Genomic DNA, 60,948 nt, shown 5'->3' on the forward strand with positions numbered 1-60,948 from the left:
TTCCCCAGGGGGAGAGCCACCCCCCCCTATGACAAATGCAGTGCGCGCCTCTGTAGCACCCCCGACCACGCCGTTCCTCCGGAATGTTCCACTCCCACCCAGAACGAGAGCTGCTGTCCAGCCCCAGGCACGCCACCGTCTATGCAATCCCGAAACGCCTCTCCGCGGCCCCTGGGGGTACCTGTTCCCCAGGGTCACGGATCCAGTGTGGGTCATTCCCCACGTGTGGCATGTGGTGCCCAGCCACTGAGGAGCGTCCCTCAGCCCAGGCTTGGAGGGGCCTGCCTGGCCACCAGCCCTCCTCTGGGTCTCCTGACGTTTGCCTCCACGTGCCCAAGCCCCGAGCCGGCTGATTGACCCAGGGACTGCGGCCGAGGGGACGGGGCTCACCAAACTGGCCCACTGAGGGTTTTGTCAATGACAGGTAGGGAGGAGGGACAGGGTGAGGTCAGGTCAAGTGGTCAAGTGGCCTGCCCATTTGTTCCTTCCATAAACATTCATTGGGTAGCTGCTGTGTGCCAGGCACTATTCTGGGCACCTGGGACACAGGAGACGGGACAAAAAAACCACCTCTGCCCTGGTGGAGCCGACATCCACGGGGAGAAATGAACAGAATAGGCAGATAGAAGGGTATAAAGGACTTCTAGTGTGTTGAGCGGTACCGGCTAGAAGATCTAGAAGGGGGGTTGGGAGTGAAGGGTTAGGGGCTAGGTCCAGAAAGGCCTCTCTGAGGTGATATTTGTACAAGGACTTTAGTCTCTCTCCTCGAGAGAGGAGCCACACAGATAACTGGGATAAGAGAGTTCCAGGCAATGGGATCAGCAAGTGCAAAGGCCCTGAGGCGTGCACATGCCCAGAGTATTCAAGAAACAGCAAGGAACTCAGTCTGATGGAGTGGAAGAACAACACTTCAGATCCCTGCTCCCTGACTTTGTAGCTGCATATCTTCAGCCAAATTATCAAACCTCTGTTTCTTAATCTGTAAAATGGGACAAGAAATGTACAGTTGGCGGCTGTCACGAGACTCTGTAACTTCCTGGCCCAGGGTAGAAGTTGGACAGGCCTGTACACATAGGTTACACCAGGTACACCCAGGCCCAGGGTTGGGGCCGTGTCAGGGACCCTGACAAGCCCAGGCGTCCCACAGGTCACCCTGGCTCACACGCAGGGCGCCTGCCGGGCCCCATGGCAACGCTGCACACAGAGACATCAAACAGGCCCTGCCGAGGAAGTCCCACGTCACTGTGGTTAAGGGTGGCTCCTCCCAGCCCAGCCCCCGGCTGGCGGCTGTACTTCTCCATGTCAGTCAGGGCCCCTGCCTCCCGTCGCCCAGGCGACTGGCGGTGTTATGGACTGTGCGAGGATCCCACCACCGAATCCCTACCCCCTCCCTGGGGCACAGCCACTCCCCACATCCGGGGAAGGACATTATGTGGTGGCCCCAGCTCACTGCCACTAACCCTTCCATTCAATAACTCCACGCCTGGGTCTGGAGCACCAGGAAAGACTTTGCCCCTAACCTAGGGTTCAGAGGGGCAGAGAGGACTCAGGGGTCTGGGAGGACCCCAGTCAGGTGCCCGGAATCCCTTTTGCAGAGAAGAGTTCTAGAGTGGCTCAGGGCACCTTGGGGTGGGTCACACGTGGGACTAGCCCCCAGGCCTGGCCCAGCCCCCACCTGGGGCTGACTCAGACCCACCCAGCCCCCGATGACATCAAGGCCTGGCCTGCCACCCTGACCTGGCGCTTGGCCAGAGTTGGGGGGTTGCCCCATTGAAGTCATTTCAGGCAGCCCTCCCCGACGGCCGGCAAGCGCAGGGTTAAGGAGGCGCCCTTCTGGGGGTCTCCCCTCCTAATCCCATCCCCCTTTCCCGGGGATTTCGGGCCCCAGCCCCTCTGACGTCACTGGGGGTTGCTATGGTAACTGGCCGAAGTTCCCAAATAAAATTACCGCGGGCGGGTTAAGTTTCCTAGGAGGCAGCCGAGGGGTAAACAATGGCGGTGGCCGGCGAGGCCCGACCGGGGCCGTCTCCCCCTTTCGCCCCCAACTCTGCTGGGACCCGGGAGTCCCCAGAGCGCAGAGGGGGTCTCCCGTCCCCGCCCGGGAACCCTTGAGCACCCAGGGGACTGGGCACACCGAAGGGGGACAGCGAGGCCACGACGAGTAGGGGCTGGGGGCGAGGGGGACCAGGAGGGGTGGCAGGGGCGGCGGGAACAAAGCGGGGACCCGAGGCCGGGGACCCCCCTCCGCACGCCCCGCCCCCGCCCTGCCGGCCGCGCGTCCAGCTGCGGCTGCTCCCAGCTGCCTGGCTCCACATCTGGCGGCCGCGCTCACTTCCTGTCGCCCCGCTGCCGGGAGGAGGTAAAAATAACCGGCCCCCTCCCCCTGCCGCGGGCCGACGGAGCCTCCCGGCTGGAAGAGGGCGAGGCCGAGCCTCGGCCCCGGAGGGGAGGCCCCCTGAGGCCGCCGCCCACGGCCCCGCGTCCAGGCCGGAGGGCGCACGGGGCGGCGCAGCACCAGGCTGCGCGAGGGGGCCGCGGCGTCTGTCGCCTCGGGAAGGCCCTCGTGTCGCAGCCCGACCCCGTGGAAGAGGGGTCGCTGATGGACTGGGCTCTCACCAGGTCCATCGCCCGCTAATCGTGTAGGCAGTTCAGGAAACCTGGCCACGGCCACCTGCGGGACCACGGGAGGGAGGCGCGCACCCCGCAGAGCGCTTGGCCCAATCAGGGTGCTGTGCCCGTCGGCCAGGATGCGGGGACACTCCCCCAGTGGGGCTACCAGATAAAACCTGGGACACCGGCTCCGTGTGATTGCATTTACACACTGAATCCACGGAGTTTTTTAAAGTAGACTTTAGATTCCTCAGGAACCCCCATCCTTTGTTCATTTGTCCCCTGCACCCAACTATGAGACTGACCGAGAGACTCATCCAATCTTTTGAGTCCAGTGCCTTTGTCCCCCCCCACACACTGGGGATTGAACCCCGGGGGTGTTTTACCACTGAGCCACACTCCCAGGTCCTCTAGCCGCCTGCTGGTTTTTTTTTTTTTTTTTTTTTTTTTTTTTTTGAGACTGGGTCTGGCCACTGTTGCCCAGACTCATCTTAAACTTGCAATCCTCCTGCCTCAGCCTCCTGAGTGGCTGGGATTACAGGGTGAACCTCGCTGGGGCCAGCTGATTTTTTTTTTAATTGGTATGGGGGATGGAACCCAGGGTCTCTGGCATACTAAGCCATCCCTCTACCACTGAGCTACAACCCCAGCCTCTGAGTATTTCTTTTTTAAAATATTTTTTTTTGTAGTTGTACATGGTAACTTTATTTATATGTGGTGCTGAGGATCGAACCCAGAGCCTTCCACATGCCATAACCCCAGCTGCCCCCCCAATATTTCTTAAATGGTACAAAGGCAGAGACTTCTCAGGTAGCTGGTCACTCCTCTACCAGAGGCCAGTTGAGTGGTGACTATCTTATAGTGTGGAAGTCTAAAGGAGACCTGACCCAGCCTCTGGAAGGCAGGGCCTTTCTGTGCCTGTGTCCAGAGTCCCCAAGGAACCCACCAGCACCCCTCACGACACACACACCCCTTTGCAGATCCCACCCAAGCTCTAGTGTGGACTTGACCCTCATCATCATACCTGGAAGAAGATTCCCACGGCTATGACTGCCACCAAGAGGGGACATGCAGTCTAATGGGAGGGACTCAGGGGCCCAGATCACCCTGCCTGGGGCTCTGTGTCCTCTGGCAGGGGGCAGTGACACTGGTTCTCCACCTGAGCTGGTGAGCTTTCCTTTTTCTTTTTCACGATGCCGGGCATGGGGACAGGGCCTGGTTGTGCTAGGATGGCTGAGTGAATGACTTGGGAGCCCACGTGTGTACCCACAGAGCTGGGAACCCACGCTCCTTAAACGCTGTTTAGGGGTTGGATGGGACAACAAGAAGTCCAAAGCCAGTCCAACCCGGGACTGCCATCGCACTCTGGACAGGCTCCCCAAATCCCTCTAGGAAGCGACCTTGACCCCTCTTCCACCGCTGACCCCGCCCATCGCCCCTTGGCTACTACCTGGTGGGTCCCCACCCAGCACCCACCTCTGCGGAGCCCCGTCCCCAGGACCACAGCTGCCTATCCGCCCCACCTCCTGTCGCACCAGACCTCGGGCCCTAATCTGGGGACGTTCTCCGGGTCCCCGAGCCCCTGGCAGCTCCCACCCCGGCCGGAGGCTCGAACCCCGGTCCGCACCGGCTGGCGGCGGCCGTTGCCGGGCAACGCGCTGTTTGTTGGCGCGGGGGGCGGGGCCGGCGCGCGCGGTGACTCACCGCGGCGTGATGCGAGCGGGCGCGGCGCCCGGCTGGCGGGTGGCCCGGCCCGGGCCGGCCTCGGTGGCGGCAGGAGGGGCCCGGCGGCGGGGGCGCCGGGACCCCGAGTGGTAGCCAGGGCCGTTGGGAGGCGGCGAGCAGGCCCGGGCTCTGAGTTCGAATCACGCCCAGCCTCTCGAGGTCGGCGGCCCAAGGGCCGGAGCCTCAGTTTGCCCATCAGTAAAATGGAGGCATCGTGGCAGCAGGCGGTGCCCCTTACTGGTGCCTCCACGAGGCGGCTGGGGTCGCCACCTGATGATGCCCCTTTGGGTCGCCCGTCTTGGCTCATCGCCCGCGATCTCACGAAGCCGTCGGCTAAGGGACTGGTTAGAGCACCCTGGGGCCCGGTGGGTGCAGGGGGGCTGGCACACCCCAGTACCCACGTCGGCCGCCCCAAGGGACAGGGTGCAAGAGGTTTCCTCCGCTGTCCATACCCAAGAGGGCAAGAAGGCCAGGGTAAGGGGGGCACCCCGAAGTGGGAGCGGGTCCCAGGCCCAGGTTAGGGTGGCATGAGCGGCTGCTGAGGCCCCCGACCCCAGGCTGGAGCTGGCAGCACCTGCTGCTGGGCGGGCGGGGGCTGGGCGTGAGTCACCGCCCAGCAATGAGGGTGAGTCACTCAGGGCGGGGTCCCCCGACAGCCCCCCCAGCCGATCCCACAAAGGCTCTTTGAGAACAGCTCCCCACCCCCCAGGCCCAGCCCCCTGGCCCTCGCTGGGGTGGGCTGTGCGGGGAGGCCCTGCTGGGCTGCCCCTAGGAGCCCGGCCTGGGCTGGGCGGCGCCAGCCTGCTTCCGCCACGTCTATGAAAAGTCACCATCAATGGCCAGCCCTGCGTCCCCAGGGAGGGGGCTTCCAGGCGGCGTGACTCATTCGGGGGACAGTGGAGGGTCACGCGCACAGGGCCCACACGCACGGTGGGCAAACTGAGTCAAGCTGCCTGAAAGGACACACGGGGCCGGGCCGCTGGGATGGAGCCTGGAGAAACCACGGCAAGACACGTCGCTTCCAAGTCCCGGAAACCGCAGGACAAGGGGTGCGGAGGGCATCCTAGACTCCCGGACCCCCCTGACCAGCCTCCCCTCCTCCTCTACCCCGAGACCTTCCCCCATCTCAGGTGTGGGAGAGTCAGCAGCGCCAGGACCCCCAGGCCACAGGGCCCCAAAACAAAACCAACGCTGGGCCATGAGGGTTGAATATTTTTAATAAAAGGTTTATTGAGATACCATCCCCACGTCTGCAGTTGACTTGTTAAATACAATTGAATATTTTAAAAATGCCCATGGCCTTGAGCAGCCAGCACCGCTGTTCCATTCATTTTTTTGAGACACGGGGTTTCTGGATGGCCCAGGTTGGTCTCAAACTCCTGGGCTCTGGGGTAGATGGGATTCCAGGGGCCGCCACCTGGCCCACAATCCATTCTAGAACGTTTCGTCTCCCCAAAATGAAGCCCCAAACCTATCAGTAGTCGCTCCCCTGCGGGGACTCGTCTGTCTCCGTGTACAAATGGAGTCATACTGTGCGGCTTGGGACTGCCTTCTTTCCCTTTTCCTTCAACTGGGACCAACACAGGACATGGATAGGCCCCACTGTGTTACCGACCCGTGGTGGCGTTGCCGACTGGGGGCTGAGGGAAACAGTACCGCCCTGAGCACTATGAAGAAGATGAAATCATTATTATTTTTACAAACTGAAATGAACGAAAAAATTCACAATGAGCCAGGCCTGGGGGTGATTGCCTGTCATCCCAGCAGCTTGGGAGGCTGAGACAGGAGGATCTGGAGTTCAAGGCCAGCCTCAGCAACTTTAGTGAGGCTCTGAGCAATTTAGTGACACTCTGCCTCAAAATTAGAAAGAAAAAAAAAAGGCTGGGGACGTGGCTCAGTCCTGGATAGAGCTGGGATTAGGAAGAAGAGAGGTGTGTCATTCAAGGACAGGATGGGGTCATGTTGAAGATCTGCACTTTCCAGTGAGGTTGTCCCTGGTCACGTGTGGTGACTGAGCAGCTGAAACACTGCTCGTCTAAACTGAGATGTGTTGCAAGAATAAAAATCACACCGGTTTTGAAGATGGCACCAAAAAAAATGAACTATGAGATAGCTCAGTTAATAATTTTCATCTTGATTATGTGTTGAAGCTATGCCGTTTTGGATATATTGGGTTAAATGGATTGTACTACTAAGATTTTCAGCTCGCAGCCAGGCACTGTTTGTAATCCCAGAAACTTGAGAGGCTGAGGCAGGAGGATGGCAAGTTCAAGGCCAGCCTCAGCAATTTAGGGAGGCCCTAAGCAACTCAGCAAGACCCTGTCTTTAAATAAAATATTAAAAAGGGCTGGGGATATAGCTCAGTGGTGAAGTGTCCCTGGGTTCATTCCCTGGTACCAAAAAAAATGTTCTTCAAAAGATTTTTACTTGTGTCTTTTTTTTTTTTTTTCTTAATGTGTTTGCTAAAAATTCTGCAAATTAAGCCAAGCACCTTGGCACACACCTGCAACTCGGGAGGCTGAGGCAGGAGGATCAAAAGTTTGAGGTCAGCCTTGGCCAGAGACCTCCCTGTCTTAAAAATAAAATGAAAAGGGCTGGGTGAGGCCCCCTGGTAGAGCACCCCCAGTTCAGTCCTCAGCCCTGAGGAAAAACCTGTGACTTCCAATGGCCCGTGTGTGGCTCCCCATGTCCTGGGTGCCATGATTGTTGCTTCTCTCCTGTTCACTCCTGAGGTGGCCCAGGATCACACCACGACGCCAACTGCCAAATGGAGTTGACTTTTCGGTTGTCACTGTCCAGGACTTCAGTGTAACAGCTGTCACCTTTACACACTTCCTCCTTGGCCTAGGGACATTGCATTCCTCTGAGTCCTCTTCTTCTCAGTCCTGTTGTGAGACACTTTCCAAGCTGTCCCCCCCAGATCTGGCTTTTGTTCTTGCTGCCATGCTGGGGACTGCAGTCCTGAGCTGTCCCTTCCCACCTGTCCCTGGCCCCAGCTCTAATCCAGGCCAAAGTCCTCTCCCCTGGACAGCCACATTCTCTTATCCCTCCTGCTACCCGTATCGCCCGTGCACATGCCCAGAACCTTCTGAGGACTCTGAGACACTTGAGTCTGGGGAAGTTCTGCCACCGTGTGATTTTGTGGAACCTCCAGGGTCCCAGCAGGACACTGTAGTAGGACCCCTCTCCCTGCGGGCGGAGCCGGGGGGGGGGGGGCCTTTCTGGCTTGTAGTTTGGCTCCATGGTGATCGCTCGCCTAGCACATGTGAGGCCCTGGGCTGGATTCTGAGCACCACAGAAAAACAAATGAATAAATAAGGAAAAGTTCATAGACGTCTAAAAAAATTTAGGAAAAAAAAGAGAGAGACTGGGTCTCACCGTGCTGCCCAGGTTTGCCTAGGACTTCTGGGCAAGTGATCCTCCTGCCTCAGCCTCCTGCTCAGGCCCAGGCCGCCGCACCCAGCTCTCCCCAGCTCCCCTCTTCTGCTGGGTGCCTCCAGTTCTCAGCCCTGGAAACTCGACAGTGTGCTGCTGTAGCTGTGTGGCAGGTCTTGTATGTCTTCTGTCCCCTGACTCACTGGGGACATGGCAATTACCAAGACATCCATTCAGCAGACGTCACCAAGGTCCTGCCTCGGTGCCTGTTCCTGCCCTGGAAGAGCTGACATGTGTGTGGAGGAGACAGACAAGGAACAAGGCAGATGGGGAAACTGTTCAAAGGGGACAGGGCTGCGGGAGGAGAGGGCAAGGAGGAGGAGTTTCAGAGACCTCTGACTGAGGAGGTGATGGTGGAGAGTGGAGGAGGTGAAGAGGGACGTGGCAGGAGCAGCCTGTGCGCAGGTCCTGAGCTGGACTGTCTTGTCCATGGAGGCCTGGCCTGCGGAGCAGAGCGGGGGAAGACGAGTGGAGAATGTGAGGGCCAGGTGTGCGCAGGGCACAGAGCAGGGCCTCCTGGGGGGGACAACTCTGCCTTTTGCTCTGACGGAGGTGGGAGCCACAGAGGTCTCCAACAGAGGCAGGAGGGACCGCGCTTGGGTGTCCACAGGTACCCTCCGGCGGCTGTGGGGGAAACAGACTGTTGGGGGCAGAAAGAGGGAGGTCAGGGCTGGCCTTGCCCAGTGGGGCCCCTGGAGCTGGCAGGATTCTAGATGCTGTGACAGGGGCAGGAGCGGGTCTTGTTAATGGATTGCATCTGGGAGTAAAAGTTCTGGCTGAGCAGTGGCGGGGACGGAACCGCCAGTTTGGAGCCGTGGAAGATGGCAGAGGAGCTAGACTGTGGTTAAGGAAGCGAGCTCCAAGCCAGGGCCTAGTTCTGGCCCTAGAGCGTCTGCGCCCCGGATCCAGTGGGGTGTGGAGGAAGGCGCCCCCACAGTCTGGCTGCGCCCCCTCAAAGCTTCCTCTTGGCTGATTCCTAAGCGTGCGAGACACACACATCTTGGACACATCTTGGCCAGGCCCAGGAGCCCCGACGCAGCCACCCCCCACCCAGTGACTGCAGCCTTGGGGACTTCGGGGCCGGGTCTCTGCGTGGATGGAGCTGAGGAAGGATGCCTGGTTCACACACCCACCAGGCCCACATCTAGGTCCCCCAGGAGACCCCCAAGGGGACAGGAGGTGGCAAGGGGCAGGAAATCTCTCTGGGAGAGGTGCTGTGAGTCACAGCCTGGGCTCCCCCTATGAGTCAGCACTGGCAGAGGCCCGGCACAGGGTGGTGGGGGAGGGCAGTTCCCACGCCCAGAGGAACCAGGCGTCTTGGGCACCGGGGCTTCCCCCACTGGCCTTCCCGGCCTGTGCTGGGCCGGGGGATATTCAGAAAGTTCAGGAGGTGAGAAACGGAGGGTGGACAAGCCACTGGTCCAGGGCCCAGGAATGCAAACTGCCGGGCAGGCCCCCGCAAATACGAGGCACAAGGACAGGGGAGGGCACTGGTGGGATGTCCATTCTGTGGGGCTTTATTTCAGAAGCGCTCCTTCCTTCCGGAGCCTCTGCCTTTTGGCAATGGAGGTTCCATCCTGGGGAGGTCCAGGCAGGGTCCTCAGCTGCTGCAGGGGGTGGGGGGCTGTCAGGGGGTGAGAACTGAGGTCCAGCCTGGCCCCACAGCACCCAGGGCTCCGGAGTCTGCCGCCCCCTGCTGGCAGCTAAGGGAAATTCAGCAGGCAGGAGGGCCCGCCCATCCCTGAAGAGGTCAGCAAAGGCCTACAGAATCTCGGCGCAGGGCTGACAGGATGGCCTCCCTTGGCCAAGGGGCTGCCATCTCTGCGCCTCAGTGGTCTGTCTATAAAAAGGGCAGTATTCCTTTCACTGGAAAACTGGGAAAAGTTGGAGATGATGTCTTCCCAGCACTGGGAGAGTCTCAAATAAAGTTGGGCAGCCCCCTGCCCAGATAGAGAATGGAGATGGAGCGCCAGCTCTGTTAATTTTCTCCCTTCCACACGCCCCCTGACCTCAGGGAGTTGTCCTGGTGGGGGCGGGCGTTGGGTATGGAGTAGGGCCAGGCCGCACTCATTTCTGAGGACATCCACCCTCCTGGGGCAGCTAAGGTTTGGCTTTCTATTTGCAAGAGTGTCGATGGAGACCTGTCTAGAAGAAACTGAGGCAGGACTGTGGGGGGCGGTGTGGGGGGGTGAAGGAAAGGGAGGAGTAAGGCCAGGTAGCCAGCGCCATGGCTCCAGGAGGATCCGCCCTCAGCCCAGAACCCAGGAGGAAGCCCTTGTGGCCTCTTTCCACCAGCCATTGCCGTGGGCAGGGGCTGAGCGTGTAGGAGGAGTGGGGGGGCTGTGTGCAGGTACCTGGCAGGGGCCTCAGCGTGTGTCTGTTTCCCGCCCTGGAGACTGTAGCTGTGTGTGTCTCAGGGTGTGGGACTGTCTGAAGACACCTCAGGGAGACCCCAGGAGCCCCGGCCTGTGTGCAGCCTGTGTGTGGCAGCACATCCACCTCCCCATGCAGCTGGGGCACCCCGCCGATGCCTGCTGCTCCCAGGTACACACGTTCCCAGGTGCCCTGAATTTTGTCTGAGTCCATGTGGACCCCTATGACACAGGGGACCTGCTGGGGGTCTTGTGGGTGCAGGTTGTATGAATTCCATTGTGCTTCTGCCTCTGGCCCATTGGACCCTGAGTGGCTGTGTGTCTATTTGTGTGGCTGTGTGTCTATTTGTATGGCTGTGAACTTTGTGTCTGTGTGCCTCCAAAACCGCATGCCTTGTGTGTCTATGGAGGGCTTGTGGCTTTATGTGAACATCAAGAGTCGGGGTGTTTTGGGTGTCAGATCTTCCCAAGGCTGTGCCCCTGTTGGGCGGGGGGCTTCTGTGTATATGTTGTGTGGTTGTGTGGCTGTGGTGTTTGAGCCCTGAGTACCCCGGGGAATCCTATGCATATTCCGTTCTAAAAACATATCCTTCTGTCCCCCAAAGAGGGTTCTGTGTGTCTGGCATGGTCCGATGCTCCCGAGTGTCCCCGTGTGTGGCCTGTCACCGCCCCCATGGGTGTCTGTGCCTTGAAGCCCCTGCACACTCCTGTCTGTGGCCCGCGTGCCTTTGTGCGCGTGTGCTCCCCCTGCGCCTCTGAGGTCTGTGTGCGTCTGGGTCCCTGCGGGTGCCCGCCTGCGCCCCCGTGTCCCCCGCGCGGGCCCCGGGAGTTGCGTCCTGGCGCTGCTTTGGCATCCCCGCGTGTGTCCCGGTGCTCCGGGCTGGAGGCCTCGGGCGCGCTCGGCCGCGGCTGCACCCACCGCCCGGCGCGGCGCGGGGAGGAGGGGGGGTGGCGGCGGCGGGGAGCGCGGGCACGTCACCGAGACAGACAGGCGGGCGGGCGGCGGCGGCCGCGGGTTCGAGCCGGCGCCGAGCCCCGCCGCCCCCTCCCCCGCCCGCGGCCTGGGGAGCCCCCGCCCGGCCCGGAGCCGCCGAAATGCAATTTCCCGTGCCGCGCCTCGGCTCGGGGGGCTTTTCCGGGCGGGTTTTGGAAGGAAGAGGGGGCAATGCGGCGGCCGCCCGGAGGAGGTGAGCGCGGGCCGGGGGCCGGGGGCGCCGGGACGCGCGGGCGGGGGGCGGCGGGCGGGCGCGGCGGCGGCCCCCAGCGCACCTGCTGGCGGCCCGGGGCGGGCGCCCGGCCTCTGCGGCCGGCCCTCCATTGTTGCTGCGGCTGGGAAGGGGGCGGGGAGGCCCGCGCTGGCCTTGCGGGGAAGGGGCGCCCGGGAGCCGACCCTCCGAAGGGACGGGCCTCCGGGAGCCGGGGCCGCCGGGGAGAGGCCAGCGAGGCCCGCCCTGGGCGAGCTCGGAGACGGGGTCGCGGGGGCTTGGCCGCCGCCCGCGCCCCGCACCTGACCGCTGGAGGCCCGGCCGGCGGCGAGCTTTGTTCTTGGGGGCGCAGGGCGGGCGGAGCTCCGGAAGCCCCGGGCTGCGAGAGGCCCGGCCGCGCCTCGGGAAGCCTCCCCGGCCAAGTTCACGGGCGCTAGGGCCTGCGCTGGCCTGGCGGGACCCAGCCGGCAGGAGCCCCTCTCGGGCCTGGCCGCGGCCGCACCGCCTGCTGGACCCCCGGCGTCCCCTGCCCGCCGCCCGCTGGCCTGTCATTAACGGCGGCGGCCGAAGGGTATTCTCGGGGGCAAAGATCTGCTAACAGGAACCCGCTCTCCAAAACTGGCCAGAAAAAGGAAAAATGACCCCGAGTCACACTGCCGGGGAGCCCTTTTAAAGCGACAGGGTGCCTTTCACGGGGACCTCATCCTGGAGGGCATGCTGAGGGTGGGGGAAGGAGAAGATACCTCATTGGCTGATAAGGGCTAAGTCCCCCACCACCTCGCCCCGGCTCCCCCACTTCTTTCCCACCCATCCCCCACTACTCAGATATATTTGCTGCACCACAATCAGACTGCTTAAGTCCCCAGAGGAAGACCCCCAAAGCCACACACTATGCCCATGAGTACTCCTTCCACCCCAGATCATGCCAATGACACGCGTACACACGGCCACCCACAACAGCTGCCACGTGTGCAGGAGGGTTGGGACAGGCTGATATTCGTGAAAATACTGCCACACCAAAACCTGTGGCCATGGGCTTGAGATGTAGCGCCGCAGCCAGCACCGCAAAACACCAACCAACAAACCCCACGTGCAGCCACCACCAGATGAGGTAGACAGACTCAGCCCTGCACACAATCCTGATACACGGTTCTCTACTGCACACACAGACCTAGGCATGCCCAGGGTCACATGGTCACCTGTGTTCTGTCGCCCAGAGTCACAGTGCCAACCACAGACCCATAAAGGCTCCAATGCACAGAACTTGGGACATGTCCACAGAGGTGTGATGCACAAGGACTCAGCTACTCCCTCAGACCCTACAAGGCCTGCAGGGACACTGGCAACTGACAGCAGGTCACAGGAGTCTTGGCACACACATGAACAAATCCCCCAGGAACACAGCTGCACACACTGACACAGTTGTCCATAGTAAAACTGACCCTCTTAGATACCCACCATGACACTGTACCCCACGGTACCTACACCTATAGTGTCCAACTCCAACACTTGATTATGCACCTGGACATCTAGAGTGGCACTGGTACCAACGCAGAGTTAATAACACATGCATACTGGCTACAGACCCACAGAGAATGACACAGATATGCAGAAATCCCAGATGTCCACCAACGCAATACTTGTTTATTGAACATCTACTATGTGCCAGCAGTTTTAACATAGGCAGGGATGCAGCTGTGAATGAGAACAAAATCCCTGTCCTCCCAGAGGACTACACTGTAGTAGGAGGGGTAGGGTCGGGGGGAAGCCGTGATTGCCTGACACACAGACTACAATGACACTGACAAATGCTGAGACACCCACATATACTGGCTCACACATCCACCTGTGATTACACACAATTAGCCTGACACACACCCACAGGAGCACTGACATCCACACACAAACAAGCCCACAGGAGTAGGGATGTACACACACACAACTGGCAGGGAGACAACCACCCACTAGAGGACACGCCCACCTGGACTCCAGACACCCATGGAACCCCCAAAATAGCCCAGGAGAGTAGCTCAGGCTGGAAAGCGCCGTTAACAGGTGCGGAGACGCGTGCTCTCCTGTTCCTGCAGACGGAGCCCCAGCTGACCCAGCCCCGGCTGGCCCAGCACCCCCAACAAAATGTCTAAATTTCTCATTCGCCCACCTCCTCCGTCACCCCTCACCCCAGGTGGGGAGTGGGATCCTCTCCTCCTCTAGCCCTGGCCTCCAACCCAGCAGGCCTGGGAAAGAGTTCCAGCTCCCACCCACCTGCCGCCCTTAGGCCTGAGAACAGATGGGCCCCTGTCTGAAGACGCCACAGCTGGAAAGGAAACCCAGGAGACAGCACGGGAGGCCACGCAGGTGTCACCTCAGTGAGGAACCCCTGCGGGCCAGTCTAGTGGGCCTGGGCCACGGAGGTGACCTCATGGAGACCCCTGGGGCTCTGGCTCTTACTGAATTTCCTATAATGGGCTCTTTGTCTTCCAAGTCCTGACCACGCCCCCCCTGGCTGCTGCACATACATACAGCCTGACACAGGCACACGGGGACACACCAGGAGCACATGCGAAGACACACACACACAGGCCACCAGATACTTCGGGGAGCTCCAAAGCCCTGACCTCTGACCCCTCCTCCTCCTGTAACTTGATGTGCCCTGGTGGCTCACCTCTGACCCTGACCCCCAGACCCCCGCCAGCTGTTCTGCCTGCCCGAGTTCACAGTGGGGATGGGGACAGGGCCCAGTGTCAGTCTGGCCAGTGGAGGACAACGCCTCCCACTCTCAGCCCCCTGCCCAGACAGGGCCTGGTTCCCACCTCCCACCCTGAGGGACTTCAAAGGCAGACGGGGACTGACTGCAGCCTGGGAACTTGTGGGAGGGAAAGTCAGCCCCACCAGAGGGCCAGATAGGGACAGCAGGCTCCAGAGGAGGGGACAGGGCTGCTCACAACCCAGGGTGGCTCCACACCACACAGCCCAGATGTGGAGCCTACAGGTAGACAGCCACCTGGGACAGAGGGGACAGGGGAGAGGGTGGTCATGGCCAGCAGCACCCGGGCTGACCCAGACATCCTTGGCAGGCGGACAGGCAGGGCAGGAGGCCTAGCAGCACACAGGCACAGGAAGGGTACAGTCAGACCCAAACAGGAGACCCCAGCTGACAAAGAGACCGGCGACCCCAGGCAGAGAGGCGCGGGCAGCGCGGCCAACCTCAGGCAGACAAAGAGGCACCGTGGACGGCGCCCCTCCCCCGCCTCCCCCCAGGCCCCGCCCACCCGCCTTCCAGACGGCCCAGACGGGCCCCCACATCCCTGCCCCGGCTGGAAGAGACCCTTGCGGGGACCTCCCCACGTGGCAGGCCAAGGTCAAAGCCTTCTAAGGAAGCAATTAGGTCTCCAAGAAGGAAAAGGAGAGTCTTCTAGAGCCGCCCCGCCGGCCGCGTGGCCAAGTACCTCTCTTGCCTGATGGCACCTCCCATGACAGCTCAAGGTCGCGAACGAAGTTTGAGGGGCCCCTAGAGCTGTTCTGCGCTCTCGGCCTCATCTTCCCCAGGGACAGCACGTCTCCGAATAATGGGGTGACTGATGGGCGGCACTGCCACCAGACTGCAGCCCTGTGCTTCCCACTCACCCTCGGGCGTTCTAGGCACTCCCAGATCCGCGATCCTCAGGGGAGGCCAGCGTCCCCTCGGTCCCCTCCGGTCCTCCGAGGGCAGCCACTCACTCGCCCCAGACCCCCGCCCGGCGCTGGAATGGGGCCTGCGGGCGCCTGGGCCGCGGGGGCAGGGCGCCTCGCCAGCTGCAGACGCGGGTGGGACCCAGAGGCCCGTCGGGGCTGCGCGGAGGCTCCGAGTGTGGAGTGTGGGGTGCCTTATGAGGGCGAGTTTGCCGGAGGACTCCAAGGGGGGTCCTTCATAGGCCTGTTTGGGGGCACCCAGTGCGAGGGACCTTAGAGGGGACTGGGCTCCCTGGGAGTAGCTTTGGGGACTCCTAGGGCAAAGCGGCCTTTTGAGGAGGGCTCTAAGGAGGCGCAACTTGGTGGCCTTGGGAGTTCCCGGAGCGGCACTTAGGTGCCAGATGGGGCGGGCCCTGGGGCTTGCGGGCTTCCTGGGCGTTGAGTTGGGGGGACCTAGGACTTGAGAGGAGTCCCCAGGGGAATGAGTGGGCGGGCTTTCTCCTTTTTTCTTTGTACCGGAGGAGACTGAAAGGTGGGGCACATCCCAGCCCTTTTTCTGTATTTAGAGATGGGGCCTCACCAAGTTACTGAAACTGGCTTTGAACTTGCAATCCTCCTGCCTCGGCCTCCCTAGTCGCTGGGATTCCAGGCGTGGGCCACCGCGCGGCACAGTGGGTGGGCTTGTGTGGGTCCTGGAAAGGCTGGGCAGGGCTGCTTCTGCCCCCTCCCCAAGGCTCTTTGTGGGGTTCACCCAAACACACACACTTGGGGTTCCTACTGTGCCGTGGGATTACTCCAGAAGGATCCTCTGGAGCCCTTATTCCCCTCAGTCAGGCAGCAGCGACGAGGAAATCTGGATGCTCCTCCTCAGGTTGTCTGCAGGAGTCCCCAAAAAAGTGTGGGGGTGGGGGGTGGCAGCCACCTCTCTCCCTGGTCACTGCACGACTGGAGAGGTGCCCTGGGCCCCCGGAGAGAGGGATAAGGAGTCCTTCTAGCATGAGGAAACAGGGAGGGGGCAGGGCAGCCTGTTTTGGAGTCCTCTTCTTTGGAAGGTTACTGGCCACCCCACAGCACAGGGACCCACCTGGGCCCTGATTCCAGAAGGATCTAAGGCTGTGCAGGGGGAGGGGGTGCCCTCTCTGGTCCTCAGGCTTCTGCCTTGTCCGGGGGACTCGCTAGCATCCCACCTCCCACCTCCTGGGAGCGCTGTGGCTTGGGAGGTAGGGGCTCTGCAGCATGAACATGGCGCCCAGCAGGTGAAGCTGGGGAAAGGACTACATTGTATTAAAAGTCTTGTTGACCCGCATTGCCCAGGGATTCACAGAGGCACTGCATTGTATTAAAGCGGCTTGTTTGTGTCTTCTCCCATCCCTGTCCCCAGGGACCAGAACAGCCCAGCTGCCAGACTGCCCGGGGCCACCTGGAATCCCGACTACCTCTTTAAGTTTCTTAGTGCCCTTGGGCCTCAGCCCCCCCAACTGACAAACGGGGGTCACCTCTGCCTCTCAGGGCTGTTTGGCTCATCCCTACCCCCCCCCATGAAGTGCAGAAGTGAGCACAGCCCCTCCCCTCTGGATTGCGTGACAAAGGCCACACTCACTGTTATTATTGAAATAGGTCCCCCCTTGTCCCAGAGGCAAGAGCGGACAGTTGGCACCTAGTAACTGTTTGCTGACGTAATGAGAGTCCAGGGGACCCCCACTTCCTTCCCCTCCCCCCATCACCCTACCTGACCTCCCGCCCCCAGCCCCACTCCAGGTCCCTGAGAATCTGCCAAGGGTTTGGGGGAACATTCAACCTGTCGGTGAGTTTGGGCAGCTCAGGCAAACCATCGACCGTTGAGTGGACCCCGAGGCCTGGAACTGCCGTCCTCCTGGGACCCCCACCTTCCAGACCAGATCCGGGGGAGCCCCCATCCAGTCGGAGGACACAGGCCACAGCGAAGGTCACAATCAACATTCATCGTTGTCGGTGGGTTGTGAGGACCGAGACCAGACCCACCGGGGGATGAATGTCACTGTGGCTGGGCCATACACAGCCTAAGGGGGACCGGAAAGGGACAGGGCGCTCTGCCTCCAAAACCCTTCAGCCTGCCCAGACCCCGGCCCTCAGGAGGAGGGTCTGATCTTGAGGGACACAGACTTGGGGACTAAGCCCTGGGAGCTTGGGCCTTGGGGCTGCGGAGGCCGAGGCCAGGCCACTGAGGCCCATTTCTGAAGGGGGCAGGCGGGTTCTGTTGGTGGGCGGGGCGCACACCTCCCAGTGGCTGAGTTCCGGGCTCCGGTCTGTACCCTGCCCAGTGTCCCTCCTTAGACCCCTACCTTGTGGTGCCTGGCTCCTGGGAGTCTGCCGGCTGGTAACTCCTGAGCACACCCCACCGGCTGAGACCAGGCCGGCCTCTCCCTTGATGGGGAGGGGCCATCTGGAGCAGGCAAGTGGGGGGGGGGTCCCAGCATTAGCCCACCCTGGCCCCTGCCCTCCCCACCCCAGAGTGCTCTGTCTCTGCTGCAGGCAGGGAGGGAGGAGAGGCTTTGCAGCCTCCATGAATAACCCCTCTGGGCAGCGCCAGCCATTCTAGGGGGTGCTCCAGACACAAAGGGTGTGAAAACCCCCGAGGGAGGGAGGCCAGGGAGGGAGGCGGGAGCTTGGGGGTCAGGCCCTAGCTTCATTCCAGGAGTGGGGGGGCAGCCTCCTTCCAGAGAGCGCACGGTGGCCACATCCTCAAGCTGGGGGCACCTGGCCCGTTCCCCAGCCCCCGGGAAGGAAGGAAGAAATTACTAAGTTACTGTTGCACGGCCGCTGTCTTCAGGACCGTTCTCAGCCCACCTTCACCACCCACACCAGGGGCGGCCCCCTAGGGAGTGTGGGGGTGGCAACCCTGGATCCAATGCCCCCTGCAGCCTGTGTCCAGCCCCCCCATCCCCTTGGCAGGTACATTAAGGGGGTGTTGACCATAGGGAACCTCCCCCAGTCTGCCCCTCCCCTTCACACTCCCTTGGAGGTAAAAGGAGAGAACCCTGCTCAGACTCCTAGGCTCCAGAGAGGAGGGAGGGGCAGCGAGGAAGGGGCATCCAGAGAGCTTGGGGCTGGGCAGGGTTTTTTGGGTTTTCTCTTTGCCTGGTACACATTGCCCAGCTATGGGGACCTTCGACCTGTGGACGGATTACCTGGGTTTGGCACGTCTGGTTGGGGCTCTGCGTGGGGAAGAGGAGCCCAAGGCCAGGCTGGACCCCCAGCCAGAGCCAACACCAGGACCAGAGAGCCAGAAACCTAGCTCACCAGAATCCTCACCAGCTCCTGAACGCCTGTGCTCCTTCTGCAAACACAACGGCGAGTCCCGGGCCATCTACCAGTCTCACGTGCTGAAGGACGAGGCAGGCAGGGTGCTGTGCCCCATACTGCGTGACTACGTGTGTCCCCAGTGTGGTGCCACGCGGGAGCGCGCCCACACCCGACGCTTCTGTCCACTCACCGGCCAGGGCTACACCTCTGTCTACAGTTACACCACCCGAAACTCAGCGGGCAAGAGGCTGGCCCGGCCTGACAAGGCGAGAACCCAGGACGCTGGCCACCGCCGAGGAGGAGCAGCAGGCGCAGCAGCAGCAGCAGCAGGTGGCTGGGGGCATGATGTGGAGGGGACGGGGGGGGGGGAACCCATTGTGGGCTCATAGTTGAATCCAGTGGGGGATTAACCACAGCACTCACCACCGGTGGAGGGGGCACCAGCTGTAGAGTTGAGGAGCAGCCTAGAAATGTTGCCAGAGTGGAGCAGTGGGAGCTGAGGTTTGCTGTGTGACCTTGGGCAAGTCACTCCCCTCTCTGGGCCCATCAGGGTAATAACATCTTTTCCCAGGCGTGGGGTGGCCTGGCAGGGAGGTAGTGGGACCCAGTGGTATCTGCCAGCAGGGGCCCTAACTCCACTTGGTGGAATTCGTGGTTTAGAAGTTGCGTGGCCCAGGCACTTCCTCGTTCGTTTATTCTCTGGCCAAATGGTGTGCTGGCCTGCTTGGTGCCAGCAGTGGACACGGTGGGTGGTAGGGTGGTGGTTAGAGCCGCATGCTGACTGTGGTGCGACCCAGCTGGGAGGGTCTGGGGGGCTTCCCGGGGCAGTGCTTGGGCAGCCTGTTTCAGTTTTTTGGAAGGCTGGGGGGTGGCCTTGGGGCCCGTCGGGGATCTGGTGGAGTTCAGGGTGTCTGAGGTGTGGCTGCATTGGTGGAGAGGTGGCAGAGCGCGCGGAGGGGCCAGGGGTCTTTGGGAGTCAGGTTTGGGCTTGGGCACTGGGGAGCCACAGAAGGGGGAGGGCGGGTGTGAGTGGCGTGTGTTAGACTCCTGCCCAGGTTGGTGCCCCACAGCGCTTGGTGGGGGAGCGCGGGAGGCAACAGGTGGGGCCTTGTTTTGGATTTGTAGGGTGCAGCTGAGCTGCAGAGAGCAGCTCCAGGAGCTGAAGCTTGCCACATGGGGTGTGGGGTCTCCCCATCTCTGTTCATCAAAGGCAGACCCCATCCCTTAGGTCTGGGTGGGGCTCAAACCCCTGTATTTCTAACTGCCGCCCCAGACCAAGGCTGTGCAATGACAAATGTGCAGGCTGCAATGACAAAATGTCTCAGTTCCTGGGGGTTTAAAGAGAACTCCCTTCTAGCAGCTTGAAATGCCTTCAGGGAAGCGGCTTGCAGAGGAGGGCAGGTGCAGTGGCCCCATGGCCGTGAGCTCTTCTAGGGTGGAGGCTGGAACTCGATGACCCTTCCCCTCCCTCCAGCTCTGCAGGGTGTGAAAGATTGCCTCCAGGAGCGGATCCTATGCCCTGGGACTTTTTGTTAATTGAGGTTTTTTTTGTACCAACGATTGAACCTGGGGGTGCTTAACCACTGAGTCACATCCCCAGCCCCTTTTTCGTATTTTATTTAGAGACAGGGTTTTGCTGAGTTGCTTAGGACCTCGCTGAATTGCCGAGGCTGCCTTTGAACTTGCCATCCTGCTGCCTCAACCTCCCGAGCTGCTGGGAATACAGGCGCGCCCGGCTGTTGGTCGGTTTTTTGTTTGTTCCGTTTCTGCTGCTGAAGATGGAACTCCAGGCCTCCCACGTGCCCACGCCGGCCTGCGCCCCACCCCTGAGCCACATCCCCAGCCCTCCCCCTGGGGTTGGATGAGGTCCCACTGGCAGAGGCTGCACTATGAGGGTGCAGAGAAATGATATAGTCTTGGATTCTTCCTTTTTTTATATTTGAGGGGTAAAGGAAACCCGCCCCCGTGCCTGGGTGTGGAGGGTGAGCCCTGACCATCATACTGTCCCCAAGTTCCCCGGAGCCCGGCGGCCACGAGGTGGCAGCACGATCGCCGGAGCTGGAACTCCCAAGCTTTGGGTCGGGCTCTGGGACGGGGGCCGCCCTGGTCCAGGAATGTCACGGGCTGCTATCTCAGGAGCAGCCCCTAGGTGGCGCCGGAGCCCAGCAGCTCGCCGGGGTTACCTCGGTAGGACTGGTTCATCCTCGCCCTTGACCTTCTCCCCTCCCCCTCCGCTCTTACCCTCCAGGTCCCAAAGGTGCCGGGAAGTCTTCGGGATCTTCGCCTTCTGCCTGCTGCCCCTCCACTTCTGCCTAGGAGGCTGGCGCGGGGAGGACAGGGGTGCCGCCTTCTCCCGGGGATGGGGACGGAGGCTCCGTGGAACAGCTGGACTCCAGGGAAGACCTTCTGAGGACCCCCGGCCCCCTCCCCAAACCTAGGCTTGAGGGCTTGGGGGGCAGCGGAGGGAAGTGTTAAAATGGCTGGTCCTCCGAGCTCCCTCCTCCCGCGGGGACCAGGGGCTCTCTGTTGCACTGTCCCGGGGCTGGGCAGTCGGCGCTCAATAAATGTTTGCAAGCGGACGGACGTCAGCCGCCCGGAGTCGCGGGAACTTTCTTGCTAAGATGAGTCCTGGACCCAGAGGGCTGGCGGCACCCCGTCCTCTCCAGGCTGCCTTACCAGCTCCAAGTGTCCCTGTGGCTCCCCACCACCCAACTGCTCTTTGGACTTTGGGTGGCCCTGAGGTGCTGGGGTGAGCTGCTTCAGGCTGAGAAGTGGGTGGGCGGCAGGGGCAGTTGTGGTGGGCATCTCTGATCGCGCTCACCTGCTCCTTACCGGCGCAGGTCCTTTTGGTTTGGTCGCACTCCCTTACCACCTCTCCATGTTGACATGTGAAATGGGGGCTCCCCCTTCTAGTAGAGGTGGAGGCTAGATTTAAGAGGGGAACTGGGACAGTTAGGCCAGGCCTCCCCCCTTGCCCTCACTAAGGAGCCCCTCAGGGGATGTTGACATTGGTGCCCTCTTGAGGAGCCAGGGTGCCACCATACTGGACAGCTCAGTGCCTAGGGACACCCAGCCGGCAGGGGTGGTATCCGGGAAGGGATCAGGCCAGTGGAGGTCTTGGCCTGGAGGGTGGGAGGGAGATCAGCTAGTCTCCTGGGGGCCACTCTTTGGGGGTCACCTATTGCCTCCTCCAGCTGGGCGGGTCCTGCTGGGCAGTGGCGAGGCAGCAGTGGGGTCCAGCTGACTGGCCCGGCCGGGGCTCCAGCCTTGGCTCAGTCTCCAGAGTTGAGGTGGGAGCAGGAATTGGACTTGGGAGGGCCTCCTGTGCCCTGGGCTTTGGAACTTGAACAGGGACCTAAGGCCACCCAGGAAGCGGCCTGGGTGCACTGGGGCTGGGTGCCAACTTGCAGGGGAGAGGAGGTGGTGGGAAGGAGGAGGAGCACAGAGGAGGGCTCCTTAGTGACCCTAGGGCCTGTGAGGGATTCGGGGAGATGACACCCCGTGGCTACAAGTAGACTGCTGGCCTCCCAACCTGAGCTGCTGACACCCAGGGCCTGGCAGGGCAGGGCGGCCCAGGAGTGAAGCTGCACCTCTGGCAGGTGCAGAGCGCCCTCCTGCAGTGGGCCTCCATGGCCACCGTGGAGGGGGGGATAGGGAGGGTGGCCTCCCTGGCCAAGGAACCACAGGGAGCGGGGACTGGAGTCAGGTGCTCAGGGTGTCAAGGAGCCAGGCAGCCACCCACATGGCTTTCTGTAAACTGGGTGACGGCCTGCAACTGAGTTTGCAGCAGCTTCCTGGCCGGCTCTGGAAGCACATTGTCCCAGGCCGGGTGGGCAGGGACAACGAAGCCCCAGCCTCACCCCAGAGGGGTGATCTGCCACCTGGGGGAGGTTTGTGCAGGTGACACTGAAATGTGCACACAACCAGTTCTCCCAGAGACTCGGACTCTGACCCTGGAAGCTCGTGGGGATCCCCTGACCGGTGTCCCACCAGCAGCGCCCCCCACCTTCACTGGGAGGCAGGGGAGGGGGTGAGGGGCAGCAGTCTAGAGGCTGGAGGGCGGATGTCAAGGGACCGGAAATGCCTCCCCCAGCGGCAGGTCAGGCAGGTCAGGAGGTCCATGAAAGGATCGTTTATTACTGGTCTTCCCAGAAGAAATAAAATGGAAATTGGGGGAAAGACTAAGATACAAACAACAAAGGGAGCCCTTCTCTCCTCCAGAAGGAAGCAGATTCTGAACTAGGGCAACCTTGGGGAAGGAGCTTGAATTTGCAAACCCAGATAAACATCGAGGCCTGGGGTCTGGGCCCTGCTCAGATGGCCACTTCCTGGAGCCCCTTCTGTTGGGCTTCCAGCTTCCAGGAAGGCACAGCTGCCCTCCCTGTGCTGCCTCCCGCCGGAGGCTGTGATCCTGGCCACACAGTGGTGCTTCCTGGCTCCGGCTGCAGGGAGCTGCTGGGGCGCCTCAGGACCCCTTGGACAATCTCACAAGCAAACAACATCAGGTGGGGGTGGGGGTGCTGCAGGTGACCAGGGTGCACAGGGAGCCTGTGGGCGCTCAGGCAGTGGCCTACAGGTCCCTCCAGGCTTGCTCCCCCCGGGAGAGGCTCCCCTTGGGTGGGTAGAGAGAGGGGGCCTTCCCTGGTGGCTTCGCCTTCCGGGAGTGGAGGCGCCTGAAGGCTTCCAGGTCTCGGTGGGCGCTCATGATCAGCCGGCTGCAGCAGAAACGGTAAGCTGGGGCACTGGTGGTCACCATGGGATGGGGTCCCTGCCCAGAGGCACACGTGCAGATGGCCCCTCGTGGTGCTCTACGCTGACACTGGGACCAGCCTAAGCAGCAGGGGGACTGCTGGCCCCTCCTCCTGAGGTCAGGTTTCCGGGGCCCAGATGGAGAAGGCCGGCCAGGGGAGTGTCCCCTAGCCTTGCTGCCCGCCCAAGGCTCCTGCCTCGGTTCCTCCCTGCTCCCTGGTCCTCCCGCCCAGCTCCTGGCCTTACTTGAGGTTGGAGAGCTCTACCACCAGGCCCTGGACGGTTCCTGTGGCGTCCTCCATCCTGGGCGCCTCTGGGGCCTGGACTCCTACACCGGGCCTGTCAGGAAGGTGGAGAGGAACAGCCTGAAGGGGCGTGCTGACCCCGCTGTCCTCACCCTGTCTGTCTGTCTGCTCGCAGGCAGAGCCTGGCGGCCATGGCCAGCTCCACCACCAGAAGCGCGGGCTGCTCCTCCCCTGTCACCATCCCCCGAGACAGTGCCTGGGCAGTTGCCACCGCCTCTCCTGGCCCCTGAGCTGGTCCTACAGCTCTTCCACCTGAAGCTCAAGGGGGCTGTGGAGATGTCCCTCCCGCTGCTCGGCATGACCCCCACCTCCTGTTTCCTCCGGGTCTCTGCTCCAGCCACGGGGACTCCTGGCCGCTGCCTGAGCTCTCCTGGGACTCCCAGGCAGTCTCACTGAGTGTTGCTAAGCTGACCGTGACCCCTTCCCGCAGCCTTTTTCTCCCCAGCCCTCTGCCCTCTGCCTCTCTTGCTCTGTCCCCTCTCCAGGGCTCAGGGCAGTTCTGGAAGGGCCAGCCCCGGGGACACCCATGTTGCAGGGGATGGACGTGCCACAGTACCCACCAGATGAGAGGCTTTGGCCTGTAGGTGTGGCAGGACAAGAGGACCAGGCAGAGAAGTGGGGGCCTCCCTGGGTGGCTGGGGTGGCCCTGTAGGCCTCAGGTCAACTGCTCTCAGGCCTCAAGCCCCCGCCCCCAGGCTTGGTCACACCTGCCCCAGTCACACCAAGGTGTCCTGCTGCCCTGGGTCTTAGCCTTTCTCAGGTCTCCTCAGGCTTGGGCCACCAACCAGACCCCAGGGCCCTCTCTGGGGACTTCTGGACATCCCTGAGCGGGTGAGGCTGCTGGGAGATTCAGACATGAAATCTCCCTCCTCCTGCTCCCCACCAGGGCCACTGTGACCAAACAACCTCTGGTCCACCCCAGGTGTCGTGTGGGTGCTGTCAACAAGTGGCCCGAGAGGCACAGAGTCTACAGGGCAAGAGGCCGGAACCTGCCACCCCACCCTGCTGCAGGAGGGAGAGGGAGAAGAGGAGGACAGGAGAGAGGAGGAAGCGGAGGAGGACAGGCGGGGGTGGGGTGGGGGGAGCAGAGGAGAGAGATGGAAGGAGGAGGATAGAAAAGGAAAAGGCGGCAAGACAAGGCCCAGGGCTGCACCGTGACCCTCCCTCCCCGCTCACCAGAGAGAACCAGACACTTGGCCATAAATAATTGACAGCTCTGCCCAGAGGCAGGTTCGAGTGCAGGGTAACGGAAGAGGACGGCCATGTTGGCCACAGGCAGGGCGGTGGGGGTGGGCACCAGCACTCTGCTGGCTGGAGGGACGTGCACCTGTGGTCTGCAGCATGGGGTGCCCCAGGTGGAGTCACTGGAGGGCCTGCCCAGTGCCAGGGCTGGGAACGGCCCCAAGTCTCGGCTCACAGTCCCCAGCCTGCCCCCGTTCTCCCCACCATAAGGGACATAGGGAGAGTTCGTGCCCCTCTTCCGGGGGACCCGCGTGCACGTGGGTCAGAACAACCCACAGACCCGGAGGCCTGTGCAGGGGCCCAGGACCCTGGGGTCCCAGGGAGAGGGGCTGGATCAGATGCAGACTCCTGGCCACGGTTCACCGCTCTGGGGGAGCAGGTGACACAAGCAGTGTGAAGGATGGGGCTCCCTTTTGGAGGGAGGGTGGGAGACCCAGCAAGGGCGGTCAGGGCCTTGTCTGTGTCCCTCCCTGGCCCAGCTGGACCCTGGTTGGGCACACCCCGATGCCTACCTCGGCTGGACCTGAGCCATCATGACAAGGTCTCCCCTGGCCCGCGGGCTGGGGTCGGGCCAGCAGAGGCCTGACTCACTCCCTGCAGGAGAAACCTGGAAGGAGAGAGCAACACGTGAAGGGCAGCCCGGCGTGGGGAGAAGAGTCACACTGGGACTCGGGCTTGGCTTCAGCCTGATGGGGTCACCACGGCTGGCTGGGCCTCCTGCAAAGGACAGGTGGCAGCAGGGGACGCAGCCAGTGGTGATGCCAAGCCCAGCCTTCCTGTCCTGTTGGGTGTGGTGGCACTCCCCTGAGGGCACCCCCGTCCGTGACAACTGCACACATCCTGTGTGTCCTGAGACTCTAAAGGCCACAAGTTGTGCAGAAACACGGAGGCACCTCAATGGCTGCGGGAGCCACATGCACCCTATTGAGACAAGATGTCGCCACCTGTCTCCAGGGAAAAGTCCTCAGGAGTGGGGGGAAGCCAGGCAGCCCGGGAGGCCTAGGGGTGGAAACAGCATCGACAGTTTAGTTTTTGGGGAAATGTCAACCACCCAAGGGGTGGCAAAGCGGCTGAGGTTTGGAGTTTGACACCTATGTCCCTGCTGGCCACCTCCGCGAGTCCCCTCCTCTGACAAAGGGCGTGTGTCCACCCCGTGGCTCTCCCTAGGAGTCCTCGCTCTGTCCCCAGGTGCCCTGCCCATGCCAGGAAGCACGGCCTCTGCCTTCCCGCCATGGGCCATCCACGTCCCTCCCATGGGAACCTGCTTGGTGGCTGGGTCGCCCTGACTTGCTGGGGAACGCCCTGTGTCAAACCAAACATGCCCAGGCGTCTGGCAGCCCTGTTGGGCAGCACGTCCTCCCGGGCTGGCACTGCCGCCGAGTCTGACCACTCTGGCTGTCTGCCTGGTCCCCACAATCCTGCTGGGTTTTTCCTCTTTTTTCCCCAGGGCTGGGGACAGAACCCAGGGCACCACACATGTTCTCCACCACTGCACACCCACCCCGCAGCTCCTCCTCAGCCTGTGCTGTGCTCTGCCAGTGTCTCCTGAGAACCCTCCTTACGTGCCCAACGGCCCAGGACAGAAAGCTCGCCACGGGAGTGCCACCCAGAATCGGGCTGCTGTGTCCCACGGGGCAGGGACCAGGCTGCTCTGTGGCCACGGGCGCCCCAGCACCGAACAGGTGCTTCCTGACAGACACTGAAGGGAGCTTTGGAAACATCTCAATAGGGGTTGGGGTGCAACTCACGCGGGGAGCCCTTCCTAGCGTGCCCAAGACCCCGGGTCCCGTCCCCACCACAGAGAAAGATAAAGAAGAAGCTCTTCTCGGTCAGCCAAGAAGCACACTGGCCCACGCTCCAGGACAAGTGCCAGGCGCAGTGTTAGAATTAGGTAGACCCAGGTGCCACCCGGGCCCCTCCCCTCCAGGCTGTGTCACCTCTGGGAGGTGCTCAGCCTCCTTGGCCTCCGTGCTGCGCGCAGGGTGTGGGAAGAGAACTGCCCACCTCCCAGGGAGTGGCCGTGGCTCCTGGCTGGCTCAGGGGTGCCAGCAGCCGGGCATGCTGCCCTTCCCCCCAAGAGGGCAGGGCCGAGCAAGGCAGCCACCTGCCCAGGCAGGTGACCATAAATGGCTGGCACAGGATCAGCAGCCAGAGGAAGCACAGCCCTTCCCCAAACCCCAGCAGAAAACCACAGTAACTATGTGCATTTTGAAAAGAATCCCATCAAGACCCTCAGGTGACCCTGAAAAGGGGCAAGGACTCTCCCAGTTCAGGAGTGAAGTCCCCTCCTCAGGGTCAGCTATGAGGTGGGCTAGGCCCTGGCACCTTCAGGTCGCCCTCTTGGTCCACTGCCCTCAGTGAGCTCCCTGGGAGCCGGGGGCAGGTGCTGAAAGGTGGGGTGGGTGGGCACGAAGCTGCCAGGGCCTAGCTCACCTGGAGCTCCTGCTGAGGTGGGGGACCCCTCCCAGAACGGCAGTTCTGCCCATCTGGAAAACCGCAGGCACCACAGCCGCGACTCAGACACCCCCCCATTCCTTTGCCAGGTCACGTGGAAGGCCACCATGAGCCGCGTCGCCCCGCTCCCTGCATGGCCCTTGCTCTGGAATGGTCTGTCAACAACAGGGAAGTCCTTACCTGCTCAGGTGGGGCTTCGAAGCTGGCGCCCTCCAGGGCCTCCCGAATCTGGCTGTCGGGCAGGAAGCCCACCTCTAGGTCTGAGGAAGTGGGGGGCTGCTGGGGCTGGCCTGCTGCTTCTACAGAGGGCTCCGGGCTGCCCAGGGGGGCTCCAGTCTCCGGGGGAGGGTCACCCACTGTGTCTCTGAGCTCCAACAGACCAGAGGCTCCGGGGGACAGACTGAGCTCCTTCAGAACTTGTTCACGGCCCTGGCTGCCTAACCCCGCTGCCCGTCTGTCCACGGGCTGTGTGCACATCCGTCCTGGCCCCTCTTGGACAGGGCTCGGCCTCGGTACCTGACCCACATCTGGACCCATCTCCAGGGCTAGATGGCCAGAGTCCTTAGCACACACTGTGGACGTTTGGTTCCCAGAAGCTGGAGCCAGGAATCCTAGAGGGCTCGATGGCATGTCACCCTGGGGACCACCCTCCAGCCCCAGGTCTCCTCTGCCTGCTGTGGTGTCTTTAGCAAGAGGCGCACAGTCCAGCTTGGCCGCACTGCAGCCTCTGCCAGGGGCCTGCCTGCTGGGGAAGGCCTGCCCGCCCGGCCCGGCCACCTCTGGGGTTCTCTGGTCCACCTCAGTGGGGTCCACGCTCAAGGAAGTGCATCCTGGGCTGCTGTGGCTCTGCCCTGCTTCCCCGCCTGACCCTCCGGGTATCTGCCTGGGGTCAGGGAGGTCCTGGCCCACGCTCCAGGTCTTCAGGTGTGGAGTGGCCGGGCTCAGCTCCTGAGCAAGGCCCACGGCAGGAGCCGGTGCTGCAGTGTGGGGGCGGCTGGCTCCCTCGTCCTTGGGCACCGGGGGCAGCTCAGCCCCTGACCTGCCCTGGGCCCCTCCCCCCCGGGGGGCTCCTCTGTCTGACCCCTGCCCTCCAGCATCACTGCCTGGCAGGTGCCCTTTCTGGCCACGATCGCCTGGAACCCAAGCCATCTCTGTCTCAGGCCTGCTGTTCCCCAGGTTTCCCCCCGCCATCACGCTGTTGCTTTGCTCCAACAGGCGGTTCTGACTGGCTCTCTCTGGGTGGGAGGGCCCGGTCCCCACTTCTGGAGAGAACAGGGGCTGGGAATCCCCCCTGCCAGGCACAGATATCTCGAGGTTCTGGCCACTCTGCTCAGAGCTGGGGCTGTCTGCCTGGGTCTGCTCTCCAGGTCCCCTGGCCTCCTGGAGAGCGAGCCCCAGAGACTCCGGCAGCAGCAGGCTCCCCGCCTGCTGGGCACTGGGCACTGGCAGTGTGTCCTGTGGGGAGAGAGAGAGAGTCAGCCACCGGCCTTCGATCAGCAAGCACTTTGAAGGTCTTTCTAGTTGTTACCACCCATCACCGTGTACCACCCCGGACACCAGTACCAGGGCAGGGCAGAACCTGGAGCTGGGACCTGGAGAGGGAACGGAGCACAGCAGCCTCCCCTCCCACCAGCCCTCCTCCTGGCCTGCGCTGCTGGTGGGGAGATCAGGAAAGAAACACTCAGGGGGCAGGGCCTGGGGCAGAGCCTTTGCCTACCGTGCAGGAGGCCCTGGGTTCCACCCCAGCACCACAAAAAATAAGCAATTTTAAAAGGACTGATTACATGCTGAAATAACAGTATTTTGGACCTACCAGCTTAAATAAAATATATCATTAAAATACATAAATTCTGGTAAAACACACGTGGCATTTCCCTGTTAGCCTTTACCACACACCTTCAACTCACAGTGCTGGGATGGAGCCCAGTTTCCCCCATGGTAACATCTAACATCACTCAAGGACATCAGCACTGCGCAGGCCCTGATGTGGAGAAGACCCCGGGCACCGTGTGTGCGGTCACCTCTACACGGTGCTCTCACTCTTGGAGATCTGCGTGTCAACAGACTGAACGCGCCTCACATCATCGTGGGGACCCCTCTATACCAGCTGCTCCCTCCCCCCCACTCTGCCCATTCTCTCTGATCCCTGGCAACCACTCATCTGACCTCCACCCCTACAATCTCCTTTTTGCTGTTGTTGCTGGTCCTGGGCACTGGACGGAGGGCACTTTACCACTGAGCTACATCCCTGGTCCTTGTTGTTTATTGTCGTTGAGGGTTTTGCTCAGTTGCTGAGGCTGACTCTGAACTTGCGATCCCCTGCCCTCAGTCTCCCAAGTTGCTGGGACTGCAGGCATGTGCCACGGTGCCCAGCTAAAATCTTTTTTTAAAATTTTTTTGCAGGGTTCGGGATAGAAACCAAGGTCCCTCACGTGCTAGGCAAGTGCTCTGCCGCCAAGCCACAGCCCAGCCCCACCTCTGTAATTGTGTCATTCTAATAATGTCTACAAACGGATGCCTACCACACACGACCTTCTAAGGCCAGCTTTCCACACTCCGCCTGACACCCCAGAAGTCCATCCAAGTTGTTCAATGTGTCACTATTTAGCTTGGTCCTCTTATTGCCACTCATGGTCTAGGAAGGATCCCTCCACTGCAGATTATCTGGGGTGTCCCCACTTTGGGGCAATGACAAACAGCTGCTGCGAGTGCCCACTATCCACTTTTTCATGGGCATGTGTTCCCAGAGATGTTGTCACACACAGAATTCATGTCAGCAAGAACAACTGTAAGACCCCTGAGCAGCAGAGGGCTTTGGGGCGGCGTGGGCTGCTCTTCTGGGTTTTTCTGTCCCACCCAACCTGAGGAAGAGGCTTTGGCCTCCACACCCATGGTGCAGGCACTGCTGTCCTGCCTCCAGAAGGCCTCAGACTGCCAGCTGTGTCCGTCACACGTCTGGGGCATGATGCACTGAACGCGGGAGCAGAGAGGCAGACTAGTCACTGCCAACAAATATCAAGGTTAAAGTGTGCCAAGAGGCTGCGTGGGAAGCTGGGCGGTGGCACAGGCCTGTAATCCTGCTACTCAGGAGGCTAAGGCAGGAGGATGGCAAGTTCGAGGTCAGCCTGGGCAACCCCGTAAGACCCTGTCCCGCAAGGAGGATGTAGCCCTGTGGTGGACTTTCCCGTTTGGCAAAACAACAACAGTAACAGAGGCCACCCAGGTGCGGAGCGCTGCCTGGTGATCTTTAGGGGCTTACCGAGCTCACGGCCCCGTTCTCAGCGTCCTCTTCCCTTGTTTCTGCTTTTCTTGTCCCTGTTTTCCTGGGTTTTGCAAACTGGGGGACAAATCTTCCGACTGAGTTCTGTAAATCAGACACAAGCAGCAACAATAAAGGAAAATGAAGTCTCAAAAGAAAAGCCACCCCAACCCGTTCCTTTCTTGCGGCTTCAAACGTGGCTCCCGCCCTCCTTCCCTCCAGCCCAGGGGGCCACGAGCAGCTGCTGACGCCGGCCAAGTGCTTAAGGAGGGTCTCGCACACACAGGAAACCATAAAAGAGGCTCACCTGGGAAGGAGGAAGGGGAGTCGGCTCCTTTTCTGGCTGCCTGAGGAGCCTGGAGGCAGCTCCTGTTTCCTCATGTGGGGAGCTGAGCGGAGAAAGACAAAATGGAGGAGGACGTCATTCTCCAGGACTGTCACTTCGCACAGTAAGACAAAGGGCCCAGAAAAGTGGTGCCCAGAGCCTCCCAGAACAGAGGCCCCGGAGCACTTGCTTTCAAAGAACGCAATGAAGCCGGGTGCAATGGCGCCTGCCTGCAAGCCCAGCTACTTGGGAGGCCCAGACAGGAGTGTCCTGAGTTCAAAGCCAGCCTGGGCAACTTAGCAAGATCCTGTCTCAAAGAAAGAGAAATAATAATAATAAAGGATGGGATGGAGGAGGGAACAAATGGATATAGAAATACGGTTTATACACACAATAGACATGATCCAGCCATAAAAAGGAGCAGCATGGACCACGGGAGGGCACCACGTTAAGTGGGATAAGCGAGGCCCAGACAGTGCTGCCGGGCATCACCCTGACAGCTGCGAACACTGGCTTCCTAAAGTGGAGAGCAGCAGGGGGGTCACCAGGACCCGGGAGGGATGGAGGGGAAGGTGGGCAGAGGAGGGCTAATGGGCACGGGGTGCAGAAGGACAGAAGGAACCTGACACCCCCGCCCCAGGGAGGAGTGGCTCCAGGGCTCTGTAGCTCAGTGGGAGGTGGCTGAGGCCGACAGCCATCGAGGACGGGATTCTGGATGCTCCTAACACAAAGAAACGACGACGTCTGGGTGACGATACGCGAATGACGCTGATCTGAGGACACGGGACCCACGGCCTGCAACACCACACTGTGCCTGATGACATAATTTAAAATTTCAGAAAACAGCTTTTAGGGTCTGCGGGGGGATGGAGCCCAGTGACACAATACTTGTCCAGCACATGTGAGGGTTTTATCCTCAGTACCACACAGAAGAAAGGAAGGACGGACGGGAGGGAGGAAGAGAGGAAGGGAGGGAAAAAAGAAATTTAGATCTGGGAGGTGTTCTGGCAAGATTTCTCTTCTCCACACAGTCTGTCTTTTTTCTTTAGTGGAGCCGGGGGTGGAACCCGGGGCCTCGCACGTGCAGGCAAGCACTCTACCCCTGAGCCCAGCCCGGCCTCGCATAGCTACTTTAAGCTGTTTGTTTTATGCAGTTCTGTTCTGTGTATTTTCCAGTGCATGTGAAACCTTTTTAAAAATACATTAAAAAGGGCTGCAGTTGTATGTAGCTCAGTGGTAAATATATACATATATATTTTTAAAACATATACGCACATATTTAGCTGGCCACAGCCTTGCTTCTCCTGACTGCAGTCTGCCCTTCCTGCGCTGCCGTCCTCCAGGTACAGTGCTCTGGGGTCTCCAGGCAGGGAGACTGTCATGGATTGAGAATATCAAGAAAAATCTGTGTTTACACTGAAGACGTACAAACATCTTCCTGTCATTTATCCCTGAACAGCCACAGCGCAGTCTAGTAACGGTTCACATAAAGCACTGTATCAGGTATGAAGAGTCCCGGGGAGATGACTTAAGTCTACGGGAGGATGTGCTGAGGTGCCATTTTACACAAGGGACTGGAGACTCGCTGATCTGGTATCTTCCAAGGCCCTGGAACCAATTCCCCGTGGACCCCACATGACTGCACGGCATGTGGATCAGTCCCATGGACAGACGAGGCTGTTCGTGAGCTGTTTCTTTTCTTTTCCCCCACCAGCTTCTGTCGTTGTTGAAAACGTACGGGAACCAAAAATCCTTAATGGTTACGAGCTCAGGAACCAGCCCCAGCCAGACTCCCAGTCACCCGGCTCCAGCCCAGGGGCCGTGGGCCAGTCACACCTCGGCTCTCAGGAACCTCACCCGGGAGCTGGGGACAGTACCTCGCAGGTGTATGAGCTGTGTGCAAAGCGCCTGCTAGCCACTGGCCGTTACCGACTGTCTTACTAGTTAGCACAGCAGGCCAAGGGCCACCCTTTTCTTTCTTTTTCTGTTTCGTTTTTGTGGTTCTGAGGATGCAACCCAAGGGCGCCCACCTTGAACTACATCCCAGTCCTTCTTATTTTGAGACAGGGTCTCCTACGCTGCCCAGGCTGACCTTGAACCCCTGACCCCCGGCCTCAGCCTCATGAAGCGGGGATCGCAGCGAGCACCCTGCACCCAGCTCCCAACCTTCTCAATCAGGGAGGAGGAGTACAGAACAGGGATCTGACCCCGAGGCAGAACACCATGTTGCCCGCCATGACCTGCACAATTTAACCCTACCTGTCCCCGCGGTGGAAACAGCAGCTCTCCTCACCAGTGAGGACAGCTCCAGGAGGGCTCACGGCATGGACAGGTCACCCTGGCCCACTCCCCTGTGTGTCCTTGTCCATGGGACTGCTCTGCGGTCCAGGGGCAGTGGGGAAGCCTGATGGCCTGTTCCAACCACCTACCTGGAGACAGCCCCTCTGGGCTCCTCCCCGGTCAACTCTGGAAAGGCCGCAGGTCCTGAGCTGTCTTCTGACTCTTCAGGGTGGTGCAAATGGCCTGAGTCGGGACTCTCCGGGCCCCCCTTAGAGGGCCCCAGCCTTGGGTTCTTTGGGGGTTTGGGAGGACGGACTCCTTCTCCTGGTTTAGAGAGAGGGGGACGGAGGGGTGGGATGTCGGAGCACGCACTGCCACGGCTGAAGAACCACCGGCAGGGTCACTGCCGCACTGAGAGCCACCAGGCTTATCCTGAGGGCATGAAGCCCCTGCTCTGCCGCTGCTACCCAGTGAGAGGAGATGCAACCTGTCCCCGAGACCCACTCCCAAACACACCACGGGGCTTCTGACCATTGGCCTGGTCTGCCTCCAAATCACGTGGGACTACCTCACCAGACACCCCTCTCTCCAGGGAAGAGGTGAGAGGCTACGTGGCAGGTCCCACTGCAGAGGGGCTGTCCCTCACTTCTTAGAGCCTTCCCTGTCCAGCCCATGGCCCCCTCCTATTCGCTTGGTGGCTTTTCTGGAAGTATTCGAGGCTTGAGGTCATCTCCTGTCTCCCCCACTTTGATTGGGCTGCATGTGAGAAGAGGCCCTGTCTCACTCTTTTCCCAAGTGACTAGAGGATGTCTTGGATACTGTTGGTGCTCAATAAATGCAAACAAGACCAAATAAGTACATGTAGAAAACATCTACCACCAGACGCAGATGAGACTAAGTCATGGACCACGTTTTCCTAGAGTCACCTGCAGAATATCTGTCCTAGGAAAAATAGGACTGAGGGGTGGAGGGTGCAGGAGGCCACCGCTTAGTCCCTTGTCCCTCTGCATTCCTTTCCCCATCACTAAAGGCAACTGGGCTAGGTCCTTTTCTTGCTCTTGACAGTCTAAGGGTTCTTGTCAATATCAGTTAAAGAAACCCCCTTTACACAGAAACTGCCAATCACAGCTTACCTGTGAGCCTCCCCACTCCTAGGCCCATCCCAATCCCGTGTTCAACGAACAAGTGTAGATGCCATGGAATTCCACACCAGACGCTGTCCTAAGAACTTGTGTGTGGAGACTTCGATGTAGGGGACCTCAGAAATCCCAGGGATTACTGGTCTTACAATCTTACAGATGAGGAAGTCGAGGCCGAGGAACCAAGACTGGATGCAGTCCAGCTCCGCAGCCTGCACACTGGAGGCCCCAGCACTTAGGGGGCACCATACGGACGGGGCTCTGACCCATCAGGGAGAGCCAAGAGACAAAGCAAACCCAGGTGTCGCTTTCCGGAGTTCTATCAGATAGGTTCTCCACGAAATCAGCTCCACCCCCACTACACATCTGGAAGAAGCCCATAAATGAGTCCCCCACCCGACGCCCACAGCTAGGGTCCTCACAGTCCCTCACCAGCTCTTTGTGCTCCCCTAAACCCCAGTAACTCCCCAGGAATTTTTTTCCCAGTGAGGGGATGGAGCCCAGGGCCTTGCGTGTGCTAGGCAAGCGCTCACCACTGCCCCCCCAGCCCCCCCAGTGGTAACCTCTCCTCCCTCCGGCTGCTGTGGTTCTGAGCCCGTGGAGAACTCCATCCATCTGCTGAGTGTGACCAGCTCTCTCCATGAGAAGCATTTCCCTTTCCCCTGACTGGCCCCGGAGGGTCTCCAGGGCTGGAACGGATCTGCAGTACCCTCTGATCTCATCCTTGCCTCACCGGCCCCCATCAGGTGCCCACCCCAGTGAACTAGGAGCCACCAGGAAGCTTCCCATGAAATGTTTCTTATACAAACACGAACCCACCTGGGTCTGCCAGAGAAGGAAAGGGGGGAAAAAGAAGAAAGAAAGAAAGCAGCTTTGTTTATTTGGTTCCTTAAGACTGATTCCCAAACATTCGCTCGTTTGGCTGATTCAATGGACATTTGTACCAAATAAAAAGCAAAAACATCAACAGAAGAGCAGAGCCTCCCATTTCCTTCCTGTGGTCTGTCCCCGTGGGACTAATTCAAGATAAAATAAGGCAGAACCTTGTGTTCACTACCAAAGACTGAAGACACGGGGAGCGGGGGGCCTCTTTCACGACCTGCCAGGATCTTCTTTTTCTGTGGACACACAGCAAGAGCCACCCAGGGCAGCCTAGAGGTCCTCGGAGCTGGGGAGTCCTCTGCCAAGACGGTCCCCAAATGACCCAGCTTTCCCTCCAAGGTCAGAGAAATCCCTGTGCCTCCAAGTAGCCTGTTGCTCATCTCTGCACAAAATATGTTCAATCTATCAACCATTTCCTTTTTTTCCCACATCTTAGGGGAAAAAAACGAACAAATTCATTCAGTTCGCCACTTGCTACATAAGAAAATTAGTTCTAAGTTTTTGTTTTTTTAGGTGGTGCTGGGGAATGAACCCAGGGCCTCCCGTGTGCTATGGCAAGCGCTCTACCACTAAGGCGCGACCCCAGCCCGATTTCTAATTTTTTTTAATATTTATTTTTTTTTAGTTTTAGGTGAACACAATAACTTTATTTTGTTTCTATGAGGTGCTGAGAATCGAACCCAGTGCCTCCCGCATGCTAGGCGAGCACACTACCGCTTGAGCTACATCCCCAGCCCCCAATTTCTAAATTTTTAAGAAATTTATGTTACCTTAGACAGTGATAGGGACCTGAAGCAGTCCAAGCAATATTGGGTGTTTCTTCTTACAGTGAAGAAACTGTTTTGTTTTTTCAGTGCTGGGGATGAACCCAGGGCCTTGTGCATGCTGTGTAAGCGCTTCACCACTGAGTGACACCCCAGCCCTCGTGTGTGTATTAACAAGAAAAGGTGGACATGATACACTGAGAAGTGAAAAACAGCAGGCACACATCAGTATGGGTGATGATTCTGTTTTTCAATAAAAGTATTCCATCTGTATGTAGTCAGCCCTCCACATCTGTGACCAGTTCCTCATCCACAGATTCAACCAACCATGAATGGAAAACATTCAGGAAAAAAAACGTCCGTGTCTTGAACATGTGCAGGCTTTTTTTTTGCCTTGTCACAATTCTCTAAACAATGTAGCATAAAAGCAATTCACATGTCATTCACATCATGCTAGGTTTTATAGGTCATCTAGAGATGACTTAAAGTCTACAGGAGGATGTGTAGGTTATATGCAAATTCTTTGCCTGTGTGTGTGTGCGCGTGCACGTGTGATACTGGGAAGTGAACCCGGGAGCATTCTACCTCTGAGCTACGTCCCCAGCCCTTTTGTAAAAAAAAAATGTATTTTAAGACAGGGTATTGCTAAGTTGCCAAGGTTGGCCTCGAACTTGTGATCCTCCACCTAGCCTCCCAAGTTGCTGGGAGGCTACAGGAATGGGCCACTGAGCCCAGTCACTTTGCCATTTTATATAAGGAACTTGAGCATCCAAAGACTTCGGTGTTTGCTGTGTGTCTGACTAGCTCTGGAGTCAATCTCCTTGTACAAGGAAAAAGTCCGGAAGAAGTAGTGCATTGAGGTGGCTTTCTTGTTTTTTTTTTTTTTTTTACAGTTGGAACATCATCTATGTTTGTGCTATATGTTAATGTTGGGGAAACTGGGGAAAGGACAGGCAGAACTTCCAAAACTACTTTTGCAAACTTGTCGATAGGCTCCAAATTATTTCAAAATGAAAAGCATCTTAAAAGTAAGCAAGGGGGTTGGGGCTGTAGCTCAGTGGCAGAGTGCTTGCCTTGCACGTGTGAGGTACTGGGTTCGATCCTTAGCACCACATAAAAATAAACAAATAAAATAAAGGCACGCTGTCCATCTACATCTACCAAAAATAGATAAATAAATAAATAAAGTAAGCAAGGACACCAGGCACAGAGATTCACCCAGGAGGCTGAGGCAGGAGGATCCCAAGTTCAATGCCAGCCTAGGCAAATTAGTAAGACCCTGCCTCAAAATAAAAAAAATAAAAAGGTCAAAGAATGTAGCTCAGAAGACGAGCACCCCTGAGTTCAATTCCTAGTTTAAAAAAAAAAATCTGCAAAAATAATCACTGACAGCACAAACGTGTGTATTCCTTCAAGTGTGATCTTTACAAATGCTAATTCGTGTGTGGGTTCTAAGGCAGGTTTCCCTTAACCTGGCGCCATCAGCAAACATCTGTGCCTGGATCACTCTGCACTATAGGGGACTGTCCTGGGCATTACAGAACTGTGAACAGCAGCCCTTACTTCCACCCACTAGATGCCAGTATTATCTGTTCCACACAAAATTTAAAAAATGTCTTCTTAACAATTGTCCCCCCCACCTTCCTGGAACCACTGCTCTAGGTGGTTCTGGTAGGTAGGTGTGTTTATTATTCCCAATTTACAAAATGGTGAAAATGAGTAAATCAATCTCGATCACAAAGTGATGGGAGTTGGGATGAACCCAGATTTTTGGCTCCAGAGTGAAACTCGGCCCCACTCCAGATGGCCTTGCAGCACATCAAGCTCTCTTCAGGGGTCCTCCTGGGAGTGGCTGCACTGCTGCTCTGAAACCTGGGGTGGGGGGATCTCTAGGCAGGGGGACCCCAAGAGGCGGGTGGAAGTGCCAAAGAACTCCCACTCTTTATCTCATTCCCTTCTCCACATTTCTGTTTTTTTAATTGGGCTGTATTAAATCATCTTTTAAGGAGCTTGGGACACTCACATTAGCATTTCTACAACAAATAAGTTCGGTGTTCGTCCTATAAGCAGACAGCAATCAAGAAATGCCAACTTGGACTGGGGGCAGCTCAGTGGTGGAGCGCTTCCCCAGAGGCAGCAGGTCCTGGTTTCAACCACAAGCTCTGCCCCCCAAAGATCCAACTCCAGTGAACCAAATACCTGAGGTCCGAAGCTTCTTCCTCTTACTCATTTTACTTCTCCCTTGAGAAATCTGTGAACAAACGAAATCTCTCGTTGTTAACACAGTAGTCTCTGTCCCTGTCCCTATCCAGTGGCCCTGGCTGAGGGCAGAGCCTTCCCCACCACCACCCAGGCCCATCTGGCTGCCCCCACAGGTCAGCTGAGTGGCAGAAGGACACAGGGTTACAGTCACCCTGGGCCACACGGGTTGGAAAGGGCATCCTCCAGGGAAGCCCTGCGACCCCAGCTCTTGTCCCCACGTGGGAGCATGTTGGGAACTTGCTGGGAACCTCCTTCCTTGCCCCAAGCTGTGGCCCTTCGAGGCACACGGGAAGACCTTGGAGAAGCCACTGGGGGCCTACAAGGCCACATGGGAACTTCTGGGGCCCTGAGGGGATGCTGGGGCTTTGGAGGGACAGCAGTGGGCAGAGGCCAATTGCTTGCAGCCTTGGGGGCCAGGCAGGCTGAAACCGACCTGCGCCACCGAAGTCGTCCAAGTCCCTCTGTGTAGCAGGAACGGCGTCTGCCTGGACCTGCTGGGGAACAGTCGCCTGGATTATTTGCATTGCGTTGATTTCTTTAGTTCTCCATCCCCCAAGCAAATGGCCACACTGGCCCTCAAGGCGACCTGGTGGCCTGGAGTCTGAAGCAGGGGGATCTGGACACTTGAGGCCTGGGTCCTGGACACAGTGGCCCCGGCTCCCGGATACCAGCCCCACAATAACACTACTTCTGCCACCAAAAAGTGAGGAGCTCTGGCTGCAGGACTTTTAAGAATCACAGGGCCGCCTGCGGCCCTCAAACCTGCGCGCGCCCTACCTCTTTTCCCGCGCCCCACGAGGCCCCGCCCCGCGCGTGCGCATTACCAGAACCCAACACCAGCGCATGCTCCGCCTCCTTTCCGAGCCGCGGAGGCGAGATCCTCCGCTCTCCGCCAGGCGCATGCGCGCTCGAGCGCCCGCGCACTGCCTGCCGGGAATTGTAGTTTCGGTGAGGCGGGCCCGGCTAGTCCCGTGGCCGCGCTCCGGTGTCGCGGCCCCAGAAGGCCGAGGCGGAAGTGGAACGGCCACCCCGGGTAGCGAGGGCGCGGGGTTAGCGGGCGCGGGTTGCCGAGGAGGGGCTCAGGGCTCAGGAAGGGCGCGTGCGCGGCGACAGTCTCCGGGGGAGGAGGCAGGGCAAGGCTAGGCGCCGGGGTGCTGGTGGTCGGGGTATCCAGTCTGGAAGATGCACAAGAGGAAGGGACCCCCGGGACCCCCAGGCCGAGGCGCCGCCGCTGCCCGCCAGGTGAGTCTGCGCCCCACGGCCCCGGCGGGGGAGCCCCTCCCCACCCGGTCACACGCTCAGGGGAGGGCCCCACCCCCCAGGGAAGCCCCATCTCCGCCTCCTAGGTGAGCCTGGGTCCCTGCCCCCAGGTAAGGCCTGAACCCCCGAAGTACGGCCTGCTGGCGTTGCATCCCCCACCCCCCGACTCGTGGCTCTCCACCCCTTGTTCAGGGCCACCTGTTGCCGCAACGGCTCCAATCAGGGAGGGGCAGCAGGCAGACGGCCACATCAAACCCTTGCATCAGCCTGTTCAGGTCACGCTCTTTATTCCCATTGTTAGGATGAGCACACTGAGGCCCAGAGAGGTGAAGACACCTCCCCAAGGTCATAGGGATCAGCAGCCTGGCCAGCACCAGGTGCACATCCAGAGCTACATCCCTTGTCCCACCCCTTATCCCATCGGACTGTGACTTGGCCCTTTCCTTCCTGCCCCAGACACCTGGAGGAGTTTGACTTGTCTCAGCTTTGATAGGGGAGCCCAAGGCATAGCCAAGTGCTCAGCTATTAGAATCCAACCTGAAGTTCCCTCCTGGCGCCTACACAGCTTAACTTCACAGCTCTGAGTCCTAGTTCTCTCATCTGTAAAATGGAGACCCAGAAGAGTCCCTGTTTCACAGGACAGTCCTGAAGATTCATTGGCATAGTTTATGGAAAGTGCTAGAACATAGCACTCAATAAATGTTATCACTATCATTATTCCTAGAAGATAGAACACATATAATTGCCAACATTTGGCTGATTTTGACCTACATCGAGGCAGTTTCATACCCCTAGTATCATGTCGTGATTGGTCGTTCATCAGAATAGGAAGAGAGGTGTATGTGGCCAAGGCCCACTTTGAACTTCGACTGTGTTGCCAGAGCTTCTAATTGCTCTTGATGCCCCAACCTTCCTGCACAGCCCCCTCGGGGTTTGGAGGCTGCTGGAAGGAAAAAGCCCAGGTATGCAGAGTGGCTTTGCTTAGGGCAAATTGTGCGGTCTGCTTCCCTTGGTGATCTTGAGTAGCTGCACATCTCAGATGCAGGTTCAGAGAACAAAACTAGGTCTCTCCACCTGCCCTTTGCCTCATTTGATCTGTGCCAAAGGGCTAGGCCCGTCTTGGAACACCTGTTGCAGACTGGACCTGCTGGCACTCCCCAGGGAATGGCTTGTCTGGGAAGACCTTGTTTTCTTCCTTCCCTGGGAACTCTGGATTCATCCTGGCTGCCTCTGGCCAAGCAGGACAGCCCAAGGGCTGATTGGACCCTTGTTGTTCCCACAGCTTGGCCTGCTGGTCGACCTCTCTCCAGATGGCTTAATGATCCCCGAGGATGGAGTGAACCATGAGGAACTAGAGGCTGAGTTCTTGGCCTTGGTGGGGGATCAGCCCCCAGCCCTAGAGAAGCTCAGAGGCAAAGGTAAGATGCTTAACATGCTTCTGAACATTTTTGGATCTCCTCCTGTGGGCTGAGCTTGGAGCTGGGCACTGGGTAGACAGGGGAAGGAAAACAGAGGGAGTTCCCTCCTGGAGCGCAGGGTGAGAGAGGAAGCGATCAACTCTGGACACAGACTGAGGATGTGAATCCCAGCACTTACCCATCATGTCATCTGTGCCGGCCTTGGTTTTCCCATCTGTAAAATGGGAATAGTACTTGTTCACATCATAGGAGTCAATCTAGGGCTCGTAAGGCCCTTCCCAAGAGCTGACTGACACATAATACACCTGTGTTATCATCAGTCCCAGCCTCTAACTTTCTGTCCCATGATTCGGGTGGGGTGGGGGAAGCACAGAGCTGTGGAGCCATATGTGAGTTGGGGGGGAATTCCTGCAGGAACCACTTATGAATAGCCAGGTGATGAGTTGGCCAGTGTTTCCAGGAGGGGTCACAGCAGGTGCAAAGGCCATGGGGTAGGTGGGGGGACGGGGGCAGAGGACTGTGCAGTGGTTGAGTAGAGTTGGAGCCTCGAGGCTAAACAAAGCCTTCAGATGTTTTAGCTGCTAGTCAGTCCTTGTTCCGTGTGGGTCTCATCTTTATGGATCTGCCTCCTCGCTACAATGCATTTGATTTGGGGACCCTCAAGAGTGGTAAGACAGTTGGAGCCCCTTGCAAAGAAGCAGGAGAAAGCGGTGCTCAGCTTTCGTGTTTCGGCTCTTCTGTCGTAAACAACGGTCCTTCCTGGTCTGTTCAGTGCCACGCTTTTCTCATTTTCCTGCTTTTTGTTGGTGATTTCACTGTTCAAAATGGTCCCAAGCAAAAAGGTCATGCTCTGATGACAGGTCCTAGGAGCACAGAGGACTGTGAGGTGACTTGCAGAAGTCAACCTCACTCAGGTGCAAGTTCACGTTCTGTTGGCCGCGTGCTCAGTGTTCACTAATCAGCACGGATATTCAGCAAGAGGTCTTCAAAGAGAAGCACCCAAAAGCGAAGTTGGGTATTGATCACTTAGTAAAAATGTTGTGCCAGGGGCTGGGGCTGGGGCTCAGGTCGAGGCCCTGAGTCCATCCTCAGCACCACATAAAAATAAGTAAATAAAATAAAGGTATTGTGTCCAACTACAACTAAAAAATAAATATTTGTTAAAAAAATGTAGTGCCCACAAGCTCCCAGGGACCTGGTCCTGCACCTCATGTCCCAGCAATGAGCTACATCCACCAGCTCAGCCTCCTAGGCAGGTTCCTAGAGCAGAGCTCTTCTGAGTAATGGGCATAAGGTGAACAATAAGAGACCAGGGGTGCAGTGTCCCCCTGGTTCATGGTTTTTCTTCTGTGGTTTCAGTTACCCACAGTCAATCACAGTTGACTGGAAATAGTCAATGGAAGATTCCAGAAACAAACAATTCATAAGCCAAATTGCAAGGTGTCCTAATTAGTGTGATGAAATCTCCCAGCATCCTGTCCAAGGTGTGAATCATCCCTTGGTCCAGTGCGTCCACACTGTGTGTGCTGCCCGCCCATTATCACTGAGCAGCCATCTGGATTGTCAGGTCCACTCTCGGCAGCATGGTGCTTGTGTTTGAGTGACCCTTCCTGCACTTGATGGCCCCAAAGCACGGGAGCACTGATACAGAGCAGGCATGAGGGCACAGACCACGGAAGGACAGAAGTTTTGGTGCCAACGTGGCAATGCTCAGGGCGTATAGGAAGATACTTAGTTGGTAGAGGGTTTGGTATTATCTGTGGTCTCGGACATCACAGGTGGCCTGGGAGTGTGTTCTCTGTGGATGAGGGCAGCCTGTGGTTCGTTCTAAGACCTTCGTTTACCTTTAGTCCCCACAATCTACCCGTGCAGAAGGAACCGTTATCCCTGGGTGACAGATGGGGAAACTCTAGCCCAGAGAGGTGAGGTGACTTGCCCAAGGTCACACAGGGAGAACGTTGCAGAGCTGGGATTTGAACTCAGGTAGCCTGGCCCCAGAACTGAGCTGGATAAAGAAGACATGAGTCCAGGGAGGTCGGTGTGGCAGGAGGGTGGCATCGTGCAGGGAGGGCTCGAGGACTCTGGGGTGCCGGGAAGGGCAGGAAAGGCACCTGCTGCCCTGCTGCTGGCCTCTGTGCCCTCAGGGCCTGGGTGTCTGGGATGGGAGGTTGGGGACCTTAGGGGACAGTGGTCTAGCGGAGGCCTCCCGCCACCAGGTCCCCTGCCCATGGAGGCCATTGAGAAGATGGCCAGGTTGTGTATGCGAGACCCAGACGAGGAGGAGGAGGAGGGGACGGACGACGATGACGTGGAGGCCGACGACGCGCTGCTGGTGAGCGCCGAGCCCGGAGAGGCCTCTCCCTGGCCCCGTCCAGCGGCTGCGTGTCCACCCTGGCTGTCTCCCACAGGCGGAGCTGAACGAGGTCCTCGGGGAAGACGAGAAGGTGCTGGAGCCCCCGCCCCCTGTGGCCCAGGTACAGCCCCCTCGAGCCCCCCCTCGGTCTGAGTCAAGGCTCACGGTGGCCTTTTCAGCCACGTGACCTGACAGGCGACAGGAACCTCTGCGCCCAAGTTCTCCCTATGGAGACCCTGATCGCTGCCCTCCTGGGTGGGGAGGCCGGCGGGGGGACGTGTGTCAGGGCCAGGAAGGGTCGAGGGGAAGCCGAGGACGGTCACCACCCAGACTGTGCCCGGCCCCCCGCAGCCGAAGCCCTCGGCCCCCCACCTGGGGCTGGAGGCCACCCTGCAGGAGCGCCTGGCCCTCTACCAGTCAGCCATCGAAAGCGCCAGGCAAGCTGGGGACAGCGCCAAGACACGGCGCTACGACCGGGGGCTCAAGGTGAGTGGGCGGGCAGGTCTGGGACAAGCCCCAGCGCCCGGCTCCGGCCCCTGACCCTGCCCATGCCTCACCCCAGACGCTGGAAAACCTGCTGGCCTCCGTCCGGAAGGGCAATGCCATCGATGAAGGGGACATCCCGCCACCTGTGGCTGTAGGAAAGGGCCCAGCAGCTACACCCAGCCACATGCCGGCACCTCCCCCGCTGGTCCCCACAAACCCGCCCACCCCGGAGCCCAGGGTCACCCGGGAGAGCCCTCCTGCCTCCGCCCCAGCCTCGGCCCCAGGCTCGGCTAAGCCCCAGCTGCCCCCAGGTAGGCCGCGGGCAGGGCCAGGGAGCAAACGGTGGGGGGCTGTGTGTAGGCCCCTCCTGTACGCAGAGTGCGTCCTTCCACACCGCAACTGTCATTCAGCCTTCAAAGGAAGGCGGTCCTGGTGTGGGCTGTGATGGGGTGCACGGTGAGGACAGTGTGCTGAGTGACCAGGTCAGTCACAGCAGGCACCCAGAGTCCACTCGTAGGAGGCCCCTGGCAGAGTCCTAGAGATAGAGATGGGACACGGAACAGTGGCTGCCAGACGGGCGCGGGGACACAGTGGTTAATGGGATCAGAGTTTCAGCTGGGAAGATGAGAAGGTTCTGGAGATGGGCGGCCGTGATGGTTGCACAGTGTGACCGCAGTTGACACCACTGACTTTTTTTTTTTTTTAAAGAGAGAGTGAGAGAGGAAGGAGAGAGAGAGAGAGGGAGAGAGAGAGAAAATTTTTAATATTTATTTCTTAGTTCTCGGCGGACACAACATCTTTGTTGGTATGTGGTGCTGAGGATCGAACCCAGGCCGCACGCATGCCAGGCGAGCGCGCTACCGCTTGAGCCACATCCCCAGCCCGACACCACTGACTTTTATACTTAAAAATGGTTTCAAGTGGGCATGGTGACGCCGCCCATAACCCAGCTACTCAGGAGGCTGAGGCAGGAGGATTGCAAGTTTGAGGCCAGACTTGGCAACTAGTGAGATCCTGTGTCAAAAATAAAGCGAGGGGCTGGGGATGTGGCCCAGTGGTGGAATGCCCCTGGGTTCCATCCCTAACACCACGCAGACACACACACAAGAGGTTAAAATGGAAGATGGAAAATTTTGTGTTGTGTCTATTTTACCACAGTTATTTTAAGATTTATATGTCTTCATGTTTAAAATTTTTATTTTATTTCATTTATATATTTTGAGGGAAGGGACACTGAACCCTGGGGCTGTTACTACTGAGCCGCATCCCCAGCCTGTGTTTTTTATTTTTTAATTTTGAGACAGGTCTCACTAAGTTGCTGAGGCTGGCTTTGGACTTTTGATCCTCCTGCCTCAGCCTCCCGAACTCCTGGGATTCCAGGTGTGCGCCACTGCTCCCAGTAAAATATTTTAAAATAGACAAAATAAGGAACGTTGGTGAGTTTGAAATCACCAAGGTTGTTCACATATATTAGATTTAAAAGAATGGTGTTGGGTCTGGGGATGTATCTCAGTGGTAGAGAGAGCACGTGCTTAACATGTGTGAGGCCCTGGGTTCCATACCCAGAACCATTTCTAAATGTCAGTATTTGTAAGATGCTAGGTGTAAGAACCTCGTATACTTTTTAAATATATATATATATATATATATATATTTAGTTGTAGATAGGCACTTTGTTTTATTTGCTTATTTCTGTGTGGTTCTGAAGATTGAACCCAGTGCCTCACACATGCTAGGCAAGCGCTCTGCCACTGAGCTATAGCAGCAGCACCCCTTTGTATACTTGTTAAACTCAAGATTTTAAAAAAAAATGAGCCAGGTGCGGTGGCGCACGCCTGTAATCCCAGAGGCTTGGGAGGCTGAGGTAGGAGGATCATGAGTTCAAAGCCAGCCTCAGCAACTTAGCAAGGCCCTAAGCAACTCAGTGAGACCCTGTCTCCAAATAAAATACAAATAGGGCCGAGGATGTGGCTCAGTGGCTGAGTGCCCCTGAGTTCAATCCCCAGTGCCAAAAAAAAAAAAAAAGACTAAAAAATGACAGATGTCAAAAATGTGAGCATTCATAAATCTTCTAGAATTCTCTTGGGGACAAAACTACGGTGGCTGTACAGCCTTCCGGGCCTGGGTTGGTCCCACCGTGCTCTCTCCGGGACGCGTGCTCTTGGGGAGGCAGCGTCCCTCTTAGAGCCTCAGTTTAGGCAGCTGTAAAGGGGCCCGTGACCGTTGTGGCCCTGGGGGAGCCCAGGCCCACGGCTTCTGGTGCTCGGTTCTCTCCTTCAGGCCCCTGCAGCTCCCTGGCCCAGCTGCAGAGCCGCCAGCGCGAGTACAAGCTGGCCGCCCTCCACGCCAAGCAGCAGGGAGACACAGCTGCCGCCACCAGACACTTCCGCGTGGCCAAGGTGCGTCCCCCTGACTGAGGGGGTGAGGGGGCAGGGTGCTTCCATGTGGAGTCAGGCGACCCACGTTTGAGTGCTGCTTGGCCACTGGCCGGCCCTCGGGGCTGTCCCCGTGGAGCCTCAGGTTACCTGCCCTGTAAGGGCACGGGCACTGCAGGAGGATCCAGAGGACGGTGCAAGGAGGGGCTGGAGCCCGGGCGCCTCTGTTATATGGCAGGCCCGGGCGTCCCCTGGGACCCCGGCCCCACTCAGCCTCTCCCCTGATCCCCCCTTCCTTCTCCCAGAGCTTCGATGCCGTGTTGGAGGCCCTGAGCCGAGGGGAGCCCGTGGACCTGTCCCGCCTGCCCCCTCCACCTGGTGAGGACCCACCGAGCCCACCCTCTGGGACAGCCTGCTGCTGCCTGTTACTCAGTCCCACCAGCCTGGGTGGGGGTCAGGGTTGTCAAGCAGGCCTCTTGTTGGACTGGACCTCTCTGTCCCCAGACCAGCTGCCCCCAGACCCACCGTCACCAACACCGCCGCCCCCAGCTCCTGCCACAGCACCCACCACGCCAGGTAGGCTGCGAGGGCCCTCGGGTGGGCAGGCCAGCACAAGACCAGCTCCTGTTCCCTGAACCCTTAACCTGCCCCCCACCCTGTCCGGCCCAGAGGTTCCCCCGCCCCCGCGGACCCTCCTGGAGGCCCTGGAGCAGCGGATGGAGCGATACCATGTAGCCGCAGCCCAGGCCAAGGCCAAGGGTGACCAGCGGAAGGCCCGCATGCATGAGCGCATTGTCAAGGTGCGTGGGGGACGGTGGGCAGCCCCGGGGACCTCGCTCGGCGCCCTGACACCTGTGTGTCCCACAGCAATACCAAGATGCGATCCGAGCCCACAAGGCGGGCCGAGCCGTGGACGTGGCTGAGCTGCCGGTGCCCCCAGGTAGGCTCCGCCCGTCCCCAGTCTCACAGCCTCTGGGCCTTCATGGGCTCTGTCCCGTCTCCTGGCACAGGGAGCTGGCAGCCAGCCAGACTTGGGGACCTCTGCCAGCCTGGTTCAGAGGGTGGGCCAGAGTCTGTCCTGACAGAAGCGTTTGCCAGGGAGATTGGCAAGCGCTGGAGGTGGGGGCGTCTGGACACCGCCCCCTGCCCACTGCCTTACGCCCCCTTCCCAGTCGTCAGGCGCTGGCCGACCGCTCACTTGGCTCTCCCCAGCCCCGAGGGGCAGGAGCCTCTTCAGTTGTCAGAGCTGCTGCGGGTCCCCCATGAGGGTGGCCATCTGTCCACATCTTAGGCCCCCCTTATCCTGGAGGCCTCCAGCCAGATCACCCCCAGTGTCCCGCACACCTCCTCACACAGAGGACACCCAGGACCTGCTTCTTGGAGTCCCTGGAGTCCTGGGGCCTGGGAAGGGAGGCCGCTGGGCCGAGGGCGGTGGGAATGGCTGATCCCGCGCAGGCCCGGCAGCAGCTCCTTCCTTGGCTTCAGAGTAGACCACAGGCCTAGGCTCCTCAGGTGGGGACCCGTGTCCACCCCACTCATTGCGCCTCCGCTGGCCGGGCAGGCTTTCCTCCCATCCAGGGCCTGGAGGCCAGTGAGCCTGCCCAGCAGAGCCTGGTGGGGGTCCTGGAGACGGCCATGAAGCTGGCCAGCCAGGACGAAGGCCCGGAGGACGAGGAGGATGAGGCTCCGAGGAAGGTGAGAGGCTGAGGCAGGGGGTGGCAGGGGGCTAGTCCTGGGAGTCCCAGGTGTGAACCAGCCGCACGCCCCGCGCCCCCACTTCCTGGCGGTGGGCAGGCATTCTGCTCATTCTGCCCTGAGCCTCGGTCCCCTCAGCTGCACGGTGGGCATGGCCAGAACCCCTGCCTCCAGGGCTGCTGAGGACCCCCAGGCGCCAGGTCCTTGCTGGTGTCGGCCGGCCTGGGAGTGGCTCTGACGGCCCTGGAAGCTCACTTCTGTCCCCCTCAGCAGCAAGACGGCTCCTCCGCCCCGGTGGCCCAGCCCAAGGCCCCGCCCCCAAAGGCCCCCCAGTCAGGATCAGCGCCAACAGCCAAAGCAGCCCCCAAAGCCACGTCCACCAGAGGTGAGCGCCCCCCCTGCCCGGCTGCCTGCTCGTGGCCCTCCAGGCGGCCCACCGAGGTTCTCTGCCCACAGCCCAGCAGCAGCTGGCCTTCCTGGAGGGCCGCAAGAAGCAACTCCTGCAGGCCGCTCTGCGCGCCAAGCAGAAGAACGACGTGGAGGGTGCCAAGATGCACCTGCGCCAGGCCAAGGGGCTGGAGCCCATGCTGGAGGCCTCCCGCAACGGGCTGCCCGTGGACATCGCCAAGGTGAACCCTCAGGCCCAGGGGAACCACCCAGGCGTCCGCTGGTCGGGCTGCAGCCCCTTGGCAGCTGTGGGATCTGGATGTATTAGTTAGGGTCGAGGCTAAGCTGCTATAACAAATAGGCCACCCCAAGGTAGCAGCCAGGGCGAGGCAGACATGGTTCTTGCATAGAACCCTCAGCGCAGGCGGAGCCCTAAACAAGAGGGCCTCCAGGACCGGGCCTCCGTCCCTCTTGTTGCTCTGCCCCACGCCAGGGACACATGATCCAAGTGGCTCCCTGCCCTCCAGCCTCCAGCCCTTGGGAAGCAGTGAGAGAAAAAGGCAGAGCAGTGTCCTATAAGGAAGTGACATCACCTTTGCTTGTCTCCCAGTGGCCAGGATTGTCCCATGGCCACACCTAGCTGCAAAGGAGCCTGGGAAATGTAGTCTCCTGTTGAGTCACTCTGTGCCTGACCCCTGTACCAGGCAAGGGGGTCCCGTGGGGAAGCGGGGACAGTGACTCCTGCCTTCCGGTCAGCCAGGACTCCTTGGCCATGAAACAGCAACCACATTGGAAAATATTTACAGAGCTCATACCACGTGTCCAGCCCTACCTGGGCACGGGGACAGAGCTTTGAGCAGCCAGATGAAAGTCCCCACCTCGTGGAGCCGCTGTCCTAGTAGGGAGACCACAGGAGCACACAATAAGTACAGGCCCCCTACTGTGGCCCGAGGGACCCTGCATGATATACTCTGTCACCTCCCTCCCCGTCTCTTCCACCTGCTGCTTTGCTCCCGTCCTCCAGCTGTCACTCACATTCAGGCACACTCCAGTCTCGGGGCCTTTGCACATGCTGTCCTCTCCCTGGAATGTGCCCCGCCCCGCCCTGCCCGGCTCACTGCTGCCTCTTGAAGACTCTTGAAGTTTCCAGAAGGCTGCTCCCACCTCCCATCCAAAATCCCTCCCTTTAACCAGAACCCCTGCTCTTCCTCCCAACGTCATCCTTCCCGAAGCTTCTGCTGTCTGTTACTGCATCCGAGGTTTGTGTTCCCCAGACAATGTCAGTCTCCTGCTGAGTCAGAGATTTTAGTCTCGTTCACTGCTGGTCCCCAGCCCCAGAGCAGGGCCTGCACACAGTAGGGGCTCTGTAAAGATGGCTTGGATGACAGGGACAGCTTCATTGTGTCAGCGGAAGGGCCTTGTGGCCAGTCCAGAGGGAGGGGGTGCAGCAGCAGGCAAGGGTGGCCTCCAGGGAGGAGTGAGAGCCTGCAGAACCCTCCGTGGGCATGCTGTGGCCAGCACAGGCCTGTCCCCATGAGCCTCTCTCCCTAGGTGCCGCCGGCCCCTGTCAACAAGGACGACTTTGTCCTGGTCCAGCGGCCTGGCCCAGGCCTGTCTCCGGAGGCCGCCCGGCGCTATGGCGAGCTCACCAAGCTGATCAGGCAGCAGCACGAGGTGAGACCCGCCTGGCCAGCCCACACAGCCTGCGGCCCCCCGCCCTGCCTGCGGCCCCCCGCCCAGCCTCACTGCCTCTGCTCTCGTAGATGTGCCTGAACCACTCGAACCAGTTCACCCACCTGGGCAACATCGCCGAGGCCAGCAAGTAAGTGCACGGCGCCTGCCAGGCATCGAGCCCCGGCCTGGGCTGAGCCGGGGCCTGAGCAGGGCCTCTCGCCGCAGGTTTGAGAAACTGGCAGAGGGCTGCAAGCAGAGCATGGAGACTCTGAAGCAGGCCTTCGCCCGGGGTCTCCCAACGCCCGCCGCCCGCTTCGAGCAGAGGACATTTAACATCATCAAGTAAGGCCCCTGCCCCCACCTGGGACACCCCTGGGGAGGAGCTTGCTCCCTGGAAGCTGGTTTAGGACTCATCGCTGGAAGAGTTTGGCGGGGAGGGGAGAGCACAGAACGTGCAAAGACCCTGGGGCAGGCACAAGGTGCCAGTGAAGGGCTGTGGGCGGCGACAGACACTTCCGCACCTTGCCCAGGGGGGCCGAGGGAGCCGCAGGAGACCCCCATGTTGTGCTCGGGTGCTGTTGGTCGTGGCCCGTTAAGTCCTCCTGCCCCTGAGGGACGGTGGCGTTTCCCCACTGACTGTAGGAGTCAGGCTTGGCCACTGAGCCTCGGGCTCCTGCCACACTGGGAGCGCCCACCCCCGTCTCCCTGTCACCTCGCCTCTCACCTGCCCCCTCCCGGAGCTCTGTGGCCATCTCTCTGGGTCCCTCCTCCACACCAGCTGCTGTCCTTGCCCAGGCCCTCTTCCCCAGGCCTCGGGCCGCTCCTTCTCCATATCCAGTGTCCTTATACTGTCTCCTCCCCGGGAGCCTCCTCGGTCACCCTGTGTAGAGCAGCCCCTCACGAGTGAGCTCTGCTCTGTCCCCTATTTGGAGTCTTGAATTCTTCTCTGGTTCTGTTATTGTGTTCCCTGGGCATCTGTCCACTCAGTCAGACCCTCCCCCCAGGGATGGCGGTCTGTCTCGTTGACTTCTTTGCCCCCAGTAGCTAGGGCACTACTTGACACATAGTAGGACTCAAGAAATAGTAAGTGTGGGGCTGGGGCTCAGTGGTAGAGTGCTTGCCTAGCACATGCAAGGCCCTGGGTTCGACGCTCGGCACCACGTACAAATAAATAAATAAAATGAAGCTATTGTGTCCAACTACAACTAAGAAAAAAATAAAAAGTGAAGGAAAGGTCCCGTAGCACCTAGGGCATGGGTTAACATAGTAGGTACTCAAAAATATTGTCACATGAAGAGAGGCCACCTAACAGCTAGGACACTGGTTAGCACATAGTAGGTACTCAAGAAATGTTAAAGGAAGGTCTCCCAGCAGCTAGCAATCTGACTGGCACCTAGTCGGACTCAAAGAATATTAAGGGAAGTCTTGCAGCAGCTAAAGCATTAATTACCACATAGTAGGACTCAAGAAAATTAAGAGACATTTCCACAACAGCTAAGGGGTGTAGTAGGTGCTCAAGAAATGTTTAATGAAAGAAGGCCCAGCAGCAAAGGTGCTCAGTGGCACTCAGTAGGTCTCAAGGAATATTAAGGGAACGTCTCACCTCATGTAGGGGTGCCTACTAGGTGCTCAAGAAATATTGCCCAGTGAAGAGGAGGTCCCCAGCAGCGAGGACACTGGTGGGTGCATAGTGGGGAGCTCAAGAAATACTGCTAATGGAAGGGAAGGTCCCCAACAGTAAAGGCACTGGCTGGCACATAGTAGGTACCAAATAAGTGCGTGCAGACCAAAGAAAGACCCAGAAGTCAGGCCGTGGCAGAGCTGAACGGAGGTGGCCAGGGCGGGGTTTTCAGTGGGGCCACCCGGCTGAGGTGCCTGTTTCCCGCCCGGAAGGATCTTTTCCGACCTAAGCAGCAGCGACATGCTCCTCTTCATCGTGAAGGGAGTCAACCTGCCCACGCCCCCAGGTGAGGGGTCGGAGGCCGGGGCTGGGGGCAGGGTCCGCCTCTCTGCCCCGCTGGAACCCTCGTTTGCCCGCAGGGCTGTCCCCCGGCGACCTGGACATCTTTGTGCGGTTCGACTTCCCCTATCCCAATGTGGTAGGTGGGGAGCCTCGGGGGGCGGGGGGGCAGCCCCAGGGGGAAGTCCAGGGCCGGCCCTGAGCGCTGACCACCTTCCCGCCCCCGGCCCAGGAGGAAGCTCAGAAAGACAAGACCAGCGTGGTCAGGAACACGGACTCGCCAGGTGAGCCAGGGCGCCCCGCCCCGCTGCCCAGGGGGCCCTTGGTGTCCAGCCCCCAACCTCCTCCCCCTCCGCCCCCCCGCAGAATTCAAGGAGCAGTTCAAGCTGAGCATCAACCGCGGCCACCGCGGCTTCCGCAGGGCCATCCAGACCAAGGGCATCAAGTTTGAAGTGGTGCACAAGGGGTGAGCGCAGGGCGCAGGGCGGTGCGGGAGGGGGTGGCGCAGCCCTGAACCCACCGACCTGCTCCCGCCCACAGGGGGCTGTTCAAGACCGACCGCGTGCTGGGGACAGCCCAGCTGAAGCTGGACGCCTTGGAGACGGCCTGCGAGGTCCGGGAAATCCTCGAGGTGAGGGGTGCCTTTTCTGAGACACCCAAAGTCCCTCCTCCCAGGCCTCCCCACTGCCCGGCCGCGTGCACCCAGGACCAGGACCGCTGCCCCGCGGACAGCTGGGCCGCATCCCCGGGCAGTGTCATGGTTCTCCCGGGTCCTGGCCCTGGTCCCCCAGCCCTGCCTACTTCCCACTGCCAGTGTCCCCTCACTCCACCCAGGTCCTTGATGGTCGCCGGCCCACAGGGGGGCGGCTGGAGGTGATGGTCCGGATCCGGGAGCCACTGACCACTCAGCAGTTGGAGACGACAACTGAGAGGTGGCTGGTGATCGACCCCGTGCCAGCGGCTGTGCCCACAGTGAGACGCTGCCCGCCGGCACCCAGGGAGGGGGGCTTTGTTCAGGGGACTCAAGACTCACAGGACTCTGTCCCCTGCAGCAGGTCACTGGGCCTAAAGGGAGGGCACCGCCCATTCCTGCCCCCTCGAGGGAGCCAGGGAACAGGTAGGTGGCTTCATCTCAGTCCCTCCCGGACAGTCCCCATCAGGCACAGATTGAACCGTGTCCCTGTCCTGCTTCAACACCTTTCCTAGCACCCTTGTTCTGAAGGATCCAGTTTAAACTCCTCCCTGGATATTTAAGACCTTCTGCCATCTGACCATTGCCGGAATATCCCGGCTTCTCTCTGCCGCTCCCTCCTGTTGGAGGCCATGTCTGGTTCTCCCTGGCCTCTGAGCTCTGTGTTCTGGTGCCCTTAGCGCCGCTACCCCTGCCCGCCCTTGCCCCCTTGTCTTCTGCCCAAGTTGCCTCCTCCCTTGGGTCCCAGCTTGGCCACTGACTCCTGCAGGAACCCATCCTGACACAGTGGCCTGGGTGTGCGGCCATCTTCCAGCCTGGCTGTGAGCCCGGCAGCACTGGGGTGGGCCTGGCGTGTGTCCCCAGTGCCTGGGGAACCCGTGGGGTGGGGTGGGGCGACCCCGCATTGCCTCCCTCCCCCCAGGTCGGCCCGGCCCCTGCACAGCCTCAGTGTGCTGGCCTTCGACCAGGAGCGACTGGAGCGGAAGGTGGGTGCCGCCCTGTGGGGCTCGGGCTGGGCCTGGGGGCTGCAGGTCCAGGCTGGACGCTCAAGGCACCTTCTGGGCCCTCAGATCCTGGCCCTGAGGCAGGCGCGGCGGCCGGTGCCCCCCGAGGTGGCCCAGCAGTACCAGGACATCGTGCAGCGCAGCCAGTGGCAGAGGGCACAGCTGGAGCAGGGGGGCGCCAGCCTCCGGAGGGGTAGGGCTCCAGAGGGGACAGTGGCAACAGGGGCTTGGGGACTGGCATCTGGAGGGACAGGGGCGTGGGGTGCAGGGCATGGAGTGGGCACCCAGATGCCCCAAGGTTAGGGGCTTGGGGCAGACAGGCGGGGGGCCGGCCTGCACCCTGAGACCCCCACAACCTGCAGAGTACGCGGCCCATCTGGAGCGCCAGCTGCAGTTCTACACCGAGGCCGCCCGGCGCCTGGGCAATGACGGCAGCAGGGTGAGCTGGGCAGCAGGGTGGGCTGGGCGGGAGGAGGGCTGGGGTGGCAGGACTGCCCACTGACCGCCCATCCCCCAGGACGCCGCCAAGGAGGCGCTGTACCGGCGGAACCTGGTCGAGAACGAGGTGAGTGCCCCGTGGGCTGGGTGGGCACCGGGTGCCGTGGCGGCTCTGACCCCCGCCTCTCCCCCAGCTGCAGCGGCTCCGCAGGTGAGGGCCTGGCGCGTGGGCAGCCAGCCCTCGGCCCCTGCTGCTGGGAAGAGCTGACCTGGCCGCCAAGCAGACAATCAGCGGACAGTACATTCCGGACTCGTCCCCATCCAGGCCCCCAGCCCAGCTGGATGCCCCGACAGGGCCATCGGGGACAGTGCCCCTCACCCAGGCCTGGCTGGTTGGGCCCCGGGAGAGTCCTGTTTGCACATCCCAAGGGAGGGCGGCGGGGACCCAGCCACGAGAGCCCTGCAAGCACTTTACTTCCTGTCCCCCAGCCTCAGCCCCTCAGCCCTCCCACCACACCCCAAAGAAGCCACTAAGGCCACTGAGCCCTGCGGCCCCCGGGGGTTGCACCTGCCCAGGGCCCCAGGACCGAACGTGGAATAAACAGCCAGGGTCACATGGCTCAGCTCTCCTGTCTGTCTCTCACTCCAGCCCGGGGGCCAGGCCAGGTCTCCCGTAGCCCGTACCCAACCCTGGGAAGGAACAGGCAGTCCCTGCAGGGTGCACATGACCGCCACCCTGAGGGTCTGCGCATCTGCCTCCTGTTTCTGCAGCAGGTGGCCTTGTGCACTTGTGGATAAGGCTGGGTTGTGCATTGGCTGCAGGATGACCCACTGTGTCTCAGGACCTCAGAATCCACCCCTGCTGGTCACTGGCCAGGGGACTTGAACGATTGCCCGGGCAGGCTGTGGCGGGAAGGCAGGGGAGCGCCCCAGAAGCGCGCCTGGCCCCGGGAGGGCTGGAAAGCTTCGGCTTTATTGTGCCACCTCCATCTGGGACAGGGCGGGGGTGGTCCTCACACTGGGAACCTGGAGGCCAGCGAGCTTCGGCCTGCGCTTCAGGCCCTCCCCTGGTAGCTGTGCACAGGGCGGAACTAGCCAGTGCCTGAGCCAGCTCCCCTCCTGCAGAGCAGGCCCAGGCCCTGAGTCCCAGGCCCCAGGTGGCCCGTGTCTCTGTAGTCCACACCCGGGGCAGCCCCAGGGGCCAGGGCGGCTCAGCTAGGTCCCTCTCGGCTCAGGCCCCCGCCGTGGCCGCTGCGGTACTGTGGATGGCAGCTGGACCAGGACCTGCTCCAAGTTATCTGCCGTGTCCACCACGCGCAGGTGCGGGAGGCCCAGGAAGGCCTCGGCCGAGATGCTTGTCATGTGGAGCCTGTTGGCCCTGCACACAGAGGCAGCCATGAGGGCAGGGGCAGGGGAGGCCACTGTGGCCAGCAGGCCGCCCCCGCCCACCAGCCCCGACCTGCACCTGAGGAAGAGGGCACGCAGGCGGGGCGTGCCCAGGAAGGCCTCGGGGCCCACGGAGCTGATGCGGTTGCCCTGCAGATGCAGCTCCTCCAGGGCCTCGGGCAGGTCGGGGGGCACGAAGGACAGCTCATTGTGGCTCAGGTCCAGCACCTGGAGGTGGGGAGAGAGCACCGTGGCCGGTCACCCCAACCTCCACTCCCGGGGGCTCCTCCTCCTCTCCCCCACCCCCATGGTGGCCTGTCCCTTCACTCCATGAAGATGACCTGAGTCCCTTCCAGGGCAGACCCTGTTGTCATCCTGGGGGCACAGACAGTTGGGGTTCCCACTCCTGCAGCGAATCCCTGGTGGAGACGGGTGTCCCCATACCCCTCATCACTGCATAACACCTGGGACTCTGTTGACCTTTCTAACTAGAAGGGGGACAGGAGCCGTGTCCCCTGCCCGGCTGCATCCCCAGTGGGAGGGGAGGGGGCTGGCAAGGACCAGACTTGGGTGGCACAGGGAGGTCCCAGGCTGGGCCTGTCTGACCAGCCCAGGGTCCTTCTGTGGCACCGCAGGACCTTGGAATGGGGGGGCCCTGGGACAAGCTGGGGGCCCTCTGTGTGGCCGGCCTCCCTGACCTGCAGGGCCTGCAGCTCGTGCCAAGTGCCGGGCCCGATGTCACCCACGCGGAGTCTGTTGTGCGCCAGGCTGAGCTCCCGCAGCTGGTCGAGCCCAGCCAGGAGCTCAGGCTCCAGGGTCCGCAGCTGGTTGCGCTGCAGCCGCAGGGTGTGCAGGGCCACGGGCAGGCCCGCAGGCAGCAGGGTCAACTGGTTGCCTGCCAGGTCCAGGCTGCGCAGGGCGCGCAGCCGGTGGAAGGCCCGGTGGTGCACGTGGGCGCTGGCCAGGCGGTTGTAGGCCAGGTTGAGCTCAGTGAGGCCAGGCGTGGCGGCCAGGTCTCGGGCACCCAGCACGGCCACGTGGTTGTGAGGCATCACCAGGGCCCGCAGGCGGCGGGGCAGTGCCAGGGGCACACGGTCCAGCCCGTTGCCGTACAGGTGCAGCGTGTGCAGGCCCCGCAGTGGCCGCAGCGCCCGGGCCGGAAGCCCCGAGGCCCCGAGCGGGTTGTGCTGCAGCAGCAAGTAGCGCAGGCCCTTGGCCCCCCGCAGCCGGGCCGCCTCCACCTGCCGGATGTGGTTTCGGCCCAGGTTCAGGACGACCAGGGTCCGGGGCAGGCCTGCGGGCACCGAGGCCAGCCGGTTGTGGGACAGGTCCAGGTACTCGAGGCTGTGCAGCTTGCTGGGGGGGGAGGGAGGTCAGCCGGCTCTGAGAGGCCCAGTCTCCCATCAGGGGACTGGGGGGTCCTGAGTCAGGTGAGCGCAGACCTCAACTTGGGGTTGAGTGGCGGGGGGGAGGCAAACGTGGGCGCTCAGAGCTGTGCCAGCCAGAGGGTTAGCTGTGGGGGTGACTGGGCAGACTTCTGGGCCTGAGATGGAGCTGGGACGTTAAATCATAAAACCTCAGTGTCCAGGAGCAGGGGACAAGGACCCCTGCCAGGAGCTCCACTGAACCCGGTATACAGTAGGCACTCATCAAATGAGGCCTGGGGAAGCAGTCCTGCAGGGCGGGCGGGGGCTGAAGGCTGGAAGCGCTAGCCCCCATGCGGCTGGAAGCTGCACCTCGAGGCTGCACCCTGCCCACCTGAAGGTCGTGGCATCCAGGCCGCTGTCCGTCAGCAGGTTGTGCTGCAGGTACAGCTCGCGGAGCTGGGTCTGGCGGCTCAGAGCTCCTCGGGGCACCTTGGAGATGAGGTTGTTCTGGGTGAGGGAGAGAATGGGACTCAGGATCTGGGACCCAAGGCTTAGGGGAGCCACGGAAGGCTCTTGAGGAAGGGAGGGCCAAGGAGCTCGCCTTCCTGCCACTGGAATTCTGGGGGTCTATTGGGAGGGTGGAAAGCAAGGAGACAAGGACTCCCCCCGAGGAGAGTCGAGGGGGACGGTGGGCCACGAGGCACAGGGGGGCACCTGCAGGTGGAGCCGCTCCAGGGAGGCGGGCAGGCTGGGCGGCAGGTAGCTGAGCCGGTTGCTGGAGAGGCTGAGGGTGGCGATGGCGTCTGAGCCGCGGAAGGCATCAGGGGGCAGGCCCGCGTTGCTCAGCTGGTTGTTGTGGAGGTACACGGACCTGAGGGGAGCCAGGCTGCGGCCACCAGCCCGCCTCGCCACCCGCAGCCCCTGTGGCCCTGCACCCCAGCTCAGGGCTGCCCACAGCACCGGGGAGTGTGTATGTGTCTGTGTGAGTATGTGTGTGTGTGTGTGTGTGAGTGTGTGTATGTGGGGGGACTGTGAGTGTGTGGGAGTGTGTGTGTGCGTGAGTGTATGAATGTGTGTATGTGTGTGATTGTGTGTGTGAGTGCAGGAGTGGGAGTGTATGTGTGAGGGTGTGTGTTTGAGTGTGAGTGTATTGTGTGTGTGTGTGTGTGTGTGTGGGTGTGGGGAGAGTGTGAGATAGTGATGTGAGTGTGTGGCTGTGAAAGTGGGAGTGAGTGGGAGTGTGTGAGTGAGAATGGGAGTGGGACTGCGAGTGGGAGTGTGTGTGGGTGGGGGTGAGTGTAAGTGTGCCCTGGCGCCTTTCCCTTGCCCAGAGGCCTCCCCGCAGCTCGAAGGCCCTGGACCCCCAGACCCGCAGTGCAGAGACCTCCCCTGCGATCCCCCCCCCCGCAGACCACGCCCCTCAGCCCCTCCCAGACAAGCCACGCCCCAGCTCCTCCCAGATCCGGCCACGCCCCCTCAGTCCCTCCCCGGGCCAGGGCTACCTCAGTGCAGGCTTCTCCCCAAAGGTGAGCGGGAAGACCTCCGCCACTTGGTTGGCAGCCAGGTCGGCGACACGGAGGGAGCGGGGCAGGAACTGGGGGGCTGCCGAGAGCTGCGAGGGCACAGTTGCTGTCCCGGAGCCCCCCAGCCCGCTCTGCCACCCCGGCTCCTAGGTGCTGTGACGCCTCCCAGGGGACACCCTTGCTGGGCTGGCGCTCACCTTGTTGTGGGCCACGTAGATGTGCTGCAGCTGGGTGAGGGACTCGAAGGCTTCGTCAGGCAGGCCTGGGCGGGCGGGGGGCGGTGAGGGGACCCAGGCTGGGGGGGCAGGCTGGGGGCTGGAGACAGGCGGCTCCCCAGGCACCCGGTCCCCGCCCCCCGCCCCCACTCCGAAGCCGCAGCTGCCCCGGCCCCCAAGTTTCCACCCTGCTCAGCACAGGGCATTTCTGGGAAGTGCCGCAGAGCTGCCCACAGCCCTGGGGGGGCGGGCAGGGGAGGGGCAGCTGCGACCGTGGCCCCACATGCAAGGGAGGTGCTGACCCTCGGAGGAGATGAGGTTGTTGTGCAGGTTGAGGGTCCGCAGGCCCCTGAGGCGGGACAGCTCGTTGTATGGGAGCTCCTGGAGCTGGTTATTCTGCAGGGGGGGCGTGGACACCGTGACCCCCACGGCCCTTTGCTCAGCCCTGACCCCAAGCCCCCATCAGCCCAAACAAGTCCAGACACCCAGCACCGCACAGTCCACCCCGGTCACTCCATGGCCCTGACCACAAGCCACCTCCAAGGCCCCACTGCCCCACATGGACCACAGACAACCCAGTCCCCTCCAAGATTCGGACCCCCGAAACCTCCCAGATGGGTGCCAGCCTGTCTGGTTGGAACCTGCACTCTGCCACCTCTCTGGACCTCAGTGTCCCTCTTTGGGGCACAAATGCCCCATTTACACCAATTCTTCAAAATCTCACAGCTACCAAGACCTTGACCCCCAACTCCCTCCACCCATAGTCAGCCCCACATAATCCCCCACCTCTGACCCCAGCACCCCACCTCTGAATCCAGGCACCCCACCTCTGACCCTAGGAACCCCACCTCTGACCCCAGCACCCATAACCTCCACCACTGAATGCAAGCCCCAGCCCTCCCCCTCCCAGCGCCCCCACCCCGACCTCCCTCATCTCCGCTGCAGACCCCCGAGGCTCAGCCTCTTCACTGTCGGGGTGTCACTCCTGCAGGTGTCCCCCACACCTCCGCCCGCGGCTTCCCTGTCCCCCGGCTTCTCTCCTCTCTGACCCCTGGGTCCGCACCTCTGCTCCCTGGGCCCCACCTGCAGGGAGAGGTGCCGAGCGGCCCTGGTGATGTTGTCGGGGAACAGCCGCAGGTCCAGGCCGGCGCAGTCCACCGTGTCATCCCGGGGACAGGAGCAGCGCCAGGGGCAGGCCCGCGGCGGGGGCTGCGAGCTCTCCCCCGGGTGGGGAAAGGTGGGGTCCTCCATGCCAGGGGCGACCTGGGGTCCCGGCAGCAGCAGCAACAGCAGCAAACTCAGCCGCTGGGAGTGGAGGGAGGGGTCAGCGTGGCCCCAGGCCAGTGCGGGTCGCCATGGCGACGGGAGCATCCCCTCATGGGGAGGGACCACCACAGCCAGCGGCAGAGTCTGGAGGCTGGCTCGGCCCCCCTCGGACCCCGCCGCACCTTACCATGGCAGCCCCCGCTCGGCCTTCTCGCCCACCCTGAGACCAGGGCTCCTGGTGCCACCGGCAGTCACCCCCTGGAACCTCTGCTGTGACCGCTCCGGTCCTCCATCTCCACACGGGCCACCCCCCAGCCTGCTCCCAGGGAGGGCAGGCGGCTGGCCCAGCCCCATCCCGCCCTGGGGAGGGAGGGAGGGCAGGCGGCTGGATGGGGTGTGAGGACTGGCCAGCCCAGCCCTCGGCCCCCTCCGTCCCCCTCCGTCCCCCCTGCCCAGCCACCCAGCTCTGCTTCTGTAACCTCAGCCCGCCTGGGGCTGGGCCGGGAGGAGGAATGTTGGAGGAAACGCTGAGATCGCCCTGTCTGGTATTTGGGCCAACCACAGGGTGGGGGGCGGGCGGCTTTGGGGAGGTACCCCAGAGTCCCCAAGGAGACAGGCCAGCAGCCAGGGGTCAAGGGGGCCTGGACGGGGCCTGTCAGCCACACACCAGCCTGGGGACCCTGGGCGGGGTCTGCCACCACACCCCTCCCCCTCCCCTTCCTGCTGCCTTGCTGGCACCCCCTCCCCAGATGGCCACAGGGCGGGAGGGAAATTCCAAGGCAGAGAGAGGCGGCCACGGGTCTGGGAGTGAGCCCGGTGGCCCGACCGGCTTCAGCCTGGACCCACCGCCTCTCGGCCTCAGTGTCCCCCTCTGTAAGTGGGGGATGGCTGTCCCACCCCCCAGGTGCGTGGCAGAGTTCAGCGAGGTCATCCTGGGTTCCCTTTCTGTCACTGTGACCAGATACCTGAGGCCATCAACGTAAGGGGGAAAAGACGGGTTTGGCTCATGGCCTCAGCGTCCGCGGTCACCTCACCCCCTTGCTTTGGGCCTCAAGGGACGCAGAACATCATGGCAGAAGGGACATGTCAGGAGAAAACAGCTCACCTCCTGGCAGCGGGGAGCTGAGGGAGAGGAAGTGGCTGGGGACAGGAGAGTCACCAGGAAGCCCCCCCAAGGACCTTCCCTTCCTTTCGGTCCACCTCCGACATTGCCATCACCTCCCTGTCGTCCATTTAGCCAGGACCCCCCCTCGGGCTAACGGGAGATCAGAGCCCTCCTGAGCCTGCCCCACCTCGGACGTGGCCACAGCAGGGACCAGTGTTCAGTACCCGGGTCCACGGGGACATTCCAGGTCCTGACCCTGACATACCTCATGGAGGGCAGTGCCTGAGGGACCCCGGGTCTCCACTCCACCCAGGGTCAGACCCCCAGCAGCTCCGCTCACCAGCTGGGCCGTCAGCTGCCTCGCGCTCCCCACCCCGGGGAGT

At 60.6% G+C, this 60,948-nt stretch overlaps 4 protein-coding genes across 14 annotated transcripts; 2 read left to right on the forward strand and 2 right to left on the reverse strand.

Moving 5' to 3' along the window:
• The first annotated feature begins 16,996 nt into the window (after positions 1-16,996).
• Positions 16,997-20,889, forward strand: Nanos3 (nanos C2HC-type zinc finger 3). The gene is made up of 2 exons (XM_021733803.3): positions 16,997-18,631; positions 20,550-20,889. The coding sequence occupies exons 1-2, from the start codon at positions 18,157-18,159 to the stop codon at positions 20,615-20,617; spliced, it is 543 nt and encodes a 180-aa protein (XP_021589478.2). The 5' UTR covers positions 16,997-18,156; the 3' UTR covers positions 20,618-20,889.
• A 1,529-nt stretch (positions 20,890-22,418) lies between these two features.
• Brme1 (break repair meiotic recombinase recruitment factor 1) lies at positions 22,419-38,911 on the reverse strand. Of its 4 annotated transcripts, none has more exons than XM_040290373.2 (10): positions 38,787-38,911; positions 38,396-38,456; positions 37,900-37,951; positions 33,065-33,239; positions 30,618-30,699; positions 30,311-30,415; positions 27,232-28,506; positions 25,110-25,204; positions 23,297-23,389; positions 22,419-23,016 (listed from the first exon to the last, which is right to left on the reverse strand). In XM_040290373.2, exons 3-10 carry the CDS (start codon positions 37,928-37,930, stop codon positions 22,872-22,874), a joined length of 2,001 nt encoding a protein of 666 aa, XP_040146307.2. In that variant the 5' UTR covers positions 37,931-37,951; positions 38,396-38,456; positions 38,787-38,911; the 3' UTR covers positions 22,419-22,871. The 4 variants fall into 4 exon arrangements, with proteins under 4 accessions (XP_040146307.2, XP_021589581.3, XP_077893300.1 ...); XM_021733906.3 differs by lacking the exon at positions 38,787-38,911 and adding an exon at positions 38,740-38,761; XM_078037174.1 differs by lacking the exons at positions 38,396-38,456; positions 38,787-38,911 and adding an exon at positions 38,740-38,768.
• On the forward strand, positions 38,860-54,322 carry Cc2d1a (coiled-coil and C2 domain containing 1A). Of its 8 annotated transcripts, none has more exons than XM_078037156.1 (29): positions 38,860-38,995; positions 40,533-40,640; positions 42,857-42,972; positions 43,049-43,114; positions 43,345-43,479; positions 43,556-43,790; positions 45,760-45,878; positions 46,160-46,232; positions 46,359-46,430; positions 46,524-46,654; positions 46,722-46,794; positions 47,416-47,549; positions 47,823-47,934; positions 48,006-48,178; positions 49,488-49,610; positions 49,700-49,758; positions 49,836-49,952; positions 51,504-51,577; positions 51,651-51,709; positions 51,803-51,854; positions 51,937-52,036; positions 52,111-52,201; positions 52,405-52,542; positions 52,623-52,687; positions 53,184-53,247; positions 53,332-53,458; positions 53,628-53,704; positions 53,783-53,830; positions 53,898-54,322. In XM_078037156.1, the coding sequence occupies exons 1-29, from the start codon at positions 38,863-38,865 to the stop codon at positions 53,916-53,918; spliced, it is 2,895 nt and encodes a 964-aa protein (XP_077893282.1). In that variant the 5' UTR covers positions 38,860-38,862; the 3' UTR covers positions 53,919-54,322. The 8 variants fall into 8 exon arrangements, with proteins under 8 accessions (XP_077893282.1, XP_077893286.1, XP_077893273.1 ...); XM_078037160.1 differs by having other exon boundaries at positions 52,626-52,687; XM_078037147.1 differs by having other exon boundaries at positions 38,861-38,995; positions 47,820-47,934.
• A 335-nt stretch (positions 54,323-54,657) lies between these two features.
• Positions 54,658-59,869, reverse strand: Podnl1 (podocan like 1). The gene is made up of 10 exons (XM_078037179.1): positions 59,648-59,869; positions 59,278-59,499; positions 58,497-58,590; positions 58,177-58,241; positions 57,959-58,068; positions 57,171-57,327; positions 56,848-56,963; positions 55,788-56,445; positions 55,169-55,317; positions 54,658-55,081 (listed from the first exon to the last, which is right to left on the reverse strand). The coding sequence occupies exons 1-10, from the start codon at positions 59,648-59,650 to the stop codon at positions 54,919-54,921; spliced, it is 1,737 nt and encodes a 578-aa protein (XP_077893305.1). The 5' UTR covers positions 59,651-59,869; the 3' UTR covers positions 54,658-54,918.
• Positions 59,870-60,948: the final 1,079 nt, after the last annotated feature.

Source organism: Ictidomys tridecemlineatus, chromosome 2 (assembly GCF_052094955.1).
Source record: "Ictidomys tridecemlineatus isolate mIctTri1 chromosome 2, mIctTri1.hap1, whole genome shotgun sequence".
In the NCBI taxonomy this organism is placed as follows: domain Eukaryota; kingdom Metazoa; phylum Chordata; class Mammalia; order Rodentia; family Sciuridae; genus Ictidomys; species Ictidomys tridecemlineatus.

Bases quoted from the DNA above. Each gene is read 5' to 3' on its own strand.
- Podnl1 (XM_078037179.1), bottom strand. The intron at 56,964-57,170 runs GTGCCCCCCTGT...TCCCTCACCCAG, and splicing joins TGGAGCGGCTCCACCTGCAG to AACAACCTCATCTCCAAGGT. The intron at 55,318-55,787 runs GTCAGGGAGGCC...CCCCACCTCCAG, and splicing joins ACGAGCTGCAGGCCCTGCAG to GTGCTGGACCTGAGCCACAA.
- Cc2d1a (XM_078037147.1), top strand. From the start codon at position 38,863: ATGCGCGCTCGAGCGCCCGCGCACTGCCTGCCGGGAATTGTAGTTTCG. The intron at 43,115-43,344 runs GTACAGCCCCCT...GGCCCCCCGCAG, and splicing joins CCCCGCCCCCTGTGGCCCAG to CCGAAGCCCTCGGCCCCCCA. The intron at 49,759-49,835 runs GTAAGTGCACGG...CTCTCGCCGCAG, and splicing joins AACATCGCCGAGGCCAGCAA to GTTTGAGAAACTGGCAGAGG.
- Nanos3 (XM_021733803.3), top strand. From the start codon at position 18,157: ATGGGGACCTTCGACCTGTGGACGGATTACCTGGGTTTGGCACGTCTG. The intron at 18,632-20,549 runs GTGGCTGGGGGC...CTTACCCTCCAG, and splicing joins CGCAGCAGCAGCAGCAGCAG to GTCCCAAAGGTGCCGGGAAG.
- Brme1 (XM_040290373.2), bottom strand. From the start codon at position 37,930: ATGAGTAAGAGGAAGAAGCTTCGGACCTCAG. The intron at 30,416-30,617 runs GTGAGCCTCTTT...TCTGATTTACAG, and splicing joins CTCCCCTTCCTCCTTCCCAG to AACTCAGTCGGAAGATTTGT. The intron at 28,507-30,310 runs GTAAGCCCCTAA...CTCTCCCCACAG, and splicing joins AGAACGGGGCCGTGAGCTCG to GACACACTGCCAGTGCCCAG.